Below are 72,089 nucleotides of genomic sequence, written 5' to 3' on the forward strand. Positions count from 1 at the left end.
TGAGAAGCGACGTCACTGGAATTGCCTTCGTCTTCTTATACAGACGAACAACATTCGTCCAAGAAGACAGAAGTCCAAATCATAGTACGACAAGGAAAGGAAGTTATCTATTGACTCCACGGAGCTTGTGCAATTTGGAGCAGTTTGGGTGGATCCCCGTAGAGCCACTGTTATCTATTGGACTTATATCCACGCTGTTAATCCATTTTGAAAGCTCATTTTACGGCACGATCAAAAAAATAAACAGATTCAAATCTTAGGTGGACCATATCATAAAAAAAAAGTTGTGATTGAATCTCCACCGTTAAAAACTTCACGAGGGCCACTGGAATGTTTATTTTCCATCCAACTCATTGATAAAGTCACAAAGATTTGGATGAAGATACCACAAAAATATTAACTTGATCCAAAGCTTTTGTAACTCACGGTAAGTTTTGAATGATTGATCACCACTATTTCCTATATTATGGTTTACTTGAGATTTGGATCTACTTCGCTTTTGTGATCATGAACTAAAGTTAGTTTTCAAAACAGATGGACGGTGTGGATATAAGTCGCATACATCACAGTGGACCACGGTCAGGGATCCTACTCACTCAGGTGGATCCGGGTATCCACCGAAGCCGCGTGGGTTGCGGTAACTCTCCGTGACGGAACGGATCGGCTTCTGACCCAGCCACTAACTAATGGCTAGTGGTCGGTGCTCTGTGGGTCCCACCATGATGTATTTGTTTCATCCATGCCGTCCACAAATTCTTCCATATTATTTTATGGTAAGAGCCCAAAAATGAGTTGATAAAATCTCAAGTGAGTCGCACAGTGTTGATTGAACGCCCACCATTAAAAACTTATTTGGGGCCAAGAAAGTTTTGGATCAAGTTGATATATATTTTTTCCCTTCATCCAAGTCTGTATGACCTAATCAACAGGTTAGATGTCAAATTACCATTACAGTGGGCCTGGGAGGTTTTTAATGGTGGACATTCAATCACTACTGTTTTCTCATGGTGTGTTCCACCTGAAATTTAAATATAACTAATTTTTGGGATCAAGTTCTAAAATTATCTTTCAAAATAGATGGACGAAGTGGATAAAACACATACATCATGGTGGGTCCACGTAGCACCGACCACTAGCCACCTGGCTGCTGGCAGCGTCACTAGCCAAACCACGTCCGTGACAGACACGGATTTCCTGCCTTTCGCAAAAGTTGCTGTGCTGGGAAGCTAGGTGGGGCCCACCGTGATATTTGTGATAAATCCACCGTCCATTTTAGTACATGCAATTAAAAAATTATGCGGATCTAAAACTCAAGCCACACGGGAGGGAAATTTTGGTCGCATGTCCTAAATCGAACTAGCCAAACAGATGGACGGATTGGATTTGTCACTAACATCATGGTGGGCCCCACCTAACTTCTGATCGCAGGATCCGCGTCCCTAGCGTTAATGTAACTCGTTAATTAAAAACGCGTATGGATTTAGAAACACCATCCATATAAATAAACAACAATAGCCTTTGTTTATCAATTTAGAAACACCATCCATATAAATCAACAACAATAGCCGTTTTTCCAAACCATCTTTCTCTCTACTTATGAATTCAAATTCAGGTGACTACACAACAGCACCCATGTCCTTCGTTGAAGAAGTCTCGAATACATCGTCCAATGATGAATTCGACTCGTCCGTAGCTGTTGAAGATGAAGAAGTCTCGATTACATCATCCCATGATCAATTCGACTCGTCCATCGATGTTGAAGATGAATTCGACATGTTAGCCAATGACTCAGACACGTTGTTGGATGATGAATTTCACTTGGCTGTGAATGAATCATCCTACATGGTCAGCCACGGAAATATCATACGTTTTTATTGGCCAAGAATCTATGAAAAATTGGATGAAATACCATCTGAAGTCCAAGTGCCCATGCTATTCATGGAACTTCAGTTAAAAGAATGCTCCATGCAGTTAGATATATGGGGACACCGATCCGTGACTGACATGGAAGTTCGCAGGGTGGTGAAGATGGAGGACGAGCTTCAGTATTTCTTGCAAGTTGAGATGTCTAGAATCCGTCTTTCTGAGATAGTTTCCAACATGGACATTCCTCTAACCTGTGTTGAATCAATAGCCATGAAAATTAGTGACATGGCGGGAAAAGCCCACCAAGTTGGAAAGAAAACGGTATATATTGTGGTGGAGATTGAGGTTTTGATATTAATCCAAGAAGATGAAGATAGAGAAGAGACATTGGCTGCGGCACTTAGAGAATCAATTGATGATATGGCTTATCAGAGGACTAGTGCAGTCCCAGCATCAAAATCTTCAATCGAAGCTTTGGAAAGGATGAAGTTCAACAAAGGAAAGTATGATGAAATCAAGTGTACAATTTGTTTGAATGACTTCTCTACAGGGATGGAAGTCATAGGATGCCGTGTTCACATGTTTTTGATAGTGAATGTATACTTCAATGATTGGAGATTAACCATATATGCCCGCTTTGCCGGTTCGAGATGCCGCCTCAACAGTTTGAAGAGATTTGATATTTTTTCTTTTTTCCTTTCCCCCTACTTGGGGAGTGGAGAAGCTAGGGGAAGGTTTTTAAAATCGACTGCACAATGCTGAATTTAGTTTGAGAATTTTTTGTGGCGTGCCATGGAGTCTTCATAAGCTTGCTAGTAGGGAGTTAGGGTTAATGGGTGGAGAGAAACGAGCAATTCCTTTGAAACAAAATTAATAATGTAGAACAAGTTACTAGAAAAGTGACTCTTTATATTATGGAATGGGCTCTTTGTATATATGTTTTCAAAGTTTGTTTGTTTTGTTTTTTTTTTTTTTCTTCTTCTTCTTCTTCATTATCAATTGATGCATAGAGGAGGTTAAAAGGATAATAAGAAAGATCACTGTCCGTGGAAGGGAGAATGCTGCAGTGGCACCTTGCGGAGAATGCTAAAGGAGCGGGCTTGTCCGGAGGTGGGGGTGTCTGTCGGGGAGATAATGGAAATCTGATTTTCGCTTTCTCATCAGGATATGGGGTGTGCTCCAATAATATCGCGGAAGTGAGGGCTATGCATGATGGTATCAATTTTTATCTTTTGAGGGGTCTAAAGAATATCATCGTCTAATCAGACTTCGAGTTTGCCCTCAACCTCATCCTCGGGAAATCCCGTATTTCGTGGTCCATGAGACCTTGGGTCTTGTGGATTCTTTCCCTTCTCAAGGGTTGTTCGGTGTCCTTTTCCTATACCTTCAGGGAGGGGAACAGGCTAGCGGATGCCATGGCTCGTATGGGCAGCGAGACCCAAGAGGCCTCCTTCCACGTGCATCCAAACTCCCTCCCATGGTGTCTGCGGGGGCTGCTCGTCCTCGACAGGACTGGGTTGGGGGCCTTGAGATTGTTTCGTGTTTAAAGTGTGTGTTTCTCATTCCTGCCTGGTTTTTAGCTTCTTCTTTTTTTTTCTTTTTTTTCTTTTTTTTTTTTGTGGTGGGCCCGTCTCGAGTGGTCCGGGGAGTCTTGCGCTGCATCTCGGGTCTTTTTGGTTTTTTTTTTTTTTTCTTGTTGATATTGTAGAGCATATGATAGGAGAGGTCCAAATTTTTTTGTGGTTGCCCTCCTCAATCAGGTTAGCTGTATATCCGTGGATTGCTTGTCAATGTAATTATTTTTCCTAATATATATATATATATATATATATATATATATATATATATATATATATATATATATATATATATATATATATATATATAGTGATGAAAAAAAAAAGATCACTGTCTTTCTCAAGTGATTAAAATATTGAATTCATAAAGGTACTTTCTTCAATACATAAGAAAAATATAGAATTTTATTAATTAATAATTGTCGTGTGTATGTGTTTGAATTATACCATTAGTAAAGAAAAAAAAAAACTCAAAATTTTAACTCTAATAAAAGTACTAATTCTAGTAAAACACTTTTAATGCCTAATTTCTAAAAATCAAAATTTTAAATAAACTTTTACTAAAAGAGTCCTAACATGATTACAAGTTTTTTTTTTTTTTTTTTTTTATAAATAAAATCTAAAACTCTAAAAATAAAAAAAAAAAACAACAATTGAAATTACTAAAAATTATAATTTTTGTCTAAAATTTTCTTTTTGAGCTGAAAGTGCATGTTTTTTTGGCAAAACAAATAAACACAATCCATTTAATGAGTCGGGTTAAAGATTGATAGGTTATGCACCCCTTAACAATACCTTGATCAAAAGTTACTGTTAATTTGCAATTTATCTCCCTATGGTCTAACCATGTTAGGTATATACCTCTGCCCACGTCCTACAAGGGAAGAAAAGAAAAAGAAAGTCTAGCCACGTTAGGTATTTATCTCCCTATGGTCTAACCATGTTAAGCTACAATGCTCAGTTACTTCTATTGATGATTACTATTGAATATTTTGGCCAGGCATTGGTGAAAAATGCAATAGATGCTATGAAGGAATCTCGCATTCATGATTTTCTTGCTTTGGTATCTATTTTACTGTCGACTCTGTAGTTATTCTTCAATTTCAAATGGTTCTGTATGTTTTATAACTTTTTACCAATACTCCTTTCTTCTATGATAGTTGGATGCTCTTTAATATAGAAAGATGGACTTTCACACCAGCAGCTTTATGGTCAGAAGCTAACAAACACGTCTACACACAAATGAGAGAGAGAGGATCCATTCTAGTGTAAAGAAGAATAATCAACGCCTGATGAAAGGGCGTCGTTCTTTGAAGTGGACATAGTCCTTGATGTTGTCTTCTTCCAACTTGAGGTTGGCCCACCACACCAAATCGCCTTCCACCTTTAGGGAACCCCCACCAACAGTGGTGGTAGAAGCAGTAGCATTGTCGCAGGGAACTTGAAGAGGAAGATTATTCAACTTCGGACATCCACTCACTCTCAGTTTCTCCAATGCCGGCAAGCACACCTCACCAAAAATACTTTCCAGCTTAGGTAGCTCCCACAGACATTGTAAGTAGTCGTTGGAGTGAGCCTTTAGCTACCCCTCGAAACACCGCCTCCAGTCTATTGCAGAATTTGATATGGAGAGTTTCTAGGCTTTCTAAGCATACAACTGAGAAGAAGACGACCATGAGTCTCGGGCAACAATCCAGATATATGTGCAATTCCCAAAAAAACACAACTACGGAAAAATTCTCTCAATAATGAAGCCAGCGGCAGCAGCAGCAACGATAGAAATCCTTGATGTACAGCAGCAACAACAATGGCAGTGTGTTTGCTTTGAAAACTTTAAATATACGATTAATTGTTTTATTGGTATTGTGCTGATTGTTGTCATGATAGATGTTAAATGGGTGAAACATGCACAGTTCAATCATTGGTTGATTATAATATTGTTAGCTTTTGTTAATAGAAACTAGATTTAACCTCGGTTATTGATAAATGATGTTTAAAAAAAAAAAATTAGCCTCAATTGATGCCAACAAAGGCTAAATCTATCTTTAGTCTCAGTTTTGCCTCAATTACCTAAACTGAGACGACTGCAACTCCCGTGGTTAAAGGCTTTAGCCTCAGTTGTTGAGAACCAAAGTTTAAAATGGATTTAGCTTTAATTGGAGGCAATTGAGGCTAAAATTTGGATTTAGTCTCAGTTGGAAACAATGGAGGCTAAAATTTTGATTGAGCCTCGTTTCGAGAAAACTAAAGCTAAAATTAAAGGTTCTTTTAGCCTCACTTGGAGAACCGAGGCTATAAAAGTCATTTTAGCCTCGGTTGCTAAAACTGAGGCTAAAGCCTTTAGCCACGGGGGTTTCAACCTTGGTTTGGATAACTGAGGCAAAACTAAGGCTAAAGGCTTTAGCCTCAGTTTTTAACCCTTTTAGCCACAGTTTTGAACCGAGGCTAAAGCTCCCTTTTCTTGTAGTGTCTCTATTAATAAAATTATTTTAGACTTACATGATTTATAGTTTTAATTTGATATTTGGTTAATTTACGTGGAAGGGTGCAAGTAGCTTTTAGTAGGTTGCTGCTAATGCCATGATGACCATATTAGAGCCGTACATTAGTTGTCACCATCCAATATAAGCCTATTGGAAAAATTAGATCATATAAGAAGGAAAAAAAAGAGAGACAAATGAGTCCCATCTATGCAGAAACATCCTAGCTCTATTTCTAGGGCTGCAGTATGGGATCGGGTCAACATTAAGCCCACCACAGGTTATCAAAATACTTGGGTTTGGTTTGAAACACCAACTAGCTTAAATTCAGCTTGGATTCAGGCTGAGCAGATTCATGTTGGCCCTGACATAGGTTGACTGGATATATCTCACATTTTCAATTTTCGTGCCAAAATTTCCCCACACGACAGCTACCTTGCAAAGCTGGTTCCACCGATAGATGGTACGTATGTTTAGAGATCAGGACCATTGTTTATTTACTGTGTGAACATGCCCTGGACAAAACAAACAATAATATCAGTCTAACTGATCAGGTAGATCACATTTGTTTGAGAAAACTGAGTTATTAGAACCTCAACCGTCCAAATTCAAGGTATATGTGTAGTTCACGTGATGAGTGAACTATCCTGACTTTTGGCAGATCGCATGTCTAGATCACGCGACGCCCACGGTTGAAACCGTAAGGCCACCGTGATATTTATTTGCCATCAAATCTATTCATAAGGTCATACGGACCTGAATGAAAAGAAAACAAAAAATATTAGCTTGATTTAAAACTTCCGTGAACCACGAAGTTTTTAATGGCAGGCATTCAATCCCCATTGTTTTTCCATGGTGTGGCCTACTTGAGCTGTGGCTCTGTCTCATTTTGGAGCTCATGACCTAAAATAATCTGAAAAAATAGATACACGGTGTGGATCTGACACATATATGGTGCTAACAATATTATGCCACGTGGTAGGAAGGTTGTTAGACGCGGATTTCCTCCGAAAGCCTTACGCACGAAGTTTGTTTGTGAGAAATCCAACCTGTTTATCCGTTTTTCGAGATCATTTTAGCATATGCCGCCAAAAATAATGTCAATCGAAAACTAAAATGGGCCACATGCGAGGAAACAGTGGGGATTTAATGACCACCGATTGAAATATTTATATGGCTACAAAAGTTTTGCGTTGGTCTAAGCTTCCGGTGATTTCACTTCATCCTAGTGAAAATTACCTTATAAACGGTTTCGATGGAATATAAACATCAAGGTGGAGCCACGGAAAGGTTTCAACGGTAGGAATTTCTTTTCCTACTGTTTTATCTTGTATGGCCCATTTGAATTTTGGATTCTCCTCATTTGGGTTGCATGTACTAAAATGATCTCTAAAAATGTATGGATATGTTGAATTTCTCATAAACATCACGATGGACCTCACCTTGAATCTCAGAGTGCACCAATTCCTGCCGAAGGCTTTCCCAGTAAATCTACGTCGCTAATCAGGTGGATTGTGGGGGACCAATGCGTGTAACGGATTAGCTACTCCCCCCTGCCACCAGCTGATGGTCGGTGCTCTGTGAGCCCCACCATGATGTATGTGTTTCGTCCATTCCGGCCATCTATTTTTCCAGATCATTTTATGGTATGAGACCCAAAATGAGGTATAAAAAAATCTCAATTGGACCACATTACAGGAAACAGTGTTGAATGAGCATCAACCATTAAAAACCTTTTGGGGGCCATAAAAGTTTTGGATCAAGCTGATTTTTTATTTTTATTTTTATTTTTTACCTTCATCTGGGCCTGTATGACCTAATCAACAGATTGGATGTCAAATAAACAGTACAGTGGGCCTTAGGAGGATTTTAATGGTGGATATCGAATCACTATTGCTTTCCTGTGGTGTGGTTCAAACGAGATTTATATCCCTCTCATTTTTTGTATAAAGCACTAAATTGATCTATAAAAATGGATGAAACGCACACATCATGGTGGGGCCCACAGAGCACCAACCACCAGCCACTGGGCTGGTGGCTAGGGGAGTAGCCAATCCGTTTCCACGAATGCAGATGTGGATTTTTGCCAAAAGCCGTTCTCTGGAAATTCCTGGGCTGATAGGTGGGGCCAACTAATATTTGTGAGAAATCCACTTCGCCTGTAGGTTTTGCAAGCTCATTTTAGGACATGTAACAAAAAATGAGATAATCCAACCCTCATGTGCGTAACTGTTGTGGCATTTATACAGCTATAGGTGTTTTATATCGAAATAAGTCTTTCGTGTTTTCAGTTCATGCCTGTATCAATGACCTTATGTTTATAAACAGTTTGGATGGCATATAAAAATCAACGTGTAGGCAGCATAGTCTCAACGGTAGCCATTTTATTCCTAATTTTCCCTCCCGTGTGGTTCACTTGAGTTTTGGATCCACTTCATTTACGGCCTAAACTCGGAAACCGGGCCCACAAAATTCCCGATTGCCGAATCCGGTGCCGACCCTCCTTAGTACTCCATTCTCGGCTGGCGCCATACGCTAGATTCCGATCATGGGATCCTAAAAGGAGGATTTTCAATATGTATTTGTCTCATGAGAAGCATAACCACAAGTATACCCAAATCACAAAGACAACATCATCATCACATATGCACTAATATAATCATTTGAATACAATGCTAAAAGGGAAGTACATATATAGAAAATCAAAGCTCCAGGAGGTGGCTGCACTCTCAAGCTCAATGTTGCCGCAACCTAATGCCACCTGCACGCATTTATCGTGCATAAGCTTATAAAGCTTAGTGGGCGGTGAAAGTGTGTGCACAAGGTAAGTGCTAAGTAAGTAATATCGAGTAATCAAAGTAAGAGGAAATTGACAAGCCCATAAATCATATAATATCGTAAACATTGTCAAGTTCATAAATCATACGATATCGAGTAATGTGAAAGCATGCGATAGGCCTATAAATACTACCACCTTATCCAAGCTATGCGATGTAAAAAAAAAAACAATATCATATACTGAGGAAGCAATGTAGATCACCTATGCAATGCGGAGACATAGTACCAAATATCAAATGGCGATGATGCAATGCAATATGCAAATCGATGAGTTCACGAATACCGTCATGTAATATCTCAAAAATCCGTACAAAGATCCGAGTATCACCTCAGGCAAAATCATTAAAGACCAAATCCTTTACAAATTAAGCGAGAATTAACTAGTGTTAAACCGATTACTTGTGAAATTAGCACTAATCACTTTAAATATGATCTGCAAGACCCAAAATATGCAGAATCTGCTACTTTACTCTAAAATCTAGAATCAATCTCTAAACCCGGTTGCTCTTGAGAACGCATTGAAACTTCGTATCGGACCAGGAGCGCGTTGAAAGTCCGATGACCGCGAAACTATACTGGTATGACCACCTTACTAGGCTCGACAACCATCTCGGAAATCAAGTCCTAATGATACCCAAAAATGCACAACTTGAGCATGGAGTGAAGTGTGTGAGAAATGCGAATATCTTTAGGAAATGAATTGAAACTTAAATGAATTGAATCATTTTCACTTGCAGGCCAAATCTAAGGATTCAGACCGTCAGAATCATACCCAATTACAGCCTCAGATCAGGAAAAATTTTCAACACATGACAGTGAACTTGTGACCCTGAGCGAGAAACTCAGACAGTTGAATTGAAACTGGTCTGCCATGGTTGATCTGTGAACCCGATCGGACCGAAAACTTAACTCGACCTAGATCCAATGTCAGAGATCTTAAGTCCGACCGCACACAGAAAATGGGCCTCCAGAAGTGCTCCGTTGAGCCGAAACAGATGGGTTTTGGCTATAACCTAATTATACCATAGCCCTGGGGCCATTGAGCTCACGTTTGAGCCTATATAAGGGTCTTAAACCCTTTCTCTCTCATTCCATACGAATTTAGAAAACCCTGAGAGAGAGAAGAGAGAAAAGAGAAGGAAAGAGAGAGAGTCAGCATTTCTTCCTGAGATTCAATCACATTACTCCACATGCTTATCCACCACTTCCTGTATCACTATTCGGGCGATTCCGATCTCGTTTTAGGTAAGAAAACCTAACCCTTATCTGTTTTAGGGTTTCAAATAGAGTGAATGATGAATTGGCTAACCTATTTCATACTTTAGGATGTCGTTGTGCCGTAAATGACAAAGACTTAGTGTCTATACTGAATTTGTTACACATTTACCGGCATAAGGTGCAGACTATAAATGTTTAGGTTATGGTTTTCGAGGCTTTCAATGTCAGTTAATGATTTATGACTGACTTGAATGCTACCACGTACTTAGATGCGATGTTTCCCACAGTTTACACATATATATGAACTATGTTGAATATAATGAAATCCATGTGTTTGTTGATATGCTTGAATGAATATGGAATTATGATTCGTGCTTGCCATGATTATTGATTGTAAATGCATGATCGTTGTACGTGTGGCATCTCCTTTGTGAAAGGATTTGCTATAATATGTGTTTTAACTAAGGTATTACATGTATGTAATATGTGTAGTCTAAGTGTTTGATAAAATGTCTGAATGAGAAAATGCTTGTGGGACTGTATCTAATGAGGGTGTTGAGATAGGGTTCTCAACTCCCTTAACTATGACTATAGTTTCCTTTATGTAACCTATATCGCTACTACGTGCTTTATGGTTGAAATGCCTATGTGTGCTAACATGTACCCTATGTGTTTGTTGAAATGCTCATGTGAGATCTGTATTTGAGTTCAGTTGCCATGTGCTGCTTTGGCTTACTATATGTGAATGCTATTGTTTGGAATATGATTGGGGCTACGAGATAGTCCAGACAATCGGTAACAGGTCCTGAATTGGTGGCTAAGGTTGTTTCGCCACACCAAACGTGTTTGATGAATCCGATTTGTACTTGGGTTGTCGACAGTGGTTAGGCCACATGGAGTGCTTACGCACCCCATGTCGATCGGCTCGACGTATACTCATACTAGTCAAGCTCGTCAAGTAACCTGATTGGCCAAATGTATGTTCACCATGTATGGACACTACTGCTTGAACCTAAGGTACCAAACTCACCAGTGAAAACCCCGTTAACCTTGGTACCTCAATCCGCTAAGACTCATGAGCCAGACATGGTGGTATGGGACACTGTGGTCGAGCTGTCAGCCTACACTAGGGCGACAAGCCTCCCCGTAGTGACCAGTGAGCAACACCACCTCGTGAGCCGAATACGATGGTATGGGACACTGTATTCGAGTTGTCGGTCTACACTGATCAGGTGACGAGCCCTTTGTAATAACCTCGAGCACACTCTAAGACTGCGTTGAGGCGACGAGCCTTTCCTTAACAATTATAGTATAAACTAGGCCTACACTGATCAGGTGACGAGCCCTTTATAGTGACCTAGAACCGCAACATCGTATGAGATTTACTAGGACTGACAACCATAGAATGGATCATTGTTCGGGAAATGATATAAGGGAGGTACCTTAGCTTCCCTATCCTGCTGTATGAAAAGGTCTAATAAGAACTTGATAATCATGCTTATGCACTGCATTGCATGTGCCTTTAGCGTTGGAGTTGATCACTGAGGAAGTCATTGCATGTCGTGATCGTGAGATGAAGTTCACAGAGGAAGTGTAGGCGAGGGAATACATATTAATACATAACATCCTTGCATTAACTAGAGTACTTAGGAATGTTTGTTGTTTTACTTTGTCATTACTGCTTGACTGAATTGATAACATGTTAACCTTTGCTTTATAGCTCCACTGAGTTGATCACTCACTCCCATGTTCTGGGACGGTGTTGTACACACCAACAAGACTTTGTTTTAGCTGCAGGTGGTGGCAATGCCTACGAGGCGGAGCCAGACTTCGAGAATGACGAGGAGGCATTCTCCTACATGCAATTATTGGGCGGGTTCATGTGAGCCGTGTCCTGATCGTCCGGGCTACAAAGACACTGACTAGATGCCCTTGCACTGTTATTCTGTATTTTGGAACACACATGTATATGTATTTTGATCACTTTGGGAGTATACATATATATGGTTAACCTGGTGATAGTTTCACACTCTCGAGATCTACAACAACTTATATGTTATACATATCAATCACAGTCTTCCGCTTGTGTAAATTTATTTGTCTCTTGAGTGTGATATGTTGTTTTGGCTTAATCCCATTCATCTTTAATGCACCAACACGGACAACATTAAATCATCATTATCTATGTTGCATAAGTGATGCATTTGAACTCGGGAGTTGGGCTCCTGCTTAACCCCCGATTTTCAGCATACCTTCAGCCGTATGTAAGCCATATAAATGCGAAACATGGCAACCCAAAATGCTAAATGCCACGGATGCAATGTAATTATGTGGTGTGAATGAAATGACCATGTTGGAGTGAAGTCGGGATGATAGTCCGTAGTATCGCAGGCTATGGGGTCCATCACAGGAGCTTCTATCCAAATCAATCCCATAGCTAAATTTGGATAGTCGGACTCAATGTAGTAGACTCCGAATTTCAGGTTAGTCATGCGCTTCAACCGAAATCTTAACCATTGTGAAGGTACACATAATAAATAGTTGCGCACCACCGGCCAGTGGATAATAAATGAATGAATGAGTATGCAACTCCTGCTCAATAAGTCCATATATCGACCGTACATCTCTGGGATCATCACCGGGTCTAGTACACTCCAAGTCGGCTACCGCCCCAGCCCCGTAGCCCGGCGAGTGGAAAAGACCTCACTACCCGCATGCTAGTAGTATACCAATGCCTACGGCTCATCAATAGCAAACCCATTTGAGAGCTGGTCAAACTCAAACTAGCTTACAGCCCCCTCACTCAGGCGGATAAGAACACACCCCCTCCCAACCGACCACGACATAGTGGGAGCACGGCCTACTGGTATTTGGCACTTGGGTGCTCATGTATCCACTCGGTCTAGACATTGGGGCGTCTCCTGGCCACGGAGGTTTAGAGACTTTCACCCGCGGACATCTAAAGTGCCCAGATGCTTGAACCAAACATTTTCGGTATCCAATCCGACCATCCACGATGTGCTTATGGAGGCTATGGCCCTAATGTCGCTAGGGTATACAATAATCACAATCACACAAATATAAAGTGCATGTATCACACAGCCCAATCATGCAACAATCCTGCACATACCGTGCGCTCATGTGGGATAACTCTGCCTATCAAGGAGTCCCATAAACCACCTGCACTATGGCATATGAAATGGCCAATCACATCTCATAACAAATATACAGATGATGCGTATGGGCATGTATCATGATGTTATGCTGTCGCAAACTCATAATCGGTATCAATAACCGGCATCGACAATCAACCCTAACAATGTGGACATTTAACCAACATTGCCCCCAAGAAATGGCCCATATAGAGCCTAACATATATTGGACCCATGGCCTCACACAAGGGCCAAATATATATAACACCATGGGCCTTACTCATCATGATGGGCCTCTTACATCACTTAAGAGCTACATCACAATGGGCTCCATTGCCTGGCCCTCAAATGCATCACAATGGGCCTCATCACATAGACTCATATTCATCACATTAGGCTTTAAACACGGGCTGAATACACATCACAATGGGCCTCAAATACGGGCCGCATATACATCACATTGGGCCTCAAACACGAGCTGCATATATATCACATTGGGCCTCAAACACAGGCTGAATACACATCACAATGGCCTCAACTGCAGGCCGCATATACATCATATGGGTCTCGACAATCAGCCTTAGCAATTGAAATCGGCTTCGACAATCAGAATCGGCCTCGACAATCGGCCTTGACAATTAGAATCGGCCTCGACAATCGAAATCGGCCTCCATAATCAGAATCGACCTCGACAATCAGAATCAGCCTCGACAAGCGGAATCAGCCTCAATAATCAGAATCGGCCTCGACAATCAGAATCGACCTCAATAATCGGAATCGGCCTCGACAATCGGCCTCGATAATCGGAATCGACCTCGACAATCAGAATCAACCTCGATAATCAGAATCGGCCTCGACAATCGAAATTGGTATATACAATCGTCCTCGACAATCGGAATCGGCCTTGATAATTGGCCTTGACAATCGGAATCAGAATCAGCCTCAACAATTGGCCTCGATAGTCGAAATCGGCCTCGATAATCGGCCTCGACAGTCCGGATTGATAATCGACCTCGATGTAAGGCGGGGTCCATAGATGGACGGCCGATGATGGATCAAGAAATATCAATAGGGCCTAATCGTTTGGGGTAACCCACTAGAGAATGATGAGAATGGGCCTAACCAAGCCTAAGGGAAGGTCAATGTGGACGTTTAACCATCACTACCCATCAATGTGGACATTTAACCAACATTGCCCCCAAGACGTGGTTCACATAAGGCCGAACATATAGTGGGTCCATGGCCTCACACAAAGGCCTCATACACAATACAATGGGCTGCATGCAATCTCAATGGGCCTCATACAATCATAATGGGTCTTACACAATACATCACAATGAGCCGCGTCACATGGGCCTAATACACATCACATAGGCCTCATCACATGGGCCTATATACATCAAATGGGCCACGTCCCATGGGCCCCGAATACATCACAATGGGCCACAACCCATGGGCCTTAAATATATCACATTGGGCCTCAACCCATGAGCTCCAAATACATCATATTGGGACTTAAAGAATAGGCCGTAAATACGTCATATTGGGCCTTATACAAGGGCCTCATATACATCACATCGGGCCCTTCCAAATGGGCCCCAAATACGTCACATCGAGCCTCATCAAATGGGCCCCAAATATATCCAACAGGCCGTATCAAATGGGCCACAACAACTACATCATTCATCCATCTATAGATAGCAATATCCAAACAAATGAATCATATCAAAAGATCAGTTGGATCATACCACAAACAACAGTGGTTATAATGATTTCCACCGTCAAAACTCTGCTGGGCCCACCATAGCATTTATTTTTCATCCAGTCTGTTCATAAGGTCACAAAGACCTGAATTAAGTGGAGAAACAAATTTCACATTGATCCATAACTTCTGCACTCTAAAAAAAAAAAAAGGAGTTTTAATGGTGGACGTTCAATCTCACTGTTTCTGCAGTGTGGTCCACTTGATACTAGATCTGTCTTATTTTTGGTCTCAGGCCTTAAGACGAGATCGCCAAATAGACGGACGGTTTGGATGGAATACATCCATCAAAGTGGGGCCCACGAGCACGTCAAATAGACGGACGGTTTGGATGGAACACATCCATCAGAGTGGGGCTCATGAGCATGTCAAATGGAGGGATGATTTAGATGTAATACATACATCAGCAGTGGGGTCCACGTCCCACCCAGCTGCTGGCACCATACAGCAGCTATATAGCTGGTGAGCAGTAGACCAGCCAATCAGTTTCCAAAGAGGTGGGTCCCACATAGGCCCACCATCAAATATAATATATTATATTATATTAGTATTATTATTACATCCAAAACCAACGTCCAGTCCCTAAACGCGTGGACAGACAGTATAGATATAACATATGCATTATGGTGGGATCCACACACATGGCCCACCAACTAAACGGATGGTGTGGATACACACCATCTGGATGGACGGATGGAGTGGATTGCACATACATCATGGTTGTGGCCCACCGTCCAGCCATCTGGATGGTGTGGATTGCAAAACAAGTGGATGGCATGGGTTAAATGGAGATGGGCAGCGTTGATGAAATGCATGCCCCACGTGGAGTCCACTCACACGTGGGTCCCATCCCGCTGTTGCAGCAGGATAAAATACATATATCATGGTGGGTCCCATGTAGGGCCCACCATATAAGATATATATATATATATATATTCAAGCTAATATTTATATTATATATATATATATATATATATATATATATATATATATATATATATATATATATATATATATATATATATATATATATATATATTTTAATTCTTAGAGGGTAAAAATACTAGGACTTGACCACCGGACGTATGCAGGTGGGCCCTCCACGGATGGACGATGCAGATAAAACACCTATATCTTGGTGGGTCACACCGTGCCACGTTCCATTGTTGGACAATGTGGGCACCACTCACATACATCGTAGCGAGCCCCACGACCAATGGACCACACGATTGGACCATACGGATTTCACATGTATAGCATGGTGGGTCCCACAATAGGGGAGAGAGAGAGAGAGAGAGAGAGAGAGAGAGAGAGAGAGAGAGAGAGAGAGACGTAGGATGGTGGAGGGACCCCACCACTATGGGCCCCTCTTTATCAAATGCACACATCAAGATGGGTCCCACATCATGTGGACCCTACATTAAAATCGAATGGAACGAACACCCACCTTTGATCTTCTTGGACTTCTTCTTCCATCAATGCATTCTAGAGCTCCAACGGTTGAGATTCAATGGTCGAGATGGTCTTTGAATGGTGGGATTGAGTGGTAGGGAGGTGGACCATACTAGCTTCTCCTCGGAAGCCATGGACATTGGGTGCTTTGCTTGGGAGAATCAGAGAGATATGAGTGAGAGAGGTGATGTAAGGAGAGTGAGAGGGATGGGTGTGAGTGATGGAGTGATGGGTGATGGGTATGTACTTGACATGTATGGGTGTGTAAGAGAGAGAGTTGACTTTGTGGTTGCTCTTGTACTTGACATGAGGTGATTGGTGTGCACTTGATTGATGGGACATATTGTAGAGATTCTCTTAGGATTGCAAACGCGTGGAGTTTTCTCGAATTGAACTTGCAAGACCAATTGTGGGTAATGTAACGTCCTGAAAATCGGGAGTCGAGCATAAACTCAACTTCCGAGTTCCAGCGCATCACTTATGCAACATAGATAATGATGATTAAATGTCGTCTGTATTAGTGCCTTAAACATGAATGAGATTATACCAAAACAGCATATCATACTCCAGAGGCAATTAAAGTACGCTAGTGGAAGACTGTGATATGTATATAAACTGTACAAAAGTAATAGCAAGCCCTCAGAGTATGAATGTCACTAGGTTAAATAATTACAAGTTTAATTCAAAAATGTACGAAATCAGAAAGTGTAATGTTCTCTATCCAAAACCCTGTAGCCCCGTCAGCGCAACTCCAGGTCTACATAGACCCGCCAGAGAGTTGCATATAGGAGAACTCCTCCTCGTCATCGTAATAGTCTGGCTCTGCCTCATAAGCATCGCCATCACCTGCAGCTAAGACAGAGTCTGGTTGGTGTTTAAAACACCGTCCCAGAATGTGGGAGTGAGTGATCAACTCAGTGGAGCTATAAGGCAAAGGTTAACATGTTATCAATTCAATCAAGCAGTAATGATAAAGCAATACAATCAAGCATCCCTAAGTACTCTAGTTAATGCAAACATGTTATGTATTAATGATGCATGCCCTCACCTACACTCCCTCTTGTGACAATATCTTACGATCGCGGCATGCACCCCTTCCTCTGTGCACTTCCTCGCCAAAGCACCATGTAATGCAATGCATGGTCGTGTTAGCCAAGTTCTTAATTAGACATATTCATACAGCAGGATTGGGAAGCTAAGACACCTCCCTTTACATCATAACCCAAACATTGATCCATCTAGGGCCGTCAATCCTAGTAGTCACATACGATAGGTGGTTTCCAGGTCGCTACGGAGAGGCTCGTCACCGTTAGTGCAGGCCTGGTTTATACTCTAGTTTACTATGGAAAGGCTCGTCACCTTAATGTAGTTTCTAGTGTATGCTCGAGGTCACTACGGGCTCGTCACCTGATCGTAGGCCGACAGCTCGAATACAGTGTCATATACCACCGTATTCGGCTCAAGAGTTTAGGTTGCTCACTGGTCACTACGGGGACGCTCGTCACCCCAGCGTAGGCCGACAGTACGACCACGGTGTCCAATGCCACCATGCCCGGCTCATGAGTCTTAACGAATCGGGGTACCAAGGTTACACAGGCTTTTCACTGGTGAGTTTGATACCTTAGATTCAGTCAGTAGCGTCCAAACATGGAGAACATACATCGGGCAAATCGGGTTACTTTGACAAGCTTGACTAGTACGAGCATATGTCGACATAATCAACATGGAATGCTTATGCATTCCGCGTGGCCTAACCACAGCCATCAAATGACGTATGACTTGGATTCGACGAACATATCCGTTGTGGCTAAATCAATTCGGCCACCGATCGTAAACCGTTACCGATTGCCTGGGCTACATTGTAGCCCCAATCACACTTCAAACATTAACATTCACGTGTAACAACCAAAGCCAGCATGTGACAACCAAATCTGAATATAAATCTTATCTGAGCATTTCAACATAACACATACTACACATGTTACAATACATAGGCAGTTCATCCATCAATCACATAGTAGTAAGGTAGGTTACATAAAGAAACTATAACCATAGATAAGGGGATTGAGAATCCTATCTCAACACCCTCATTACATACATTTAAACCAGCATTTTCTCATTCAGGCATTTTATCAAACACTTAGTCTACACATATTACATACATGTAATAAATCAGTTAAAACACATGTTATAGCAAATCCTCCTACATAGGAGTTTCCACACGCACAACGATCATGTATTAGCAATCAATAATCATAGCAAGTATAAAACATAATTCCATATTCATTCAAACATTTTAACAAACACTTAGAATGCATTCAAAATAGCCTAACCTACATATATATATATAATATATTGAAACATCCTAACTAAGTGCATGTAACAGCAATCAAGTTAGTCATAAATCATTACTGACATTGAAAACCTTGAAAACCATAACCTAAACATTTATAGTCCGCACCTTACGCCGGTAGACTCGTAACGAACTCAGTTTAAATACTAAGTCCTCGCCTACGGTACAACGGCAACATATAACATAAAATAGGTTAGCTACCTCAACATTTACTCTTTTTGAAACCCTAAAATAGGTTAGAGTTAGGATTTCTTACTTGAAAATGAAACCATAATCGCTGGTATAGCGATACGGTAGCAGTGATACGATACGTAGAGCGGCAGGGAAGAATCTCTGCAGCAAACCCTAACTTTTCCTCACACTTTCTCTTTCCTTTTCTTTCTTTTCTCTTCTCTCACTTAGGGTTAGAAATTCGTATGTGAAGAGTGAGAGAGGGTTTTAAGTCTTTATATAAGCCCAACACTGATGGAAATGGCCCCAGGGCCAAGGTATACTTAGGTTATACCCAAAGGGTGACAGTTTCCGTCCAAAGGAACACTTTCGAGGGCCCTTTTTCTTCATGCAGTCGGACTTAAGCTCCCTAACATTGGATCTATGTCAAGTTAAGTTTTCGGTCCGATCAAATTTACAGATCGACCGTGGCGGACCAGTTTCAGTTCAACGATCACCGGTACTCGATCAGGGCCACAAGTGTGCTGACATGTACTGGAAATTTTTCCTGATCTAATGGTGTAATTGGGTCTGAATCTGATGGTCTGAATCCTTAGATTTGGCCTACAAGTGAACGACTCAATTCACTTAAGTTTTAGTTCATTCCTAAAGATATTCACATTTCTCACATACTTTGCTCCGGGCTCAAGTTGTGGGTTTCTGGGTATCATTAGGACTTGATTTCTGAGATGGCCGTCAAGCCCAGTAAGGCGGTTATTAGCGTATAGTTTCATGGTCATAGGACTTTCAACGTGCGGTCCAAGTCCGATACGGAGTTTCATGATGCTCTCAAGAGCAACTGGGTTTAGAGATGGGTCCTAAGTTTTAAGGTAATGTAGCGTTAACGATCCTAATCATTTTGAGTCTTACAGATTGTATTTAAAGTGATTAGTGCTAATTTCACAGGTAATCTAGTTTAGCACTAATTAATTCTCACGTAATTTCTAAAGGATTTGGTCCTTAGTGATTTCTGCCTGAGGTGGTAATCGGGTCTTTGTACGGATTTTTTCGAGACGTTACAATCTACCCCCCTTAAAGAAAAATTTTATCCTTAAAATTAGTCCCTTTTCGTACTCCTCAAGAATCTGAGAGTAGTTCTTGTGAACTTCGGCTTCTGTTTCCCAAGTAGCATCTTCCTCAGTGTGGTGCATCCACAGAACCTTCACAAGTGGAACCACTTTACTACGTAACACTGCTCCTTTCTATCTAGAATACGCATTGGTCGCAGGTACATAAGTGGCATCTTTACTCAACACGACTGCTCCCACTTGATAATGTGGGAAGGGTTATGAACGTATTTCTTCAACATCGATACATGAAATACGTTGTGCACGGGTGGTACGCTACCACCCCCACTCAATCCAGAATCTAGAATGGGCTAATAAATCTTGGAGTGAGCTTCCCCTTCTTGCCAAATCAAGAACTCCTTTCATCGGAAACTTTCAAGAATGCGTGGTCCCAGGCCTTGAACTCTATGTCTCGCCTCATATCGACATAACTCTTTGTAAATGTTATACCAGAAGTCGATGCCCGATAATGTCGATCTTCTCTCAGGTCACCTGTACTAACTCTGGGCCTATCAAGCTCTTCTCGCCAACCTCCGCCCAGCAATGCTCGACAAGGACACCCATACAAGGCCTCATAGGGACCGGTGGAGCCGCGATCCTGGGAGGCAAGTCTGTGTGGGGCCTCTTGCCAAGGAATGGCCGACTAGTAGATCTCTAGACGTGGCCTAGGAACCAGAGGCACATGTGTGTGGGACAGCCTGTCCCCATCCTGCTCGGCTCGCAGAGACATGCCCACTAGCTCAATATAGTTAGATATGCTAGCACAACACATCTTCGAGCGTATCTCGGGTCGTAGACCCTCAGAAAACTGCCGCATTCACATCGGCTGGTCGGCTAAGATCAGGGGAGCATATCTGGCTAACTCCGTAAACATGTTCTCGTACTCCACCACTGACATTCCTACCTGACGAAGGCGAAGATATTCACCCTCCTTCTCATTGCGGTAGGTGAGAGGGAAATACTTCTCGTTGAAGCGCGACTCAAAGTCTTCCCAGGTCCACACATACCCTATGGGAACCGTCCACAGGATGTTATCCCACCATAAGCTGGCCTCCTTCTCAAACATGTAAGTGACCAACTCCACCTGCTCTGCCTCAGTGCAGTGCAGCCGCTTCAACATCTTAGAGATGCGGTCAAGCCAATACTCGGTCTCCTCGAGTCTGTGAGTACCCGCAAAGGTAGGAGGTCGAAAGCGCTGGAATCGCTCAAAAAGGCTGTTAACGCTCATATTGCCAGCAGGCTGCACGAGAGGTGTAGGTGGAACCGCACCCATGCTCTGAGCAACTGCCCCTGCGATGGTTGCCAAAAACTACTACTGCTGCTGCATCAAGAGCATCATCTACTCCAACCTATTAGGAGGAGGAGCCGACTGAGGTACGTGCGGCGTCGAAGTAGACCCACGGTTCTGCTCAGGAACCGATGGTGCAACAGGTGTCGGCCCATTAGTGGTTGAGAATCTAGCATAGTATTGTGAGTCGGGCCCAAACTGGGTTCCGTGTGGCTATAACTTAGGGGAGGAGCCCCGTCAATCGAGTTGTCAAGTGTGAGATGCGCCGTACTCCGTGTGGCCTTAGGTGGCATTCCCTATATATAACATAGGGTGCAACCCAGGTCAGATTCAGCATGCTCATAAACTCAACTACACAGCATTCACACAGCTTAAAGAAACTTTATGCATTTCATTTACCAAAATTGTCACAATACATGAGATACAACGTTACATGAATTATGACAGAAGATACATGTGAGCCAATACAATCAAGGTTTCAAACACTAAAATATACTACCAAACTACCACACTATTAAGCCTATCGAGGCTACACATAGAAATAAGCAAACAAAGCAAAATAAAAGACGACTACACGCACGACTAGTCGTCAGAATCCGGTGATGGTGGAGGTACACCCTTGTCCTGTACACAGCACAGGATAGCCCTCAAGGTGCGAGATACATTCTTGAATTTTCTTTTCATGAAGGCCTCGTTCTCTTCAAGCCTGGCTCGAGTCTCTTCAAGTTCGGCCCAGACCTAACTGACCTCTCGTCGCAGTGCGACTTCGCCCTCCTCGATTCGAGCCCAGCAGGCTTCTGATGTAGCCCGATCACTGTTATGCTCGTGTGTAGCAGGAGGAGGGTCCTCATCAATGTCTTATGCCTCCTCTTCTTCCTCTTCTTGCCCTTCCTCTTCACCACTGTTGCCATCTCCATCGTCATCCTCTTCACTTCCTTCTTCTTCCTCGTCACTTTGTTTCTCACCCTCGCTCTCCTCGATCTCATCACTTTCCTCGTCGGTATCATCACTCTGCTCCCCAAGGCGGCCTCGGCATTGTCTTTCGCCAATCCCCATATAGTCAAGCGTGCTTGCATTGATGACATGGATTGGGGCGACATCATCCATATGGAGTCAGAAGTTGTAGTGGCGGGCGATCTTGCAAATCAGTCTGCCGAATGGCAGCGTGGTGCTTTCCCTATTGGACCTTGCCACTTTGATTATCTGCGTCAGAACGAGAGTGGGCAGACATACTTTATCACCCTTTCCAATTCGAAACAAGAAGTCCACCATAAACCTTGAGCACTCGGTGCGGTTACTGGATCGGGGATACACGTTATACGTGCATATGTTGTAGAGCAGACAGAAGTCATTTGTCATCTTAGTTGAAGCAAGGCAAGTCCCCAGCCTCCAATGCTCGAGCTGGCCACAGAGGAATCGCGTGCAGAGTCTCTTCTCGCTAGCATGCACCAATCCCTTCTCAACACCCATGACACGAGCAATATTATCCACACCAATCGTTACCTCCTGCCTACCCAAAGGAATAGTAAACTGGAGGACTTATATATCAAATTTCGAATGAGGGCATAAAAAGTGCGCACAGTGTTTGCACTTGCAGGTCCTCTCCCTCAAATATGGGCCCCACCCCTTTTTCAGAAGGAAGTCAATCACTGGATACGTTCCGAACATCTTCTCATCTACGTGCGCCTCAAACACGACCTTGTGTTTGCGGAACTTACCGAGTTCGATGTTCTGTAGTAGGGATCTCTCCACCGGAATCCAAGGATCTAGGTCCCGCTTAGACCTCCGTTCTTGCTCGGCAATGGTACTTACTTCAACGTCCGCCATCTTCGTAGGACGATGTGGTCGGCTTGGCCCGGCCTCATTCGGGGCCGCTCTTTTCCTCATCATGAGAGACGAGCATAAAGATGGAGAAGATGGCGGTGACCACTTCAAAGAAAGCCATGGAAAATAGGATAGGTTGGTGGGTTTTGTAGTTTTGAGACACACTAATGGGTTTGTATACTCAATTTGGGAAGGAAAAGGAAGATGGTGTGAAAATGGAGGAAAAAGGGGTGTCTTGAAGGTATGGAGGAAGATTTGAGAGGAGATTGAAAGAGGTAGTGGGGTTTGAATCACTTGGAAAGAGAAATAGGGACGTAATAATGATGAAGGAAGAAGATTCGAAGCTTGAAAGATGGGTTTAGTGCCATGAGTTAGAGAGGAAGAAAGATTTGAGGGGTTTAGGAGAGAAATATGGAGTAGAGGGGGTTGGGATTTTGTAAAAACACCCAAAAATGGGGTTTTAGAGAGGGGAGAGCGGTCTCACACATGTGAAAAGGGCCTCATAGTCGGTCAGTTGGCGAGGGCCCCATCGGGCGGGCGGAGGCTCCGCCCGGGCACTGCCTGGCTGGGTGGGGCCCCGCCAATCTGGCGGAGGCTCCGCCCGAGGTTTTTGTCACCGGCGGTGCCTCTGCATGGGGACGGTGTCCACCCCCCCAGGATGCTGAAAAAGCATGGGACCCACCTCGGATCCAATCGGAAGTTGGTGTATGGCCCCCCGCATTCGTTCGAGACACGTTTGAGCCTCATCTTGCGAGTATTCACTCTTTTTGCGTGCTTTACGCGTGGGATTGACTGAATTGCCATCCATACTCGTTAATTGACGGACTAGAGGGAGATTAGGATTGTTTTACACGATTAAAGGTGCCCATGGGGTGAACTACAATGGTCAGTTTCGGTCAAATCCAACGACCGACGAAACTAGAAATCCTATAACCGTTTCTACATTTTATCGCACCCTCCTAAGTCAAAGTACATTAGTGGGCGTCGTGTGACCATAACCTAGGTCCAGTTTAATCCAAATCATGCTCTGATACCAACTTGTAACGCCTTGAAAATTGGGGGTCGAGCATAGACTCAACTCCCGAGTTCCAACGTATCACTTATGCAACATAGATAATGATGATTAAATGTTGTTCGTATTAGTGCCTTAAACATGAATGAGATTATACCAAAATAACATATCATACTTCAGTGGCAATTAAAGTACACTAGCGGAAGACTGTGATATGTATATAAACTGTACAAAAATAATAGCAAGCCCTCAGAGTATGAATGTCACTAGGTTAAACTTATTCAAAGGGTAGTATTGCTGAACGCTACATACTCGAAGAATCCATGATGTACTGCATGGACTACATGCCTGTTAAGAAGTTAGGAAGCTATAAGAGAGTACAAAAGATATTCTATGATAAGGGTGATGAGAATGCCAATTATTTCCAAATCGATAAGAAAGGGAAAAGTTATCCTGTTACTGTTGTGTAATATCAACAAGCACGTAGATGAGTATTACAACATCACGCTGAAAATGCTCAATGGGAGGGGTATGTTGCCAAAAGTATATGTTTCTATCCTTACTATTTTAAAAATTGGACAATGTAAAGTAAACTTTTAGTTTTTATATTCTATTATATGTGACTTGTAGGAAGTACAATGTATATATTCATGGCCAAATACGTAGGGGACAAAATTGGAGGGGCAATCCGTCGATACAAAAAGAAGTATACTACAATGCTTGGTTAAGGGAACAATTAGAGAATGAAGAAATGTCACAATTTAAGAGAATCGCTACTGGTCCTAGCTATGATGCCACATCATACAGTACATACTCAGTAAATGGATATGTTTTTTGCACATCAGACTCTGAAAAAAACTTAACAACAAAAAATAGCGGGGTAAGCCTTAACTATGTTCAGGGTGAGTGCCAGGGATAAGAACTTGGTAGAACAGGAAACCACCTACTATGGCATCATTAGACAAATTCTTGAATTAAACTACTTCACCTTCAAGATAACATTGTTCTACTGTGATTGAGTGCATATCGGAGATACTTCAAATGGATGTTATGTAGATCCTGAAACAAATTTGATATTTGTTAACCTAGGAAGGTTTAGAAGGAATATCAAGGGAGAGGATTAGCCATTTATCCATGCATCTCAAGCGGCTCAAGTTTTCTATTGCAAGGATCCGACAAGAGATGACTGACATGTTGTATTAGATGTTCCAAAGCGACTGACAAAAGATGCATATGCATTTGAGGATCCGCTAATGTTTGAGGCCACGTTGACTGCAGGTTCCTCGAGCCCTTCGTTAATAGACGATCTGTATGACCCAACTAGTGAAGATATATAAGAAGGGTCATTTGTAGAAATTGAATCAAGTAGCCCACGTATTCGGAAGCGGATAGGAAACTGATCAATTTTCATATCAGGTTGAAGTAAATTTAATTACATTACTATATGAGATTATTTTTCCTTTTCCTTTTTTTTTTCAAATTCAACAAAAACATATGCATGTGTATAGCGTCACCTCTTTATAATGTATAGTAAGATATTAAATGACTAATAATCTTATTTTTTAAAAAAGAATTATGTCGTATGTAAGGCCTTCTTCTAGTTCTACCCCAGGAAGCACCACAAAGATAAAAGTTTCAATCAGTTTAGTTAGAGAGATTACTGGAGATAACAAAAATCAATTCACCTCATTTTTAGAAAATTTGGTCAGGACACATTGTCCAATTTCATACAAAGACTGGTGACTTCTACAAAAAACCATTAATGATAATGTTTGGTCGACCGTTTTGGTAAGCATTGTTATCAACAGCTGGACGCAATCTTGAGTCATGTCCCATATTCCAGAGTCGGCTCAACCCGAAACTTGTACCCTAGCGACCGCGCCGTCGTCGCGGTTCCGATGCCACGTATTACATACCGAGGTGATACCTAGGTCAGGAGATGTGAGCCCGCATTCAGTTCGAGGATAAACGTCGTGCGTTGTAATCCCTAGAAAACATCACATCAATCCCATCAATCACATCAATCAAGTACACATCACTCCCATCACTCACACCCATCCCCAAGTACAACTACCCAACCCTAAAAGTCAACTCTCCCCATCACCCATCACTCACCATCCCTCTCTCCCATCACTTCTCTCTAATCACCTCTCTCTCTCTCATTCTCAAGCAACCTAACCGTCCAAGCTCTCCATGAGAAGAGCCTAAGTGGCTCACCTTCCTACCTCTCATCCCCACTATCCAAAGTCCATCTTGACCGTTGAATCTCACACCTTGGAGCTCTATTTCGCATTGGCGGAAGAAGGAAGAGGAGATCAAAGGTGGGTGTTCATAATACCTCTTCTTTCTCACCTTAGATCCCCCATATCCTGCCATCAAAAACTCATCTCCACTGTTGAAGGAGCCCCATTGGAGCTTCGGAGCATTAGGGAGGAATAAGGAAGGTGGGTGCTTTTCTCTCCCTCTCTATCTCTCTATTCCATTTTGCGGCCCACCATGATGTATTTTTTTTATTATCCATGCCGTCCACTACGTGGACTACACTGCTGTCCAAGTGGGCCCACCTCACTGCCATGTATTGGCCTACCTTGCTGTCCATCTGGACTCGCCCGGATGAAAGGAAAAACTCAAATATCGGCTTGATCCTAGTCGAGTGACCCACATACGTGGACCCCACTATGATGTATAGGTTTATCTCCACCGCCCACGCGTGGCGCCCACCTTTGCAGCCTGTCCAGCAAGCACGCCAGCAGCCCGTCCGTCTAGACAGGGTTAGTTGAGAGGGAGACATAAATATCAGCTTACTTCCCAACAGCGTGGGTCCACGTGGTTTGTGTGGGACCCAACCTGCACGTGTGAAAGGGGTGGGCCACCTTGATGTTTGTGTTTCATCCTCACCGTCCACACAACAGAACGGTGGGACCCACCCCACCGTTAGTGATGTTTACTTGTCAGCAAACCAATTCACGAGGTTCACTACAAGAAAAATGGACTTTACCGGCGGTCAAAACCGCCGGCAAAGACCCAGAAAACCGCCGGTAAATACTTTGCCCGCGGTCAGCTAACAGCCGGTAAAGCCTCAGTCGGTAAAGGCTTTACCGGCAGTCAGGACCTTTGCTGACAGTTGTGATGGCCGCCGCTACATAGTCAGAAGCTACGGTTAAAATCCGTAGAATAGAACGACCGTAGCCATGGCGCCTAGATCTTGAAAACGTTTCTACGGTTTAAATCCGTAGCTAGAGAGGTCATGGCCACTGACAATCCGTAGCCACAATGAAATTCTTTCTTATCAAAAAGTTTTAAAAAAAAAAGAAAAGAAAAGGTGACATACCTTGGTTAATGTCAATGATCTCCTTGTTGCCAATGATTGCCATTGTTTCTAAGGGATTGGTTTCTTCTGTCGATCTTTGGTGAGCTATGTAGCAGTAAAAGGCATCAGCACCAGTTAGCAGTTAAAATTAGCTCACACTCTAAATCACCATTCATTGTGTTCTGAGTGGCTGTGACATGTAAAACACAGATCCGTCTTGAATTTACCTTGACATAATATAATAATGGTAGAGAAAAGGAGGTGTGCCAATGTCACCTGTTTGAAGATAAAGTAGGGAATTTGTAAGACAAATAGAAACACTACATACACACACAAAAACAAAAAAGAAAAGATTCAAGGTCTAAGTCAGAAAATAGACAAAAAACAAAACAAAAATATAACTTTTTTTCTAGAATAATACTATGACCATTGATTTTGGAGAAGTGGGGTCCATGTAGATAACCCAAAATGCTGATCTAATGGATCAATAGTGGATGGGACCGGACCAAACACACTTTTTGCTATTCTAGAGGAAAATAAACTAGTTTACCTTTAAAACATCCATTGTCAATCCTTATAGATGCCTAAAGCCAAGAACACAAATTCGAACATGACTCCCTTCCTTCAACTTTTCATCTAGCTTGCAAACTTCCTAATCAACCACATCAGATATCTGTGACCCACAAAAGAAGAATCTTTACATTTTCAGCCTGGGTTGTAACAACAACACCAGAAGGATCTTTAAATATGAACCAATCACAAAAAAAGAAGGCAATGCCTTCATCTGTATATTAAGAAAAGCTAGAGAGGAAAGAATTCAAAATTAATGCATGAATTGTAGTTTTAACTCTCTAATGAGGAAAACATACATGTTCTTCTTCTTTAAAGGACTTTTAAGTGTGATGTGTTCCCACCAATTTTTCAACTTGGTTTTTACATACAACACATTTGGGTTTTTAGTTTATGCAAGTGGGGCCATGGTTTAGTGATACAATCCATTAATATGCTGGGCCTGGTCATGGTTAGCCAATGAACCAAAAGTTCCCATGGATTGGAAGATTCTAGTTGTAGAATGCAAATTGTTGCTGTTTAACCATCTGGTGAAACTGGTATCTCCAAGTCATGGACTCAGGACGCAAAAGCTGCATCTCCATGTCATGGGCCTAAAAGCCTAATCTAATCTGCAAACAAGACTAGGAAGCTTATGAAGGTTGATTATGCATATTAAGTTGTTTTGGGTGAGGGATCAGGATCATGGATTAGTGAAATCCACAGATTTCAAATCTCCTCAACTTGTTTTATAGTCAAGATTTACAGAACCTGTGGATTTACCAATTCCAACCACCCATAAATCCATAGATTTGACAAAACAGGAAAAGAAACCACAAGGAGAAGACTCATACATCAAGTAACATCTTCATCCAATTACTTGAATAAATCAAAGTAACAAAAGAGGATCGATATAAATATGAAAACATGTATCTATCAAGTTCTGAATCCTGATAGTAGCATGATAGTCGTAAAAATAGCCTTACAGTGAGACAAATTGTACTCCAAAACAGATTAAACAAGAAATAGTAAAAATTACTTTAGTCTGTTGTCTCAATGCCTCCAACTACCTAAAGGTTTTAAGACATACAGGAAACTCCTTTTTTTGAATGGGAATGAAATTAAATACAGGAAACTTTTGCATGGCAGGATTTTCATAAACAGACTGCAAATGGAACAATCATATCATTTACGGAGGTCATACAAGTAGAGACTCACTTAAATGCAAAAGCAAACAGAAGGAGAAATATTGGAGAGGCGGATTTACTCTGCAAAAGAAAGGAGCATATAGGATAAATAATCACTTTTATGTTGGGAATCTTGTTGTTTCATAAGTAATGTGTACAACATACATAGCGGAAAGCACAATTCTATTCAAAAGAAGGTCGGTCATCATAACAAAAATTACTACAAGGAAGAAAAAGACAACTGACCATAGTGGCAAATGTGACAGAGATGAAAACAAGGGAGACATTACTCAGGTTTATATCCAGCACTGTTCCAATAGCCGTTGGTACAACTGTAAAAGAGAAAGCACATCTTTGCATCAGGCAACTGGCCTCAACACCTGACAGTTCCTCCAGAGCAGTGATACGGTATTTCTTTAAAGGCTAAAGCATGTTTTCATCAATAAGAGAGATACATAGGAGCACAGATATGAGTTACCCATAAGTGCTATGCATGCTAACAATGGTAAACCCAAAAAAGGTAATGTGAAGGTAGGAAAACATAAACTCAAATTCAAAACCTGAGTACGAAAAAAGGCAAAGCCAAGCATCTACTTATTGAAAACATTTTTCTTTTTGAAAGGTAACACTACTAGGGTTTGAACCCTGGATCACCCACACACACTGCACTGTCTCCGCCAGCTTCTTGAAAACTTATATATAGATAGTTCTTAAGTAATTCATGATAATGAAAAAATATAGATCAGAAAACACAGGCAATGGGAAGCAGAGATAATGGAAAACCTTTGAGAAAGTAATCCCTCCATGACATTTTTACACTAGGTTGCAACTTTTGAGACCAGAATCGCACGATGGCCTTGGATAAAATGGTTTGCATGCCAAAATGAATAGTATTCATCAAGAAGGGAGCTGGGAACTTCCCCAATTTATCGCCTAAGAGTGTTTTATTATACCTGCTCACAGAAGAGAAGGGGAGACCTGTTCAGCACAAATCAACAAGCATAAAATTGACAAGGAAGAAGGTATGCATTATGCTCTACCCAGGAATAGTACAGATGGGTCCCACCTTTTGATCATCTGAACAGTTGTTCTAGTGGACCCATCATGGATTGGGACATGTCTCAGTGCCATCTCTTCTTTCAGATGATCTTTGCCATCCAAAGAAATTTTCAGTTGCATGGAATGCCCTCATTTGATGCAGCCACATCAGATGTTTAAGATCATCCAATGAAAGATCTTCTGAGTGGCGCCCATCCACCATTTGTTCCACGATATCAGCATCTGAATCACCAAAAGGTGGGCCCAACAACATTTTTGTTGGAAGGCGATAACATTGTATCATCACCATCATCTATCATCAACAACGCCTTATCAGGACTAGTGGGGTCGGCTATGGCAATAACATTTTATATTTCCTAGAAAGAAACAACAAATATCAGTTGGGTGTGAAAGATGAACCACTCACAGTGTCAAACATGTGCTGAAAGTGTACCACACTAGTATGTAAAACAATGTCCGAAGCAATGCGGCCGTTGAAATGCTGCTCTGAGGAGCTTGCACTCTCTCTGCAAAAATAAAAAATTCAGTATACATATGTAAATGTGAAATCTATAATGAACAACCAAAACAATCGTTTCAAACCTGTATGCTGATACAAACCAAAACCTGAAATGAGCATCCAAATAATGATTTAACATCCAAACCTGTATGCTCGCAAGGCTTTTGTACTCCATCTGTACAGTGTGTCATTTCGCTACAATGGACCACACTTCAAAAACACACAAATCAAATATTCTAATCATCCAACAAATAGCCTATAAAATGAGATGGTTAGGTACTATTTAAGTCATAGCTGCACAAACAAAGGAAACCTGTCAAACTAATGAACAACCATCTCGTTAATACCATCCAATAATGGAAATTATACATCACTAATGCACCACATGTTCATAACAAAGCGGAAAATCTTATATCCCAAATTGTTTAGGCTTTGAATCGGAAGACTTCTTCAGTAATACGACCACATGCAATCCAGATTTTTGTCATAACTGGCAGGTGCAAGAACACTATGGCAGATAATTCGAAATGATAGTAGAAAATTATAAGCTACATAGCACCACCGGAAACCCAACTAATTGAAGACAGACATGCAGTAAAAGTCTGAAGGCTGAAAAGACAAACATATGAGGTTGTTCCCTACGACAGCAATTGCCATAATTTCAAATGCTTGAATCCTGAAACACAGCCACCAACAAAACAAGAAAAGAAAAATGAGTTAAAAATGAAAGCGCTTTCCAAAAGAAAATCTACTAAGATCGTCAATGAAATGTATCTAATAGGGAATGAGAGCTTGTCACTAGATATAGAAAGTACAAATTCCAAAGGTTTGATTTATTGGCTACACTAGAGTTCACATATTTAAAGGAGAAAGGAAGCTAAAAGTGAGAAAGCATATGATGAACCGTACATATTGTTGGATGACAAGACTTAGATGATAAGTGAAAGGACTTTGGAGTTCCCATTAGATGATAGAAATCGCCTTTCTTCAAGTCATGCCACAGCAATCTTCCATTCTATGGTCCTTCACAAAGAAAATATTTGAATGAAACTCAAAAGTGAAGCAAATACTAATTAGCTAGATAGGGAGACTTTGGATGCCAAATGCATCAATGTACATGTGTTGGTTTCTATACACTTAGCTAAATAGATTGTTTCACAAATTTGAACACTCCAAAGATAGTGATTAACTAGAAGAAACCGCCGACAAGTAGAGCATGTGAGCCATTGCTATACTTTTCTAAATCATGTATGCTTAGAAGCATCGGATGGATTGTGGTGTTTTCTTTATAGTGGCACATTTACTGTAGGTCCCAGTTATGCACGTTTACTGTAGATCCCAAAGCCAACTTGCATTTCACATATGAATTGTCTAATATCTCCATAAATGATCCTACACCCAAAGAAAAGAAAAAAAAAATCACTCTATAGCTTCATACTGTCAAACAAAAGCACTGACAGATGAAATTTAACAAATTACACATGAAGAAGAATAAAAGCATCACCAAAAAGATATATCAGAAGACAACATGTATAGCAACTTTTTGTCACTGAGAAAATTTGTTTCAATGTGTTGATGGTGAGTATCAAGTTGTGTTGTAGAAGAGACCACATATCATTTATGTCTCTCTTTTTTTTCTTTTCTTTTTTTGCTGCTTGACCTGTGGAGGTTTTCTTGAAGTCCTTGGCTTTAAATCTAGAAATGCAGTCCACATTCAACTATTCAGATCTGGGTTGCATTTGCACGTGATTATGTTGAAGACAAACAATCACATGATTAAGCACATTAGAACAGAGATAATGCAAAAAGATAAGACAAATATAGTAATGAAATTGATGAAATGAAAAGGAAAAAGATCCCCTAACAAGATGAAATGTGAAAACAACCCAACCTGCAGAAATTGACGACTATATCCATAATGTGCAAGCCTTATACGTGAATGACAAATTGTGAGACCTAATAACCAACACAAAAAATTTATAAGGATACGGAGATTACTCACAAAAAGACTAACATTGTTTTATTGTGTAAAAGAGCACTAAAACTATAAAAAAGAAAAACAAGAACTAGCCTATAATCTTGAATGCATTATGAAATCCAGCTCATAGATAAGAGCACTAAAACTGTACAAGAGCACTAAAACAAGAACCAACAATAATCTTCAATGATGACAGTTGAAGAGGATTGAAAATTCAGGATTTTCTGCACTCCTTTTCTCTTAAATTTTAAAAGAGGCCCTTTTGAGGATTTGAAATCTAGGATTTAAAAGAGTCCTCATGATTTGGATGGTTCAGGTTGCATGTAAGAATCTCCATATATACATTTATGCCATGTGGAGGTGGATGGGTCATGCCATGGAGGATGATGACGATATCTGTATTTTGATTGCAGCAAACGATTTCTGTATAAACAACTACCCCTTATTTTCAAAAATGACAACAATGTTATGCCTCTTACTATCAGCTTCACGACGAGCAAATAATTGGATTGTTAGGATGTGTGTGGTAACCTACAAATAAATGGTTTTGAACATCAAGAGATTCATTCGTAGTGGATAAAGGTCTACAACCTGATTGCTATCAACACCGCTAGGCATCTAGGCGGCATTATTTTTCTACAAAAAATTAGATCAATGAAAAACATATATACCCAAGAGCATGGCATCCACCATTAAAAACAGCATGAGAAATTAGACCCATTAGCCTACACTTCCTTCCACCACCATAAACCAAATTGATTTTTCTCTCAACCTGGAAAAACTGGCATATACATAAGAGAGATGAAGCCAGACAGTAAAAAATACCAATTTAAAATGCTACTAGCAAAGCAGAATGGAAAATGTACCAATCACTTTCATAGAGAATGATAACATCTGCAGTGGCAAGGTTGATACCCAGACTAATGTATCAAGTAAATGCAATTTTGTTTAAGATGATGCATAACAGAAAAGACCAACAAGTTTCCTTCTCACCCAAAAAAAGACCATTCGTTTCAAAAAGAAAAAATAAAAAATAAAAAATTCTGAAATGGGTCTTTTCTCTATTTTACCTACTCTTGAGAGGATTTGTGAGAAAATGAATGAAAACCATTTTAGATTTTTTTATTTTTTTATTTTTTTTATTTAAAGGTGAATACACACACCCGTAGTCTCTTTCCAACTGCATTTATAACTAGAATTTGGTGAGTCTTCTAATGCAAAAAAATAATTCATTGAGCAGGGGATGACAAACATAAGGGCAAAAAAAAGTGTCCTACAATCTGATTGTAGCTCAGATTGGGAAAACATGTTTTTAGAGATCCTTGTGTTAATAAAGTTCCCTGTCAAACAAGAAAAGACCTTCCACAAGAAAATGTATAAATTGAAGAGACGTGTCTTTCGTATGCTATCAAATGAAACTAATATAAAAAATAAATGAAATTTGCTTGAGGATTTTGAGATAGAAATTACATTTTTTTTCTGCTGCAGCAAGACAGGTTACATAAGAGTGTTGGCAGAGTGTATTGGTGCATGTCCCATTAGACAAATGATAGGAAAATATATTTTGGAGCTTTGGGGACCTCAAACTTCCTCAGCTTCTCAATTGGCCATTCTTTTCTTTTAGCCTGAGATAGGAACATAAAGGAAAGTTTGGTGGGGATTAGTACTCAATTAAAGGAAAGTTTAGTGGAGAAGATGATTCAAAAAAATGTGTTAAACAATAATACTTATCAAAAAAATGAAAATAAGAAATTGCATATATAAGTAATAAAGAAGTCAAAGTAAAAGAAGTTGCAAATGTAAGAATATCACAGAACTTGAACTGTAAGCTTCAGATGACAAGTTAACCAAAATGAAATGTGCTAAACAATTAGAAAGAAAAAAAAATCATCTTTATATGAGCCGCATACAGGATTGTTGGGTGCACAGAAATGGACAAGCATCGACGCAGTAAAATATAAAGAAGTGAAGTCCCCTATTACAAAGGAAAAACCAAAAATGGGCAGATCCAATCATAATAGCCATAGTTGAGCACAGGACTTCTCCTCAGCCAAGTTTTCAGGAAATAAAGGTAAAGAGACCACACACATAAACTAAATCTCTACATTGATGGTGACACACACACACACACACACGAATTTCAAAGAGATTTTGGCCTGATAAGCCCAAACAAATCAGCAAAAAACTTGAGCTCATATCCAGTCCTAGGCCCCACTCCTTGAAATCTGACGATACCTGAAATAAAGGAAGCTTAACTTGAAGACTCAAGCATGCTTTATATATTCTTGGGTATGTGACCTGCTGTGGATGGACTACACTTCCCAACCCTCCCAGATTGAAAGCCGAATGTGGACCATTGCCGCATTTCACTTCTAAACTGTCACTTTGCAAGCCAAATTATTGAACTTAGGATGGTCCTATCCAGGAGAATTTTTCAAGCAATGGTCCTTCCAAAGCGGGGCCCAGCTGACAAACGGTCTAGATAACAGAACATTACACAAACTGAAAATGAGTATGTTGTATATCTTGGGGCCAAGGATCAAACAGTTCATCTGCATTTCAGTTCTATCGTCAGCAGCCACACGAAGCCCAACAATTCTTACCTTTGCCCGCAGTTCGTATTGGTCATCGGCAAAAAAAAGAGTCGGTAATGGCCCACTTTCTTGCAGTGTCACTAATCTATAGAGGTCTATGCCAATAAAAAAAAACTCAGAAGAGTTAATGTCTTCCTTAAATAAGGTTCCAAAATTCAAACTGTCACCCCCTCTAGGGTCCAAAAGGCACGATTTACTATGTTGTACACATCCCGTTTCCCTGATTCCTATAACTTCAATTTATACAAGTACATGATTTCTCTGGATTCATAGTTTCAATGCTCGCAACCAACCGTATCAGAAAGGTTAGCACTCTTCCAGTCCTCTATCTTTTGTTCTTTCATTTCAATATTTTGTTGAAAAATTGATAAATTTTGTGTTTCCTTTTCAAAATGGTCTTGTAGTAACACAAGTAAACATGGCTGTTGTTTTCTAAAATGTTCCTAAAAATTTTAGGATTCTATTAAAGAGATACATGTTACAATCTTTTCACTCTCCGTAATCATTTATTTCTCTTTCAATCTTTTCATGGTAAGGTAGGTAATTTTTTCCTCCCTAATCACTGTTGTGTTTTTATCAAAATTAGAATTTGAAAACTTATGAAAAGGGCATGCATAACACTCATTGCATGTAAATTTCATACAGTGCTGGGCACTGAACGTGCCACTTACCAGTCTTGAATAAATGCTTGGAAAAGTTACACTAAAGAACAAGGATTAGCAGCCACACTCACAAGTTTGAGAGATCCATAGCATTCAATCAATGATCACATCAAGTTGCACAAATGTCGTGTTACACATCTGATTACTAGCCTATATATATCAATCCAAGGAAAAAAAAAAACTACTATCGGACAGCCTAGGAAAAATTAGGGGCAAAATAAAATTCCATTGACTGCAGGAATTAAGAATCATCTGATTGGTGCAATATTCTGGCCAGGCCCTTCAATAAGATGATCCATTGATTGGATTGTCAACATTTAATTCAATGGATATTGAGTACCAATAGCAACCAGATCTAGAAAACATAGTTCTGTTAAAAAAAAAAAAGCACAGAGGTTTTTAAGCACATCAGAGAAAAAACGAAAGAAAGAAAGAAAATACATAAAAGACAATGCCTTTTCTATTATTTTTGAAACAGCAACCACACATAAAGCTCTCCCAATTCAAGACTGGCTTCAATCAGTTTCAACTGCTGAAGTAGCTGCTGAACAGAAATAGATCTGATTGATGAAACCAAGCAGCTATATGATGGCTCCATAGGGCAAAAAGGCCATTTGAAACCTTTTTGTTGTCTGTCAATCTAATTGGCCCACCATCAAGTGTCTCTGCTACAGAATCCCACTTAGGACAGATACATTATGAAGCCAATGAGATGATCAATCCACACGAGTAAAAGCTGAATCCCACCTTTACTGTTGGTTGACCAGAAAGAATGCAGTTTGGTCCCCAATCTAATTCAAATAAGCACAGTTGGTTGATCAGAAAAAACGCAGTTTGGTCCTCAATCTAATTAAAAAAAAAGGCACTGATCCATCCAAAAAGGGGAAGGAGAAATCAAGAAACCTGACGTAAGTGGAAAAAATATTACATAGTAAATGCATCGAACAACCAAATCACAAGGGGAAAAACACACGATAGGCATCAGTCACATGCAGTGATGAAAAAACCAAAAAGAAGGGAAAAACATTCAAGAAAAAATTTATTAGCGACGAAAATTTTCGTCGCTAAAAGTCAGATTTTCATAGCTAAATACATTTAGCGACGAAAATTTTCGTCGCTAACTTCGTCGCTAAAAGACCGACGTGCATGGATTTTAACGGCGAAAAATTGAAATCGTCGCTAAAGCAAGGCTTTTCGCGATGAAAATTTTCGTCGCTAAAAAAACTGTACAAGACTTTTAGTAGTGAAAATTTTCGCTGCTAAAAATTCGTTACTTTTAGCGACGAAAGGTTTCGTCGCCACAAAAACTGTACAAGACTTTTAGCAGCGAAACTTTTCGCTGCTAAAAGTATTATTCAGTTTTTAGCGACGAATATTTTCGTCGCAACAAAAACTGTACAAGGCTTTTTAGCAGCAAAAATTTTTGCTGCAAAAAGTAGTTCAGTTTTTAGCGACCAAAATTTTCGTCGCAAAAAAAACTATACAAGACTTTTAGCAGCGAAAAGTTTCGCTGCCAAAAAATTCGTTCCTTTCTAGCAACGATAATTTTCGTCGCAAACAAACTGTACAAGACTTTTAGCAGCGAAAATTTTCGTTGCTAAAAGTAGTTCACTTTCTAGCGACGAATATTTTCGTCACAAAAAAACTATAAAAGACTTTTAGCAGCGAAAAGTTTCGCTGCTAAAAATTAGGTCCATTTTAGCGACAATAATTTTCCTCGCAAAAAAAAATTTACAAGACTTTAGCAGCGAAAATTTTCGCTGCTAGAAGTAGTTCAGTTTTTAGCGACGAACATTTTCGTCGCAAAAAAAACTATACAAGACTTTTAGCAGCGAAAAGTTTCGCTGCTAAAAATTAGTTCCTTTTTAGCGACGATAATTTTCCTCGCAAAAAAACTTTACAAGACTTTTAGCAGCGAAAATTTTCGCTGCTAAAAGTAGTTTAGTTTTTAGCGACGAATATTTTCGTCGCAAAAAACCTATACAAGACTTTTAGCAACGAAAATATTTGCTGCTAAAAATCCGTTCCTTTCTACCAGCGAGCTTTGGCAGCGAAAACTTTCGCTGCTAAAAAATCGTTACACCTTTAGTAACGAAAATTTTCGTCGCCAAAAAGATTTTGAAGCCTTTTTAGCAGCGAAGATGTTCGCTGCTAAAAATAAAATACAATACTTTTAGCTACGAATATTTTCATTGCTAAAAGTCTTTTTTTTTAAAAAAATATACCTCTTAAAATTCTGCATAAAATTCCTGATATACACCTGTTAACAATATATTTCATCATATTCATCCTGATATACACCTATTATATATATATTTCATCATATTCACATTCACATCCATCTAATTAAATTAACCCAAACCCAAACATAAACTACATTCATCCAAACACAAACAATCTTATCCGCATCACATTCATTCAAAACTTAACATAATAAACAAATATATAAAAAAATCACACAGATGAAGGCGGAGGCGCTGGGGCATCAGTGGATAAGCGTGCAGCGATAACCTGAAACATCTCCATCATCCGTCGCTCATGCTCCACCCGCATCTCCTCCATCCTCCTCTCTTGCTCCTCCCTCTGCCTCGCCAGCTAATCGTCCATCCTCCTCTCCTGCTCCTCCCTCTGCCTCGCCAGCTCCTCCTCCATCCTCCTCTCCTGCTCCTCCCTCTGCCTCGCCTGCTCCTCCCTCTGTCTGTCCAGCTGATCTTTGATGTCATCGACGACGACCCGTAGCTGCTGAACCTCTCTCTCTGCAGTATCAGCTCGGCGTACGGCGCTGTCGCCAACGACGATGGATCGACTAGAGGCGGCTCTAGCGGGTGCCATGAGCTTGGCACCATGGCCAAACCCATGCACATATCCAGAACGGGTGCCAAGCACCTGACTCAGGATCTCTGGCTCACTCCGCTGAGTACCATCGGGAGTGGGCTGACTGCGTAAGGTGTTCATCTCCTCCTGTAATGAAAACATATGAATTTTCATAATAAATGACATTATTATAATTTAATGCAAATAAATTTTACAATGTAAGGATCTTTACCCAAATCTCGCTGGCTCTAGGATGTACCCAAGATCCTGTCGCCTGCCGACAGTGAGTCCCTTTGTAGAAGTCTACTGGTCCGGGCTCCTGGCCAGTGACGGAATCTCGCTGCGCAATCGAAAAGACAATAGAATTAATATAAATGCATGGAAAGAATATATAAACGTAATAATTACCAGTACTTTCTTACCATGTCGTGACGAAGTCGTACAAATGACTTTGAACCAGCTACGTGGTTCACTTCTAACTTTCCTCTATTGTCAGAATTTATTTTGCTCCTCTTCTGAACACGTTATTCATAATACATTGTTATTAATTACGAATTTAATTATTACGTTAAGATATCATAAATATGTAAATATTACCTGAAAAGAATCAGACGAAAACCTATCGCAGAGTATCCGCCAGTCCTCATCGGTCACGTGCAGCGGTGCGGACTGTACGGCCTCCTCGTGGCTCATGCACCGCTTGTATTGCCGGTGTAACTTACTGCGGTAATCCTTGAACCGCTCCTTCATCATGTCGTCGACGGCATGGGAGATGTGCGGAACACTCAAATCCAAGTCAAATTTATCCTGCAGTTTTGTAAATAATAGATTAAGATAATAAACTTATTAAGAAAATAACTTAACCGTAAATGAACTTTTATAAAATAAATTTTAATTTACTAAAAATGAGCTACCGCACATCATCTGTCACGTCCCCCCAACGGGGAGTGGTGGGGGGATCAGAGATCGGCATAAGACACCGACCTTCGACGTAAACAACATGGCATTGTTCCCAACAGGTCTAATGCAGTCCTGTGGGAACTCTACCGTCACCCTACCCTCACGCGTAAGTCGCTCTAAAAGAAACCCACGCATGGGTCCATGTCCTCGTCGGCTGGTCGACGACGCTATATGTAAGTCTAAACATAAACAGAAATCATTAAAAGAAATATATGTTTAGACTTACATGCAGTGCCTGGTGTATGCACGACTGAGGGATCAGCTGCCTGTGATGCAATATGTGACGGCGATGCTAGCCCCGTCGCATCACGGGTAGAAGGGGTAGATCCAATGCACGAACGACATGATATCCCACCTGGTGCCATCACTGAATATGTGCGAGCTACAGACTTATAAATTTAAACAATGTCAATACAAGTGGAATATACTAATACATTATATAAGTAGTGTTGATGGTACAATGCATTTGTGTGCTTAGAGAGATGATTAAAATATGATTAGACCATTACACTATAATGCAAGCAGAATATAATAAAACTGTAAACTTTAATTTATAATCATTGAAAATTTCATTATACATTGTCATTCTATATTAAATACACATATTTCGAAGTACTCCCTGCGTAAGCTATCGTATACTTCAGAAGCATATGTCATTTCATGCGAAGCACTCGACATATTTACAGCCAACATGCCAGTCACAATAGGAGATATCTGGTCTCTTGGGACTCCATTCAGATGTGCAAGTGACAGAGTCGCATCTTCCATATCTCGTTTCCCGCGGTTATATATCTCCATCAGCCCTGAAATTTCTTTGAGATAGCATAATCTTTCATCTAAGTCATCCTCGATATATTCCACTCTACACTCATCGACCAGACCGGGTATCTCTATGGCCCTACCAGAAGAAGATAGGACCGAAACATCCATCTGCAACAGCTGATGAAGTATGTTGCGTGATTCTGCTACGCTCCGGTTTAAGGAGGACATGATCAGAAATTGACTCAACTGCAAATGTGGATTATAAACAAGTCAATAAAAAGAATTAATCATGACTTGTAATTTTCACGTATACATGGAATACATAAATTATTCGAATTGAAAAATGACATGTAAATCATGTGTACATTTAATAATCGTCGTCTGTATCACTATCGCTTAGAGCTATTTCTTCACCATCACTATCACTGATCAGTATTTCATCCTCATTGTCCGTAACGTCGTCATCAATGAAACCGCTATCATCTGTAACAATATCACGTATTATTGAGGCATCAACATGATCAGGTGGCACATCATCTCTATCTAATTGCACCACATCAATATCAACACTTGAATCAGTCCCTGTATCCCTAGATGGCATGTCTTCTTGATATGCTTCTTCAACCCTAAACGTGTCATTTCTCCTGTCCTCGCTATCTTCAACTTCTGGTATGGGAACGTCAAATACGTTCCTGGGCTTTATTTTCTGCACCACGTGCCAAGAGCCGCCTAACTTGGTATCAGCGAGGTAAAATACTTGTTCGGCTTGGCTGGCGAGGACAAATGGGTCGTCCTTAAACCACTTCCGAGATAAATTTACGCTCGTAAAGTAGTTGTCAGTCTGTATTCCCAACTTCTTATTTCCAATGTCCCACCAATCACATCTAAATAAGTACACCCGCTTTCTCATACAATAACTCAGCTCAATAATATCTGTCAAAATGCCATAAAAGTCAATTTCATCCTCCTCATTTGTTCCCTTCACAACCACCCCACTATTTTGTGTGGTCCTGTACTTCTCACGTTCTTCGGTGTGGAATCGAATCCCATTTACAATACAACCTGTATATCTAGATACACGTCTATCAGGGCCACATGCCAGTGAGTATAATGCATCAGACGCATCCGCAGAGTTGCTTGTGCGCAACGTCTTCATCTATTATCATGTACAGAATATAATTGTTTAGGGATTTTCATAAGTTGAAATAATGTGCAATACAACGAAAATGCTAAGTGTGGTGAGATACAATGTGAAATCTTACACGGTTGGCGAACCATTCTGGAAAATGATCTTGATGCATTCGATCATAATTTGTGGGAAATTTGGACTTCATCTCGTCTATGTGTTCGCTACACATAAATGGCACGTCATCAGCAAGAAACATTAAGATCATCGTATGTAGAGAAAATAATAATCGAGGGAAGACTTACTCCAAGTACGACTCTATTTCTTCACAATTATGCAACACATACCACCGCGCCTTTGCTAGATCCCCAAGGTCCATATCCTGAAACGTCGGGGATCCTAAAGGACGAACGTTATGTGCAAATACAGATATGGGTCCTTGTTCATGCTCCTGCCCTTCATCGGCATTCCGATCTTCTCGGTTGAATCTAGTCTCTATGCCACGAAGATACATGGAGCAAAATGTAAGGCACTCATTATCAATGTACGCTTCAGCTATCGACCCCTCCGGTCGTGCCTTATTCCTTACAAATCGTTTCAGTGTATGAAGGTATCTATACACAAAACCACTATGTTATACGTATGAAAACATGGATATGTAGTTTATTGAATGAATAAAAATTTTAACATATTGGTACCACCTTTCAATTGGATACATCCAACGATATTGTACTGGGCCTGCAAGCTTCGCCTCGTGCGGTAAGTGAATCGCTAGGTGTACCATGACATCAAAAAATGCAGGTGAAAAAATTCTTTCAATTTTGCAAGGATTATGGCAATGTCCCTCTCTAGTCGTTTAATAACATCTACATTCAACGATTTTAAATATAAATCCTTAAAGAATATCTCTAACTCAATCAGCGCTGCATTGATATCCTTACTCAGGAATCCACGAATCACAACTGGTAGTAGGCATTGCAGAAGGACATGATAATCATGACTTTTCATTCCTTTTATCTTACAGTCCGTAATGTTTACGCGCCGAGATATGTTTAACGCATACCCATCGAAAAACTTCACCGATCTCAACCATTCACATAAACGCTTTCTCTCTAGTTTATCAACGTGTAGCAGGCTGCTGGTATAGTATACAAATTTTCATGTGGTTGCAACTGCAACTCTTTCCTTAAACCCATTTCTTGTAGATCCAATCGAGCCTTAAAACTATCTTTTATTTTCTTCTCTATATTCATCAATGTTCCAAAGACATTGTCACATATATTTTTCTTAATATGCATGACATCCAAGTTGTGTCACAATTTCAGATCACTCCAATAGGGCAACTCAAAAAAGATGCTCTTATTTCTCCAGTTATAGTCCAATATTGTACGTTTCCTCTTTTTCAAGTGTGATATCTTACTAAATCTAACCTCTCTAATGTTACTCAGTTATTACATCACGTCTTCTCCAGATAGCTCTTTCGGAGGTGGCCTATGATCTTGTTTGCCATCAAAGATCATCGTCTTCCTACGCCAACTATGATCGCTCGGAAGGAAGCGACGATGGCCCATATAACATGTTTTCCTACCATGCTTCAATGACAATGAACAAGTCTCAATACCACATGTAGGACAAGCCAACTTGCCCTTCGTGCACCACCCAGACAAATTTCCATATGCGGGAAAGTCATTTATTGTCCACAAGACCGCTGCATGCAATCGAAATGTCTGTCCTGCAAATGTATCATACGTTTGTACACCTTGACTCCACAACTCGTTTAACTCGTCTACTAACGGTCGTAAATACACATCAATGTCATTCCCAGGTGACCTGGGTCCAGGAATAAGCAATGACATCATGAAAAATGACTCCTTCATACACAACCAAGGAGGTAAATTGTAGGGCATAAGTACCACTGGCCACATACTATACGAGCTACTCATATTACCAAATGGATTAAAACCATCACTTGCAAGGCCTAGTCGAACATTGCGAGAATCCTCTGTAAACCAGTCATGTTGCTTGTCAAAATTTTACCAGGCTTCAGAGTCCGCAGGGTGCCTCAGTGTACTATCATCATGAACGCGTTTCTCCTTATGCCACCTCATATCTTCAGCCGTCTTACGAGACATAAACAATCTTTGCAATCTGGGTTTCAATGGGAAGTACCTTAACACCTTTCGCGGGATTTTCTTACCCCTGGCTCTGTCATTCTTCCACCTAGACTCTCCACATTCTTGACACTCTTCAGCCTTATCGTGCTTTTTTCAATATAATAAACAATCATTTATACATGCATGTATGAGTTTATAACCAAGGCCCAAGTCTCGCATCAATGTTTTTGCCTCGTAATGAGACTTTGGCAATGTCTCACCGTCCGGTAACACTTCTTTCAACAACTCAAGCAACATGTCAAACGATTTGTTACTCCAACGATTTATTGTCTTCAAATGAAGTAACTTTGTAAGAAAATTCAACTTGGAGAAGTTTTGACACCCCGGATAAAGTGGACGTTCTGCCTCCCTCAACAACCTACTAAACTTTTCTGATTCGACATCACCCATTGGAGGAATATCTTGGCTACTGCTTGTCGCTGCAAAATCAGTATCCGCAGCTGTTCCCCTGAACACATCCCTTATGATATCTTGCATTTCGTCAACGTCTTCATCCTCGTCATCCGGCACAATTGGGTCAGCAAGGACTTTGGAGGGCTCAACTCTATGGGTCATATCTTCACCATGATAGATCCACCAAGTGTAACCCTGGTCAATCCCAACTATGAACAAATCATCCTCTACTTTGTCTAAAGTCTTATATATCATGTTCTTGCATTTTCGACATGGACACCTAATCCTATTCCTTGAATCTGCCCGATTTCGCACAAATTCCATGAACTCTTGAACCCCTTGCTTATACTCTGGGCCAAACCTGTTCTTAGCTCGCATCCAACTCTTATCCATGTCTACAATGAAATGACTAAAGTCAGTTTACGGAAATAGCTTTAAGATTAGGCTAGGTTATAGGTTTAGGTTATATGTTTAGGTTTAGGGAATAGAGACTAGGTATAAGTTTAGGTTTAAGTTTAGGGAATTGGAGTTGAGATTAGGATTAGGTGTAGGTTTAGGTTTAGGGATTTGAGTTTAGGTTATAGATTATAGGTTATAGGTTATAGGTTTAGGTTTAGGTTTAGTATTTGAGAATACATTAAGGTTTAGGTTTAGGTTTAGGTTTAGGGATTTGAAAATAAGTTTAGGTTATAGGTTTAGGTTTAGGTTAAGGCTATAGGTATAGGTTTAGGTTTAGGTGAAGGTTTAGGGTTAGGTTATAGGTTTTTGGTTAAGGTTTATGTTATATTTATAGGTTTTGGGATTTGAGGATAGGTTTAGGTTAGGTTATAGGTTATAGCTTTAAGGAATTGAGAATAGGTCAAGGTTTAGGTTTAGGAAATCGGGTTCGGGTTCGGGACCGGGTTTAGGTTTGGGTTTTCAAGATTAGGTTTAGGTTTAGGCTACGGAGTTGAGATTAGGATTAGGTGTAGGTTTAGGTTTAGGCATTTGAGAATACATTAAGGGAAAAGGTTTAGGTTTTGGGATTTGAGAATAGGTTTAAGTTATAGGTTTAGGTTTAAGGATTGAGACTTGAGAATAGGTTTAGGTTATAGGTTTAGGTTTAGGTTAAGCTTATAGGTTTAGGTTTAGGTGAAGGTTATAGGTTTAGGTTAGGTTAGGTTATAGGTTTTTGGTTAAGGTTTAGGTTATAGTTATAGGTTTTGGGATTTGAGGATAGGTTTAGGTTAGGTTATAGGTTATAGCTTTAGGGAATTGAGAATAGGTCAAGGTTTAGGTTTAAGAAATCGGGTTCGGGTTCGGGACCGGGTTTAGGTTTGGGTTTTCAAGTTTAGGTTTAGGTTTAGGCTAGGGAGTTGAGATTAGGATTAGGTGTAGGTTTAGGTTTAGGGATTTGAGAATAGGTATAGGTTATAGGTTTAGGTTTAGGTTTAGGGATTTGAGAATAGGTTTGGGTTATAGTTATAGGTTTAGGTTAGGTTATAGGTTATAGCTTTAGGGAATTGAGAATAGGTCAAGGTTTAGGTTTAGGAAATCGGGTTCGGGTTCGGGACCGGGTTTAGGTTTGGGTTTTCAAGTTTAGGTTTAGGTTTAGGCTAGGGAGTTAAGATTAGGATTAGGTGTAGGTTTAGGTTTAGGGATTTGAGAATAGGTATAGGTTATAGGTTTAGGTTTAGGTTTAGGGATTTGAGAATAGGTTTGGGTTATAGTTATAGGTTTAGGTTAGGTTATAGGTTATAGCTTTAGGGAATTGAGAATAGGTCAAGGTTTAGGTTTAGGAAATTGGGTTCGGGTTCGGGACCAGGTTTAGGTTTGGGTTTTCAAGTTTAGGTTTAGGTTTAGGCTAGGGAGTTGAGATTAGGATTAGGTGTAGGTTTAGGTTTAGGGATTTGAGAATAGGTATAGGTTATAGGTTTAGGTTTAGGTTTAGGGATTTGAGAATAGGTTTGGGTTATAGTTATAGGTTTAGGTTAGGTTATAGGTTATAGCTTTAGGGAATTGAGAATAGGTCAAGGTTTAGGTTTAGGAAATCGGGTTCGGGTTCGGGACTGGGTTTAGGTTTGGGTTTTCAAGTTTAGGTTTAGGTTTAGGCTAGGGAGTTGAGATTAGGATTAGGTGTAGGTTTAGGTTTAGGCATTTGAGAACACATTAAGGTTTAGGTTTAGGTTTAGGGATTTGAGAATAGGTTTGGGTTATAAGTTTAGGTTTAGGTTTAGGGATTTGAGAATAGTTTTAGGTTATAGGTTTAGGTTTAGGTTAAGCTTATAGGTTTAGGTTTAGGTGAAGGTTATTGGTTTAGGTTAGGTTAGGTTATAGGTTTTTGGTTAAGGTTTAGGTTATAGTTATAGGTTTTGGGATTTGAGGATAGGTTTAGGTTAGGTTATAGGTTATAGCTTTAAGGAATTGAGAATAGGTCAAGGTTTAGGTTTAGGAAATCGGGTTCGGGTTCGGGACCGGGTTTAGGTTTGGGTTTTCAAGATTAGGTTTAGGTTTAGGCTAGGGAGTTGAGATTAGGATTAGGTGTAGGTTTAGGTTTAGGCATTTGAGAATACATTAAGGGAAAAGGTTTAGGTTTTGGGATTTGAGAATAGGTTTAGGTTATAGGTTTAGGTTTAGGGATAGGGACTTGAGAATAGGTTTAAGTTATAGGTTTAGGTTTAGGTTAAGCTTATAGGTTTAGGTTTAGGTGAAGGTTATAGGTTTAGGTTAGGTTAGGTTATAGGTTTTTGGTTAAGGTTTAGGTTATAGTTATAGGTTTTGGGATTTGAGGATAGGTTTAGGTTAGGTTATAGGTTATAGCTTTAGGGAATTGAGAATAGGTCAAGGTTTAGGTTTAGGAAATCGGGTTCGGGTTCGGGACCAGGTTTAGGTTTGGGTTTTCAAGTTTAGGTTTAGGTTTAGGCTAGGGAGTTGAGATTAGGATTAGGTGTAGGTTTAGGTTTAGGGATTTGAGAATAGGTATAGGTTATAGGTTTAGGTTTAGGTTTAGGGATTTGAGAATAGGTTTGGGTTATAGTTATAGGTTTAGGTTAGGTTATAGGTTATAGCTTTAGGGAATTGAGAATAGGTCAAGGTTTAGGTTTAGAAAATTGGGTTCGGGTTCGGGACCGGGTTTAGGTTTGGGTTTTCAAGTTTAGGTTTAGGTTTAGGCTAGGGAGTTGAGATTAGGATTAGGTGTAGGTTTAGGTTTAGGCATTTGAGAATACATTAAGGTTTAGGTTTAGGTTTAGGGATTTGAGAATAGGTTTGGGTTATAGTTATAGGTTTAGGTTAGGTTATAGGTTATAGCTTTAGGGAATTGAGAATAGGTCAAGGTTTAGGTTTAGGAAATCGGGTTCGGGTTCGGGACCGGGTTTAGGTTTGGGTTTTCAAGTTTAGGTTTAGGTTTAGGCTAGGGAGTTGAGATTAGGATTAGGTGTAGGTTTAGGTTTAGGGATTTGAGAATAGGTATAGGTTATAGGTTTAGGTTTAGGTTTAGGGATTTGAGAATAGGTTTGGGTTATAGTTATAGGTTTAGGTTAGGTTATAGGTTATAGCTTTAGGGAATTGAGAATAGGTCAAGGTTTAGGTTTAGGAAATCGGGTTCGGGTTCGGGACCGGGTTTAGGTTTGGGTTTTCAAGTTTAGGTTTAGGTTTAGGCTAGGGAATTGAGATTAGGATTAGGTGTAGGTTTAGGTTTACGGATTTGAGAACACATTAAGGTTTAGGTTTAGGTTTAGGGATTTGAGAATAGGTTTGGGTTATAAGTTTAGGTTTAAGTTTACGATTTGAGAATAGTTTTAGGTTATAGGTTTAGGTTTAGGTTAAGCTTATAGGTTTAGGTTTAGGTGAAGGTTATTGGTTTAGGCTAGGTTAGGTTATAGGTTTTTGGTTAAGGTTTAGGTTATAGTTATAGGTTTTGGGATTTAAGGATAGGTTTAGGTTAGGTTATAGGTTATAGCTTTAGGGAATTGAGAATAGGTCAAGGTTTAGGTTTAGGAAATCGGGTTCGGGTTCGGGACCGGGTTTAGGTTTGGGTTTTCAAGTTTAGGTTTAGGTTTAGGCTAGGGAGTTGAGATTAGGATTAGGTGTAGGTTTAGGTTTAGGCATTTGAGAATACATTAAGGTTTAGGTTTAGGTTTTAGGATTTGAGAATAGGTTTAGGTTATAGGTTTAGGTTTAGGGATAGGGATTTGAGAATAGGTTTAGGTTATAGGTTTAGGTTTAGGTGAAGTTTATAGGTTTAGGTTAGGTTAGGTTATAGGTTTTTGGTTAAGGTTTAGGTTATAGTTATAGGTTTTGGGATTTGAGAATAGGTTTAGGTTATAAGTTTAGGGATTTGAGAATAGGTTTAGGTTATAGGTTTAGGTTTAGGTTAAAGTTATATGTTAAGCTTAAGGTTATATGTTTGGGTTTAGGTTATAGTTATAGGTTTAGGTTAGGTTATAGGTTATAGCTCTAGGGAAATGAGAATAGGTCAAGGTTTAGGTTTAGGAAATCGGGTTCGGGTTCGGGACCGGGTTTAGGTTTGGGTTTTGAAGTTTAGGTTTAGGTTTAGGCTAGGGAGTTGAGATTAGGTCAAGGTTTAGGGATTTGAGAATAGGTTTAGGTTATAGGTTTGGGTTTAGGTTTAGGGATTTGAGAATAGTTTTAGGTTATAAGTATAGGTTTAGGTTAGGTTATAGGTTATAGCTTTAGGGAATTGAGAATAGGTCAAGGTTTAGGTTTAGGAAATCGGGTTCGGGTTCGGGACCGGGTTTAGGTTTGGGTTTTCAAGTTTAGGTTTAGGTTTAGGCTAGGGAGTTGAGATTAGGATTAGGTGTAGGTTTAGGTTTAGGGATTTGAGAATAGGTATAGGTTATAGGTTTAGGTTTAGGTTTAGGGATTTGAGAATAGGTTTGGGTTATAGTTATGGGTTTAGGTTAGGTTATAGGTTATAGCTTTAGGGAAATGAGGATAGGTCAAGGTTTAGGTTTAGGAAATTGGGTTCGGGTTCGGGACCGGGTTTAGGTTTGGGTTTTCAAGTTTAGGTTTAGGTTTAGGCTAGGGAGTTGAGATTAGGATTAGGTGTAGGTTTAGGTTTAGGCATTTGAGAATACATTAAGGTTTAGGTTTAGGTTTAGGGATTTGAGAATAGGTTTGGGTTATAAGTTTAGGTTTAGGTTTAGGGATTTGAGAATAGTTTTAGGTTATAGGTTTAGGTTTAGGTTAAGCTTATAGGTTTAGGTTTAGGTGAAGGTTATAGGTTTAGGTTAGGTTAGGTTATAGGTTTTTGGTTAAGGTTTAGGTTATAGTTATAGGTTTTGGGATTTGAGGATAGGTTTAGGTTAGGTTATAGGTTATAGCTTTAGGGAATTGAGAATAGGTCAAGGTTTAGGTTTAGGAAATCGGGTTCGGGTTCGGGACCGGGTTTAGGTTTGGGTTTTCAAGTTTAGGTTTAGGTTTAGGCTAGGGAGTTGAGATTAGGATTAGGTGTAGGTTTAGGTTTAGGCATTTGAGAATACATTAAGGGAAAAGGTTTAGGTTTTGGGATTTGAGAATAGGTTTAGGTTTAGGGATAGGGACTTGAGAATAGGTTTAGGTTATAGGTTTAGGTTTAGGTTAAGCTTATAGGTTTAGGTTTATGTGAAGGTTATAGGTTTAGGTTAGGTTAGGTTATAGGTTTTTGGTTAAGGTTTAGGTTATAGTTATAGGTTTTGGGATTTGAGAATAGGTTTAGGTTATAGGTTTAGGTTTAGGTTTAGTTTATAGGTTTAGGTTTAGGTTAGGTTCAGGTTATATGTTAGGCTTAAGGTTATAGGTTTAGGTTTAGGTTATAGTTATAGGTTTAGGTTAGGTTATAGGTTATAGCTTTAGGGAAATGAGAATAGGTCAAGGTTTAGGTTTAGGAAATCGGGTTCGGGTTCGGGACCGGGTTTAGGTTTGGGTTTTCAAGTTTAGGTTTAGGTTTAGGCTAGGGAGTTGAGATTAGGATTAGGTGTAGGTTTAGGTTTAGACATTTGAGAATACATTAAGGTTTAGGTTATAGGTTTAGGTTTATGTTTAGGGATTTGAGTATAGGTTTGGGTTATAGTTATAGGTTTAGGTTAGGTTATAGGTTATAGCTTTAGGGAATTGAGAATAGGTCAAGGTTTAGGTTTAGGAAATTGGGTTCGGGTTCGGGACCGGGTTTAGGTTTGGGTTTTCAAGTTTAGGTTTAGGTTTAGGCTAGGGAGTTGAGATTAGGATTAGGTGTAGGTTTAGGTTTAGGGATTTGAGAATAGGTATAGGTTATAGGTTTAGGTTTAGGTTTAGGGATTTGAGAATAGGTTTGGGTTATAGTTATAGGTTTAGGTTAGGTTATAGGTTATAGCTTTAGGGAATTGAGAATAGGTCAAGGTTTAGGTTTAGGAAATTGGGTTCGGGTTCGGGACCGGGTTTAGGTTTGGGTTTTCAAGTTTAGGTTTAGGTTTAGGCTAGGGAGTTGAGATTAGGATTAAGTGTAGGTTTAGGTTTAGGCATTTGAGAATACATTAAGGTTTAGGTTATAGGTTTTGGGATTTGAGAATAGGTATAGGTTATAGGTTTTGGTTTAGGTTTAGGGATTTGAGAATAGGTTTGGGTTATAGTTATAGGTTAAGGTTATAGGTTTAGGTTTAGGTTAAGTTTATAGGTTTAGGTTTAGGTTAGGTTATAGGTTATAGGTTTAGGTTTAGGTTATAGTTATAGGTTTTGGGATTTGAGTATAGGTTTAGGTTATAGGTTTAGGTTTAGGTTTAGGGATTTGAGAATAGGTTTAGGTTATAGGTTTAGGTTTAGGTTTAGGTTTAGTTAATAGGTTTAGGTTTAGGTTTGGTTCAAGTTATAGGTTTAGGTTAAGGTTATAGGTTTAGGTTTAGGTTAAGTTTATAGGTTTAGGTTTAGGTTATAGTTATAGGTTTAGGTTAGGTTATAGGTTATAGCTTTAGGGAAATGAGAATAGGTCAAGGTTTAGGTTTACGAAATCGGGTTCGGATTCGGGACCGGGTTTAGGTTTGGGTTTTCCAGTTTAGGTTTAGGCTAGGGAGTTGGGATTAGGATTAGGTGTAGGTTTATGTTTAGGGATTTGAGAATACATTAAGGTTTAGGTTTAGGTTTTGGGATTTGAGAATAGGTTTAAGTTATAAGTATAGGTTTAGGTTATAGTTATAGATTTTGGGATTTGAGAATAGGTTTAGGTTAGGGTTGTAGGTTTAGGTTTAGGTTATAAGTTATTGCTTTAGGGTGTGGTCCCTGCAAAAACAGATATAAACACGACCGTCTCCAATTTACCAGGCCCTTCCAATGCTATCAATAGGAAATGGACAGCTTCATCATAGTCATAACGATTCTCATCTTCCGAGACCCCGCTCAAGATCCGGATAGCTCGATGCACATCCGGTCTACTCCATTAATTTCAAGCAAATACGAGATATAAACACGACCGTCTCCAATTTACCAGGCCCTTCCAATGCTATCAATAGGAAATGGACAGCTTCATCATAGTCATAACAGCGGTTCCCATCTTCCAGGGACCCCCACTCAAGATCCGGATAGCTCAGACGTACATCCGGGTCTACTCCATTAATTTCAAGCAAATACAGATATAAACACGGCCGTATCCAATTTGCCAGGCCCTTCTAATGCTGTCCATAGGAAATGGACAGCTTTATCATAGTCATAACAGTGATTCCCATCTTCCAGGGACCCCCGCTCAAGATCCGGATAGCTCCGACGCACATTCGGGTCTACTCCATCAATTTCGAGATGATACAATTAAATCTTAAATTATTTACTCATCAAAGGTTGGATAGATTGTAATACTTTCATATTCCCATTTAAACGTCCACGCCGAAAATCCGGCAGCACTCTCCATGCCTCTCCAGATAAGTTGATCTTACGTTACATTCCAATGCCAAATATCTAAAACAATATAAAGATATTTAGCATTGGATATGGAACGGAAGAAACATATCTAGAGAGAAACGAAGAGATGGACCGCGGATCAGACATGAACATTTAAATAGATTATATGAAAGCATACTATCCATCTAACCTTGAACTGTCCAAAATGGGACAATTTGAGTGATTTCTATGCCACCAAAAATACACCATATCTATGTATGGCCACATAGAAATCCTCAAACGAGTAACTAATTATCTAACTTACAAATCTATAAATTATAAGTCACAACTATAAACCTATAACCTATAACCTAAATCAAAACCTATAACCTAAACCAAAACCAAAACCTATAACCTAAGCCCGAACCCATTCTCAAATCCCAAAACCTATAACCTAAACCAAAACCTATAACCTAAACCAAAACCAAAACCTATAACCTAAACTTGAACTCATTCTCAAATCCCAAAACCTTTAACCTAAACCTAAACCTTAACATAAACCTATAACCTATAACCTAAATCAAAACCTATAACCTAAACCAAAACCAAAACCTATAACCTAAACTCGAACCCATTCTCAAATTCAAAAACCTATAACCTAAACCAAAACCTATAACCAAAACCAAAACCAAAACCTATAACCTAAACCCGAACCTATTCTCAAATCCCAAAACCTATAACCTAAACCTAAACCGTAACCTAATCCTATAACCTAAACTCAAATCCCTAAACCTTAACCTATAACCTAACCTAAACCTATACTTATAACCTAAAACTATTCCCAAATCCCAAAACCTATAACCTAAACCAAAACCTATAACCTAAACCAAAACCAAAACCTATAACCTAAACTTGAACTCATTCTCAAATCCCAAAACCTTTAACCTAAACCTAAACCTTAACATAAACCTATAACCTATAACCTAAATCAAAACCTATAACCTAAACCAAAACCAAAACCTATAACCTAAACTTGAACTCATTCTCAAATCCCAAAACCTTTAACCTAAACCTAAACCTTAAGTTCGATCAGTTGGGCAAGTGTAAGTGCTATAGTTTATATCCCTGTTTGTTGTCAATTTTGTGGTGTCAAAATCACTATTATGTTATATATAACTTGCATAAGTGAAGCTCTCTCAAAGATCAACATTCATGAACAAGCTAAGCTCACAAGACAAGACTCAAGCTGAAGAGTACAAGGCAGTTGGTAAAGAACTTAAGACCCTTTCAAGATTGAGCTACATCAAGATTTCAAGATTAATCTACATCAAGACTTCAATGCTCATTCTTCAAGGTCACTTGTTCCTAATGTTTCAATGTCCATACTTCATGATTGAGGTTTGACTGACCATAGGGTGACCTTAGAAGTAGGTCATTTCGGATACATAAACCGAATGTTTATTTTACATGAGATTGGCCTGTTCTTCGACTAGTCCTAGGCCTTCTTCCACTAGTCCTAGAGTTGCTTCGACCAGTCTAAGAAATTCCTCGATCAGTCGTGAGTTTGTTACAAATTCTGGATGAAATCTGTTAGGCTTCGACTAGTCCAGAACTGCTCGACCATCGTAGAACGATGTCGACCGCATCTACAACCGCCGACTCAATTCCAAGCTTTTCAGACCTACGACGATCGAAGGAGACCTACGACCGATCGTAGGTGACCTACAACCAGTCGTAGGAGACCTTCGACTATCGTAGAACAGTCCAAAGCATATCCCGCCGGATTTTTCAAATATCTGTTATTGCTTCGACTAGTCGAAGAGCTCTCTAGACCAGTCGAAGACCCGATCTTCTCACTTATAAATAGTGCACGAATCTCAGAAGAAATCATCGATTTAATTAATCTATTCAAGCCAATCGTCGTCGAACTTCTGAGAGATAATTCTGTGCTCCATCTAAGCTAAGTGTGCTTATTTAATATTCTCTTTCCTTAGCTTTATTTAATTGATTTTGTTTCTGCTATTCCAATCTGATTTGATAAGAGGAATTATTATTCCCTTTCTTTGGAATCAAAATCAATTAAGGCAAGCCCTATTTGGTTTAATTTAAAATCTATTAGAATTAGAACCATTGTAATCGAGTACTGGACATTGAACTTGGATATTCAATCATCTACTTTGATTTGGTTCTACCGGGCTGCTACAACGAAGGAGATATTCAGGTACTTTACATATTGTAAATTCCTTTCTATTATTTTGGTTTCTTTCAAGATTTGCCGAAAAAATCTTGTTGTATTGGTTATCTAAGGAAAGCCAGGAAAACTCAGAAGTGGGGTTTTTTTAATTGTGTAAGCCCACAGACAAAGACACAATTGTAAGGGTTTTGGGTGAACCTGGGAAAACCTATTTTTAGTGAACGCTAATATCCCCTGTGTGAGGATATTAGGAGTGGAGTAGCATTTTGTGTGGCTGTTGTTTAACAGTTGGTGAACACACAGGCGAACCACTATAAACCCTTGTGTTGTGGTTGATTAATTTATTCTTCTAATCTTTAATTATTCTTTTGTGGGTTGTATGGTGGTGAATGTTGTAATTATTTAATTCAAGCTTTGTGAGAATGTTGTAATAGTTTAGAATTTATTTTCTGCTATTCCTTTATCGCTTGATATTCTATTTCTTTTGAAAGTTGTTCCGGCAAGGTTGCCCTGCCATTTTTATGGTGTATGGCTGTCCCTAGAACAATACATTTGTGATTGTAATTTATTTCAATTCCGTTTGTATTTATTTTTGTATTCCTCTTCGGTTTGAGACTTGATACAAAGATCTTTCTAGAAATAAGGTTGTCCTACCATAAACTCTGTTTTTGGTGTAAGGTTGTCCTTAGAACAACGTTTGTATCAACCTCTCAAGATCTGAATTTTGAGGTTATTTTAATTTACTGCTTTGTGATTTACTTTGGCTATCATTTGTTTTTTATTTCCGCTGTTATAAGTTTTATTTGGCATTGTCCTATTCACCCCCCCTCTAGGACATATAGCTTGGCCTCTTCAAGTGGTATTAAAGCCAATAACTCTTTTTTATTCTTGGATTTAATTCCTGAGCTAACGATTTAAGCTATTTAAGATGTCAAATTTTGATAGCCTTTCAGTCACAAGGCCTCCACCCTTTGATGGCTCTAACTATGCCTATTGGAAAGCCAGAATGAGGATCTTCCTCAAATCAATGGATGAAAATGTGTGGCAAGCCACAGTGACAGAATGGAATCCTCCTATTATGGAAGTTACTGGGGTTGACGGTTCAAAATCAATGAAAGTCACACCATATTACCAATGAACCACTCTTCAGAAAAGTGAGAGTAGTGCAAATGCTAAAGCACTAAATGCAATTACTTGCGCACTATCACCGGATGAGTTCAAAAGAATCATTTCCTGTGATACTGCAAAGCAAGCTTGGGATATATTAGAAATGACACACGAGGGTACTACAATTGTCAAAAAATCTAAAGTCCAACTCCTCACAACCAGATTTGAAGAAATTCATATGGAGGAAAATGAAATGTTTATGGACTTTTACACTAGATTGAATGACATTGTAAACTCAATGTGGGGTCTTGGCGATAAAATCCCAGAAAGTAAAGTGTGTGCAAAAATATTACGCTCACTTCCTGAACGGTTCAATTCTAAAGTAACCGCGATCCAAGAACTTCGTGATACGGATAATATGAGGGTAGAAGAACTAGTTGGTTCTCTACAAACCTACGAGTTAAACTTTAAAGCTCCTAAAGGTAAATCTATCGCACTAAAATCTTCTAAATGTAATTTAGAAGAAAATTTTGATTCAGAAGATGATATGGCTCTTTTAGCTAAGAAATTTTATAAGATTTTCAAAAGCAAGAAAAGGGTTGATTTTCAAAAATCAAATGATAAAAAGAAGTTTAGACACAAATCTAAAAAATCTTTGAAAGATAGTAAATGTTACAACTATCAAGATTATGGGCACTTAGCAAATAAATGTCCTAAAAGGGACAAACCCAAGAAGAAGGGTATGTTGGCTACATGGGATGAATCATCTGATTCTGAAGGTTCTTCTGAATCAGAAGATTCTGAAACTGAGTCGGGCAATGAGGTTAAAGCTCTTATGACTCTAGCCAAATTCACATTTTCGGATAATGACTCTACAAGTGAAGAAAATCTAGTAGTGAATGTGAAAATGAAGATGATAAACAAGATGCTTACAATTCTATAAATAAGGAAAGATTTAAAATTGCTGTCAAACTTAAACTTCAAAAAGAAAAGTTTTCTAAACTCAAAAATTGTTTTGAATCACTTGTCTTAGAAAAATCACAAATTTTAGATTGTTTTAAAAAATCAAAATGCGATTTGGAATTCAAAAACTCCCTAATTATTGATTTAAAATCTGAAATTGAGAAACTTAAAACTGAAGTATCTTCTCTTCTGAGTTTAAAGGACACATGGAAATATGCCCAAGGTGATCCAAAGTTAGAGAAACTTTTATCCGGATCAAGAAAATGTGGCGATCGATCCGGGTTGGGCTATGATAAAAATTTACCTCCTAAACAAAAGTATACTCCTCCTATGTTTGTTAAAGGAGAGTCCTCAAACTCAAAAGGGAAAAGTACTTATCAAGATTTTTCTAGAAATTCAAAAACTTTTCAAAAACCTAGAAGCAGCCACGTCAACTTTAATCAAAAATGAAATCCACTAGCTGAAAAGATAGTTGATTTACTCAAGGAGCTCTTAAAATCTAACTCTATAGGTCATTCCTACAAATATACACAAAAGAAGACCAACTATGTTCCTAAACCCAAAACAGTTATGAAATGGGTTCCTAAAGACACCTGCTTGGTTGCTCACACTGCTTTCAAAGCAACAAGTCATTCAAAGTGGTACCTAGACAGTGGATGCTCCAGGCATATGACAGGTGACAAAGCTTTATTCACGGATCTAAAAGATATGACTGATGGTTCAGTCACATTTGGTGATGGAAGAAGCTGCAAGATTTTAGGCCAAGGTACGGTTCAACTTTTTAATCTTCCTGTGTTTAAAAATGTTTTATACGTTGAAGGCTTAAAACATAACTTGCTTAGTATATCTCAAATATGTGATAATAACCATAATGTTTGGTTTTCTAATCAAAGCTGTGAAATACTAAACAATAAGGGTTCTGTAATATTAACTGGACGTAGAACGTCTGAAAATTGCTATATTATTAGTGAATCCAGCTCATCTAATCAAACATGTTACATGGTCCATACAGACGAGATCGACTTATGGCACAAACGTCTTGGACATGTACATTATCGAAATTTATATCGATTGAGCAAACGAGAACTTATAAGAGGTTTACCCAAACTTCAGAAATTAGATAAAATATGTGGTGAGTGCCAGATAGGCAAACAAACAAAGAACTCACACAAAAAGGTGAATTCAAATACCACATCAAGACCACTCGAACTTCTCCACATGGATCTGATAGGACCTACCAGAACAGAAAGTCGTGGTGGGAAAAAGTATATCCTAGTAATAGTTGATGACTTTACCAGATTCACTTGGGTAGTCTTCTTAAGGGATAAATCTGAAACCCTTGAAGAAGTAAGAAAAGTTTTCAAAAGGATTCAAACTGAAAAATCTTCTCAAATCAGTAAAATTCATAGTGATCATGGATCTGAATTTGAGAATAGCAATTTTGAGAAGTTCTATACCGACCAAGGAATATTACATGAATTCTCTGCTCCCAAAACTTCACAACAAAATGGAATTGTAGAAAGGAAGAATAGGGTGCTTCAAGAAATGGCTAACGTCATGTTGAATAGCATAAAGCTCTCTAAAAATGTTTATACCACTTGCTATATTATTAACCGACACTACCAAAAAAATGGGTAAAGGCTACAGATTTAATCTGTAGCCTTAGGTCTATGGCTACGGATTAAGTCCGTAGCTAGTCCGTATCGTCGTAGGTGCCATAACGATAGGTTTATGGCTACGGATTAAATCCGTAGCCTTTTCCTAGTAAAAAAAAAACAGCTATAGATATTATTTGTAGGAAAGTCCGTAACAATAGGCCAAAATTTAAAAGGCTATACCTATCGATTAATGGCTACGGATTTAATCCGTAGCTATATTGTAAATAGCTACCAGATATAATCCATAACAATTATATCTGTAGCAAAACTTAAACAACTACGGATATTATTTGTAGAAAGTCCGTAACAATATGCCAAAATTAAAAAGGCTACACTTGTTTGACTAGTGGCTACGGTCAATATCCGTAGCTATTTTATACATTGAAAAATTAAATCACCTGTTCATTCAATTACCACCTGTTCATTCAAATACCACCTGTACAATCATTCATTCATTCATCACCTGTTCATTCAATTACCACCTGTTCATTCAAATACCACCTGTACAATCATTCATTCATTCAATTACAATCATTCATTCATTCAATTACAATTACAATCCTTCATTCAATTAATTACAATTACAATCAATTACAGTTACAAATACAATAATGCTGAAAATACAAATCTTTGGCTTCATTAGAGAAATGTGCTCGACTTCACTGAATTTCAGCAGCTTCGTATATTCCATCATCCTACAAACAGTCATGTCATTCATAAATTAGAATGCCCATTAGAGAAAAGAAAGACAGTAAAAGAAGTGCATCACGTATAACCACTTTTTTTTCTTAATGAATTAAAAAAAACTCAAAGAGGAATGAAATTGACACAAAAGAAATGGTCTCACCATATGATTATAGGTTTAGGTTTGGTTTAGGTTGAGGTTTAGGTTTAGGTTAAGGTTAGGCTATAGGTTATAATTAAGTTTAGGTTATAGGTTAAGGTTTAGGTTATAGATTTTGGTTTAGGTTTAGGTTATAGGTTATAGCTTTTGGGAACTTGATTACAGGTTAAGGTTTAGGTTTAGGAAATCGAGTTTGGGTTCGGGATCGGGTTTAGGTTTGGGCTTTCAAGTTTAGGTTTAGGTTAGGGAGTTGAGATTAGGATTAGGTGTAGGTTTGGGTTTAAAAATTTGAGAATACATTTAGGTTTTAAGTTTAGGTTTAAGTTAAAGGTTTTAGGAAAGGTTATAAGTTTAGGTTAGGTTTATGTTTAGGTTTAGGTTTAGGTTATAGGTTATAGCTTTAGGGAATTGAGAATGGGTTATGGTTTAGGGAAAGGTTAGGTTTAGGTAATAGGTTTTGGGATTTGGGAATAGTTTTAGGTTATAAGTATAGGTTTAGGTTAGGTTATAGGTTAAGGTTTAGGGATTTGAGTTTAGGCTATAGGTTTAGGTTTAGGTTTAGGTTTAGGTCTAGGTTGAGGTTTACGGAATTGAGTTTAGGTTATAGGTTTAGGTAATAGGTTTTGTGATTTGGGAATAGTTTTAGGTTATAAGTATAGGTTTATGTTAGGTTATAGGTTAAGGTTTAGGGATTTCAGTTTAGGTTATAGGATTAGGTTTAGGTTTAGGTTTAGGTTTAGGTTTAGGTTTAGGGATTTGAGTTTAGGTTATAGGTTTAGGTTTAGGTTTTATGTTTAGGTTTATGTTTATGTTTGGGTTTTGGGATTTGAGAATGCGTTCGGGTTTAGGTTATAGGTTTTGGAATTTGAGAATGGGTTCGGGTTTAGGTTATAAGTTTTGGTTTTGGTTTAGGTTTATGTTATAGGTTTTTGGATTTGAGAATGGGTTATGGTTTAGGTTTAGGAAATCGGGTTCAGGTTCGGGATTGGGTTTAAGTTTGGGTTTTCAAGTTTAGGCTTAGGTTTAGGTTAGGGAGTTGAGATTAGGATTAGGTGTAGGTTTAGGTTTAGGGAATTGAGTTTAGGTTATAGGTTTAGGGAGAGGTTAGGTTTAGGTAATAGGTTTTGGGATTTGGGAATAGTTTTAGGTTATAAGTATAGGTTTAGGTTAGGTTATAGGTTAAGGTTTAGGGATTTGAGTTTAGGTTATAGGATTAGGTTACGGTTTCGGTTTAGGTTATAGGTTTTGGGATTTGAGAATGGGTTCGGGTTTAGGTTATAGGTTTTGGTTTTGGTTTTGATTTTGATTTTGGTTATAGGTTTGGGTTTAGGTTATAGGTTTTTGAATTTGAGAATGGGTTCGAGTTTAGGTTATAGGTTATGGTTTTGGTTTAGGTTATAGGTTTAGGTTTAGGTTTAGGTCTAGGTTGAGGTTAGGTTATAGGTTTAGGTTTAGGTTTAGGTTTAGGTGTCGGTTTAAGTTTAGGTCTAGGTTGAGGTTAGGTTATAGGTTTAGGTTTAGGTTTAGGTTTAGGTTTAGGTGTCGGTTTGGGTTTTGGTTATAGGTTTAGGATTAGGTCTAGGTTGAGGTTTAGGGAATTGAGTTTAGGCTATAGGTTTAAGTTTAGGTCTAGGTCAGTGGTTAAGGTTTAGGGATTTGAGTTTAGGCTATAGGTTTAAGTTTAGGTGTAGGTTGAGGTTAGGTTATAGGTTTAGGTTTAGGTTTAGGTTTAGGTGTCGGTTTGGGTTTTGGTTATAGGTTAAGGTTAGGTTATAGGTTAAGGTTTAGGGAATTGAGTTTAGGTTTAGGTTTAGGATTAGGTCTAGGTTGAGGTTTAGGGAATTGAGTTTAGGCTATAGGTTTAGGTTTAAGTCTAGGTCTAGGTTAAGGTTTAGGGAATTGAGTTTAGGCTATAGGTTTAGGTTTAGGTTTAGGTTGAGGTTTAGGGAATTGAGTTTAGGCTATAGGTTTAGGTTTAGGTCTAGGTCTAGGTTAAGGTTTAGGGAATTGAGTTTAGGTTTAGGTTTAGGTTTAGGTCTAGGTTGAGGTTTAGGGAATTGAGTTTAGGTTATAGGTTTAGGTTTAGGTTTAGGTTGAGGTTTAGGGAATTGAGTTTAGGCTATAGGTTTAGGTTTAGGTCTAGGTCTAGGTTAAGGTTTAGCGATTTGAGTTTAGGCTATAGGTTTAAGTTTAGGTCTAGGTTGAGGTTAGGTTATAGGTTTAGGTTTAGGTTTAGGTTTAGATGTCGGTTTGGGTTTTGGTTATAGGTTTAGGATTAGGTCTAGGTTGAGGTTTAGGGAATTGAGTTTAGGCTATAGGTTTAGGTTTAGGGATTTGAGTTTAGGCTATAGGTTTAAGTTTAGGTGTAGGTTGAGGTTAGGTTATTGGTTTAGGTTTAGGTTTAGGTTTAGGTGTCGGTTTGGGTTTTGGTTATAGGTTTAGGTTAGGTTATAGGTTAAGGTTTAGGGATTTGAGTTTAGGTTTAGGTTTAGGATTAGGTCTAGGTTGAGGTTTAGGGAATTGAGTTTAGGTTATAGGTTTAGGTTTAGGTTTAGGTTGAGGTTTAGGGAATTGAGTTTAGGCTATAGGTTTAGGTTTAGGTCTAGGTCTAGGTTAAAGTTTAGGGATTTGAGTTTAGGTTTAGGTTTAGGATTAGGTCAAGGTTGAGGTTTAGGGAATTGAGTTTAGGTTATAGGTTTAGGTTTAGGATTAGGTCTAGGTTGAGGTTTAGGGAATTGAGTTTAGGCTATAGGTTTAGGTTTAGGTCTAGGTCTAGGTTAAGGTTTAGGGATTTGAGTTTAGGCTATAGGTTTAGGTTTAGGTCTAGGTTGAGGTTAGGTTATAGGTTTAGGTTTAGGTTTAGGTTTAGGTGTCGGTTTGGGTTTTGGTTATAGGTTTAGGATTAGGTCTAGGTTGAGGTTTAGGGAATTGAGTTTAGGCTATAGGTTTAGGTTTAGGTTTAGGTTGAGGTTTAGGGAATTGAGTTTAGGTTATAGGTTTAGGTTTAGGTTTAGGTTGAGGTTTAGGGAATTGAGTTTAGGCTATAGGTTTAGGTTTAAGTCTAGGTCTAGGTTAAGGTTTAGGGAATTGAGTTTAGGCTATAGGTTTAGGTTTAGGTTTAGGTTGAGGTTTAGGGAATTGAGTTTAGGCTATAGGTTTAGGTTTAGGTCTAGGTCTAGGTTAAAGTTTAGGGATTTGAGTTTAGGTTTAGGTTTAGGATTAGGTCAAGGTTGAGGTTTAGGGAATTGAGTTTAGGTTATAGGTTTAGGTTTAGGATTAGGTCTAGGTTGAGGTTTAGGGAATTGAGTTTAGGTTATAGGTTTAGGTTGAGGTTTAGGGAATTGAGTTTAGGCTATAGGTTTAGGTGTAGGTCTAGGTCTAGGTTAAGGTTTAGGGATTTGAGTTTAGGCTATAGGTTTAGGTTTAGGTCTAGGTCTAGGTTAAGGTTTAGGGATTTGAGTTTAGGCTATAGGTTTAGGTTTAGGTCTAGGTTGAGGTTAGGTTATAGGTTTAGGTTTAGGTTTAGGTTTAGGTGTCGGTTTGGGTTTTGGTTATAGGTTTAGGATTAGGTCTAGGTTGAGGTTTAGGGAATTGAGTTTAGGTTATAGGTTTAGGTTTAGGTTGAGGTTTAGGGAATTGAGTTTAGGCTATAGGTTTAGGTTTAGGTCTAGGTCTAGGTTGAGGTTTAGGGAATTGAGTTTAGGCTATAGGTTTAGGTTTAGGTCTAGGTCTAGGTTAAGGTTTAGGGAATTGAGTTTAGGCTATAGGTTTAGGTTTAGGTCTAGGTTGAGGTTAGGTTATAGGTTTAGGTTTAGGTTTAGGTTTAGGTGTCGGTTTGGGTTTTGGTTATAGGTTTAGGATTAGGTCTAGGTTGAGGTTTAGGGAATTGAGTTTAGGTTATAGGTTTAGGTTTAGGTTTAGGTTGAGGTTTAGGGAATTGAGTTTAGGCTATAGGTTTAGGTTTAAGTCTAGGTCTAGGTTAAGGTTTAGGGATTTGAGTTTAGGCTATAGGTTTAGGTTTAGGTCTAGGTCTAGGTTAAGGTTTAGGGAATTGAGTTTAGGCTATAGGTTTAGGTTTAGGTTTAGGTTGAGGTTTAGGGAATTGAGTTTAGGCTATAGGTTTAGGTTTAGGTCTAGGTCTAGGTTAAGGTTTAGGGAATTGAGTTTAGGTTTAGGTTTAGGATTAGGTCTAGGTTGAGGTTTAGGGAATTGAGTTTAGGTTATAGGTTTAGGTTTAGGTTTAGGTTGAGGTTTATGGAATTGAGTTTAGGCTATAGGTTTAGGTTTAGGTCTAGGTCTAGGTTAACGTTTAGGGATTTGGGTTTAGGTTTAGGTTTAGGATTAGGTCTAGGTTGAGGTTTAGGGAATTGAGTTTAGGTTATAGGTTTAGGTTTAGGATTAGGTCTAGGTTGAGGTTTAGGGAATTGAGTTTAGGTTATAGGTTTAGGTTGAGGTTTAGGGAATTGAGTTTAGGATATAGGTTTAGGTTTAGGTCTAGGTCTAGGTTGAGGTTTAGGGAATTGAGTTTAGGCTATAGGTTTAGGTTTAGGTCTAGGTCTAGGTTAAGGTTTAGGGATTTGAGTTTAGGCTATAGGTTTAGGTTTAGGTCTAGGTTGAGGTTAGGTTATAGGTTTAGGTTTAGGTTTAGGTTTAGGTGTCGGTTTGGGTTTTGGTTATAGGTTTAGGATTAGGTCTAGGTTGAGGTTTAGGGAATTGAGTTTAGGTTATAGGTTTAGGTTTTGGTTTAGGTTGAGGTTTACGGAATTGAGTATAGGCTATAGGTTTAGGTTTAGGTCTAGGTCTAGGTTAAGGTTTGGGGATTTGAGTTTAGGTTTAGGTTTAGGTTTAGGTTTAGGTTGAGGTTTTGGGAATTGAGTTTAATCTATAGGTTTAGGTTTAGGTCTAGGTCTAGGTTGAGGTTTAGGGAATTGAGTTTAATCTATAGGTTTAGGTTTAGGATTAGGTCTAGGTTGAGGTTTAGGGATTTGAGTTTAGGCTATAGGTTTAGGTTTAGGTTTAGGGAATTGAGTTTAGGCTATAGGTTTAGGTTTAGGTCTAGGTCTAGGTTAAGGTTTAGGGAATTGAGTTTAGGTTTAGGTTTAGGATTAGGTCTAGGTTGAGGTTTAGGGAATTGAGTTTAGGTTATAGGTTTAGGTTTAGGTTTAGGTTGAGGTTTAGGGAATTGAGTTTAGGCTATAGGTTTAGGTTTAGGTCTAGGTCTAGGTTAAGGTTTAGGGATTTGAGTTTAGGCTATAGGTTTAAGTTTAGGTTTAGGTTGAGGTTTAGGTGTCGGTTTGGGTTTTGGTTATAGGTTTAGGATTAGGTCTAGGTTGAGGTTTAGGGAATTGAGTTTAGGTTATAGGTTTAGGTTTAGGTCTAGGTCTAGGTTAAGGTTTAGGGATTTGAGTTTAGGCTATAGGTTTAAGTTTAGGTCTAGGTTGAGGTTAGGTTATAGGTTTAGGTTTAGGTTTAGGTTTAGGTGTCGGTTTGGGTTTTGGTTATAGGTTTAGGTTAGGTTATAGGTTAAGGTTTAGGGATTTGAGTTTAGGTTTAGGTTTAGGATTAGGTCTAGGTTGAGGTTTAGGGAATTGAGTTTAGGTTATAGGTTTAGGTTTAGGTTTAGGTTGAGGTTTAGGGAATTGAGTTTAGGCTATAGGTTTAGGTTTAGGTCTAGGTCTAGGTTGAGGTTTAGGGAATTGAGTTTAGGCTATAGGTTTAGGTTTAGGTCTAGGTCTAGGTTAAGGTTTAGGGATTTGAGTTTAGGCTATAGGTTTAGGTTTAGGTCTAGGTTGAGGTTAGGTTATAGGTTTAGGTTTAGGTTTAGGTTTAGGTGTCGGTTTGGGTTTTGGTTATAGGTTTAGGATTAGGTCTAGGTTGAGGTTTAGGGAATTGAGTTTAGGCTATAGGTTTAAGTTTAGGTTTAGGTTGAGGTTTAGGGAATTGAGTTTAGGCTATAGGTTTAGGTTTAGGTCTAGGTCTAGGTTAAGGTTTAGGGATTTGAGTTTAGGCTATAGGTTTAGGTTTAGGTCTAGGTTGAGGTTAGGTTATAGGTTTAGGTTTAGGTTGAGGTTTAGGGAATTGAGTTTAGGCTATAGGTTTAGGTTTAGGTCTAGGTTGAGGTTTAGGGAATTGAGTTTAGGCTATAGGTTTAGGTTTAGGTTTAGGTCTAGGTTAAGGTTTAGGGAATTGAGTTTAGGCTATAGGTTTAGGTTTAGGTCTAGGTCTAGGTTAAGGTTTAGGGAATTGAGTTTAGGCTATAGGTTTAGGTTTAGGTTTAGGTTGAGGTTTAGGGAATTGAGTTTAGGCTATAGGTTTAGGTTTAGGTCTAGGTCTAGGTTAAGGTTTAGGGATTTGAGTTTAGGTTTAGGTTTAGGATTAGGTCTAGGTTGAGGTTTAGGGAATTGAGTTTAGGCTATAGGTTTAGGTTTAGGTCTAGGTCTAGGTTAAGGTTTAGGGATTTGAGTTTAGGTTTAGGTTTAGGATTTGGTCTAGGTTGAGGTTTAGGGAATTGAGTTTAGGTTATAGGTTTAGGTTTAGGATTAGGTCTAGGTTGAGGTTTAGGGAATTGAGTTTAGGTTATAGGTTTAGGTTTAGGTTTAGGTTGAGGTTTAGGGAATTGAGTTTAGGCTATAGGTTTAGGTTTAGGTCTTGGTCTAGGTTAAGGTTTAGGGAATTGAGTTTAGGTTTAGGTTTAGGATTAGGTCTAGGTTGAGGTTTAGGGAATTGAGTTTAGGTTATAGGTTTAGGTTTAGGATTAGGTCTAGGTTGAGGTTTAGGGAATTGAGTTTAGGTTATAGGTTTAGGTTGAGGTTTAGGGAATTGAGTTTAGGCTATAGGTTTAGGTTTAGGTTTAGGTCTAGGTCTAGGTTAAGGTTTAGGGATTTGAGTTTAGGCTATAGGTTTAGGTTTAGGTTTGGGTTTAGGTGTCGGTTTGGGTTTTGGTTATAGGTTTAGGATTAGGTCTAGGTTGAGGTTTAGGGAATTGAGTTTAGGTTATAGGTTTAGGTTTAGGTTTAGGTTTAGGTTATAAGACATAGGTTTAGGGAATTGAGAATAGGTTAAGGTTTAGGTTTAGGATATCGGGTTTGGGTTCGGGATCGGGTTTATGTTAGGGTTTTCAAGTTTAGGTATAGGTTTAGGTTAGGGAGTTAAGATTAGGATTAGGTGTAGGTTTAAGTTTAGGGAATTGAGAATACATTTAGGTTATAGGTTTAGTTTTAGGTTTTAGGTTTTAGGTGAAGGTTATATGTTTAGGTTAAGGTTTAGGTTTAAGTTAAGTTTGAGGTTTAGGTTATAGGTTAAGGTTTTAGGTCATGGGTTTTGGTTTAGGTTATAGGTTATAGGTATAAGTTAAGGTTTAGGTTTAGGTTTAGGTTATAAGACATAGGTTTAGGGAATTGAGAATAGGTTAAGGTTTAGGTTTAGGAAATCGGGTTTGGGTTCGGGGTCGGGTTTATGTTTGGGTTTTCAAGTTTAGGTATAGGTTTAGGTTAGGGAGTTATGATTAGGATTAGGTGTTGGTTTAAGTTTAGGGAATTGAGAATACATTTAGGTTATAGGTTTAGGTTTAGGTTTTAAGTTTTAGGTTAAGGTTATATGTTCAGGTTTATGTTATAGGTTTAAGTTAAGGTTGAGGTTTTGGGTTATAGGTTAAGGTTTTAGGTCATGGGTTTTGGTTTAGGTTATAGGTTATAGGTATAAGTGAAGGTTTAGGTTTAGGTTTAGGTTTAGGTTTAGGTTATAAGACATAGGTTTAGGGAATTGAGAATAGGTTAAGGTTTAGGTTTAGGAAATCGGGTTTGGGTTCGGGGTCGGGTTTATGTTTGGGTTTTCAAGTTTAGGTATAGGTTTAGGTTAGGGAGTTACGATTAGGATTAGGTGTAGGTTCCAGTTTAGGTTTTGGTTTAGGTTAAGGGTATGGTCCCTGCAAAGCAAATGCAGATATAAATACGGCCATCCGACATAAATGCCAGGCCCCTCCAATGCTGTTCATAAAAAATGGACAGCTTCATCATGGTCATAATAGCGGTTTCCTCTTTCCTGGGAACCCCGCTCTTCCGAATAGCTCCGACGCACATCCGGGTCTGCTCCATTAATTTCGATCAAATACATAAACATGGCCTATCCAAATGGCCAGGCCCCTCCAATGCTGTCCATAGGAAATGGACAGCTTCATCATGGTCATAACAGCGGTTCCCACCTTCCAGGGACCCCCGCTCATCCGGATAGCTCCGACGCACATCCGGGTCTGCTCCATTAATTTCGAGCAAATTTAATGGAGCAAATACGTAACCACTTGGTCCCAAATACTTACTTTATAAAAGAAAATCTCCCCTGTTTTCTCAAATTTTCTATTTCGATCTTTTTGGCCCAAATCTATGTCAATGCATGAGAATCATGCATAAACATGGATTTTAAGCAAAATACATGAGGGAAATTACAACATAGATATCATGCACACGATATCACATAATGTATTGTTTAATGAACTACACATATGCATTCTTGACAAGAGACGTACCAGATGCTTGAATCTGAAACCCTCCCACATGCAACATCCACCTGAAAGAATGCGCATAACCGTCATGCTTGAGTAATCAATATAGGAATGTACAAGTAAAACTATAAAACCAGAGATACTCACTGCATTTTCAAGATCTCCTCCATAGTTGACGATTCATTCTAAAGCCCTTCTCCCTCCTCCTTTACCCAGGCTTGGGACCGGCAATGCAAGGAGTTGCATTGGCGGAGTTAAAAAAGAGCTTAGGCTCCATTTGGTTTTTTAAAAAAATGTTTTTATAAATACTAATGTGATGACCAAATGGAGCCTAAGACTATAAATACGTTCAAATATAGAGTACAAAATTCATTCAATATTAAAAGAAATAAAAAAACAAGTGCCAAATTAGTTCAAAATGCACACAACAAGTTCAAAATTAGTTCAAAATGCACACAACAAGTTTAAAATGAGTTCAAAATGCACACAACACATGTTCAATTATACAGTACCAAATTTGTTCAAATTATTGAATTCTCAGAGCCTTTTTCCCCCATTGCACAAATGATCTTGGACCGGCCTCTCCAAGTGTAGATGCGAACCCATCTTCTTTCCACAAAGGAGCGTGAGGTTGTATAACCTCAGTCAGGACAACAACAAAAGCTCCATCCTCCAACGGCTCGCAATGGACAGTTGCATTTGGATTAACTTCGTGTACTTCACCACGAGCAACTACACCACGTTTTCCAAAACCAAGCAAGTCGCATCTCTTACCGATATATATAATATCCGGCTACATTTACACATAAAATGGCATTGGTATTGTTAGTGTTTATAATATAATTGTAAGCTCATTATAGTAAAAAATTTATACTTGCATACTGACGATGCCTGAGTAGATTTAGCGACTGTTGGTGATGAGAGATTTTAAGTATACTGTCTATCTTTCTGCATATCAACCAATATTTTCTTTATCTCAACTATATCATGGGTCATACCATCCAATTTTTTCTTCACCTGAGATAACTCTTGAGTTATGCTCTCTTTTTCTTTTATCACATTCTATACCTTTGAACGAGCAGGGACTTCAGTCCGACCTTGCTTATTGAGCAACCTAGACCCCGCATTCGCCCTCTATTATCAGACCCAACCAACTGTAAAACATTGTAAATTAAGTTATTAGGATATTCATAATTACTATAAAACTCTACTAATTTTTAAATTTTATTACTACCTCTGTAAGGGCATCATCCATGCCGGTCATCCTAGAAGCAGGATTGCTACTATAGAGCTCATCTAGTTTTTCCTGTGAAAAAATACAAATGAATGCAATATAATTCAAAGTTATACTTAGGCTTTTCATAAGGGTACTAGTTAGTGGTACGAGGGACGCACTTACAGCAAGGTCAGGATACTGGACAACTTTGTGCTTTCTTGTATGGGCTCTTAAGAAGACTTCACATCTACCTATCTCAGCATCAGAGGTAAGATTCTTCTCCATCGCCTTTGGCACATTACATATAATTCAAATACACATTATTAATAAAATTAGATGAATGATAATTCAAATTTAAATTCAATTTTAAACTATAATATCTATTTTAAATACATACCATCTTATGGCGAGTAATAGCCATGCTGTGCCTCCCAAGACACGCAGGTCCTTTTAGCTTGGCCCGATTGACTGTATTCTTTGCTCTTGCCCTCTTGAATTCCTCGGTGGTACGTTGATCGACGAAGACCCTCCAATCCTCCGTAGGGATACCTGGGGGGCAAGACCATCTCTCACAGCAATAAGATTCTTTTTTTTAATATATTTTGTAGTCAATCTTCTCTTGTAATTCATCCACGCTTCATTGATGCATTTTGTAACGTAATCAAGACTTGTATCCCAACTTTGACTCTCAAACTCATAAAACGGTGACAATTTTTCTGTGACCATATGAATTTGTTCATGAGGCACTTGGCGAAAGTTGAGTTATATGATCGGGATATGAGAACGGGTGAAGACACCGACATGCGATGCAAAGTCTCTGTGATCAGAACAGTCCTCATTCGGTTGCCCGAATTCATTCGTCTTTAGGACTTTTTTCCTATCAGGTGGCATAAGTAAAGAGACCCCCCTAGTAATGCCTCTTTTTCTAGATGAAGAAGAAGCTGACACAATTACATAAAAAGAATAACAGTTATATATACACATCATTGATTACTGCCAATATATAAGGAAAAGGAAATTTACATATATAATTAAGGAGAAGTATCTTATTACCTTTGGTATTGCTTGAATCTATACTCCCAAGCACTTGCGCACCCAATACCTCTGGTTGTGAATCCATGTGCCTATTTCTTCCCTGATATGAAAAGATAAGAAAAGATTTTTTTTTTTAAAAGCTAATAGTTAAGAAATAATTTAGATCACAGATAAAGTACAAAAAATTCACTATATTATCCAAACCTTGTTTAAACTTCCTCCAATAAATATCATTCTGTTACATGCTTAGAAAATACAAACAAATCAGTAGATTCTCTTCGATCGTTTTCTTTTCTTTGTTTTCTCGACCACAACACTGACATCTTCAGATTCATTGAATATCAATTCATCAACCATTGCTAATGAGGTGAGATCAGGTCCTGCATCGGCATTACTTACAGCCTTTAATCGTTCCGATAGAACGCACGTCTCTTCTTCGACAAAAATTTTTTGGGGAACCTCCAAGACCACATGCCAGTCAGGATTTTTTGGATCTCTGGAGTAGAAAACTTGCGTGGCATGCTCTGCAAGAATGAAGGGCTCGTCACCGACTTTGTCTGAACTGTAAAGACTAGCTAAATTTACTAATCTCAAATTCGCTTCTGCATCAAAAGAAACACCATGATGTGTCACTTTCACCCAATCACACTTAAATAGGACGGGCTTGTACCCTGTTCGGTACTCCAATTGGATAATTCTACGAAGGACTCCGTAGTAAGGTTGATTTTCATCCACTGTATTGATATCCTTAGCACTTGATCGAAAGGTTGTCATACCCTCTGTCCTAACCCCACTGTTTTGGTTCGTTTTATTCTCCTCATAGTCCTTAGTGACAAAGAGGAAACCATTAATACAATATTTATTGTATTGCATAGAAAAAGCTAGAGGTCCTCTCACAACATCTTTAAATTCATTATCGTTAGATTCAATGAACTCCGGTTGCCTCTTCAACCAAGATATGAATTCGTCCTCGTTAGGCACCCTATTGATCCTCTTATAGCATCGCTGCAAGAAATCTTTGTGCTTCCTGCGCGATATTCGATAACATTGTTATATTGAAATCGCATAAAGTAAAGAAGATAAATATATATATACATATATATATATGAGCTTATTATACATACCATTCCCACTCGTCGTAGCTGGGATGACTCTTCAGTACCCATCTACGAGCTTGTTCGTATTCGATACCCGCTAGGATAACACTTTGACCCGAACCTACTGGACCAACATCGTCATCATTAGAGTCATCATCAACGATATCTTCCAACTTACGTAGTCCTGGAATGACTCTGTTAAACCGTTTTTCCAGCTTTTCCAGTAGGCTTGTTTTCTGTTTTCCTTTATATTGATTGCAGAATATAACTGTCTCCTCTTGGATGTACTGCTCTGCAATACAACCCTCAGGTCGTGTCTTGTTACGGACATAGGCCTTGAATGTCTTCATGAACCTGACAAAGTTAATGATACATTATATATACATGCAAATGTAGATGTTAAGCCGATTTATTCTTATTAAGCTCACAACGTACCTTTCGAATGGATACATCCATCGATAGTATACAGGACCACATATGCGAGCCTCGTAAGCCAAATGGATCGACAGATGCATCATAATGACAAATATCGATGGCGGGCATATAGTCTCAAGCTGACATAACGTCCTAGCCATGCCTCTCTCGAGAGTAAGGAGTGTTTGAAGGTCTACGGTTGTCGAGTACAAGGCATTAAAGAAGGTGCAAAAGCTTGTAATTATAGGACGAATGACCTTTCTATCCCTGAATGCATGCTGGATGAGAATTGGGAGCAAATGTTGCATCAACACATGGTAAGAATGAGACTTCATTCCCTTTAAATCCACGTAATCTTCCTTTACGATGGTCCTCCAATTCGCACTAAAACCGATCGGAATACGCAGCTCATGCAAAGTCTGGATGAAAAGTTTTTTCTCTTCTTTTCTTAGAAAGAAAGGACTTTGTTTCTGAATCACCTTGCCATTGTTCTTTTTCAGCCATAGACGCTTCTTAATTCCCAATTGTTTCAGGTCCCTGCGTGCATTAGCATCATCCTTGGTTTTGCCAGGCGTGTTCAACATCAAGGCAACAAGGATTTCACATATATTTTTCTCAATATGCATGACATCAAGGTTGTGACGCACGGGAATATCTTTCCAATACTCCAGATCAAATAATATAGACCGTTTGAAGAACCACGGTGATTCAACATCATCTACTAGCTCTTGTCGGCCTCCATCAATACCCCTTATATTACTCTTCCTAGTCTTCCCCCACTGCATATTCAAGTTCGCGGTTTGTCTTTCAACCTCAATCCCATCCAGACGGATCGGTTGACGTCGTATCTCCACCTTCTTGTTGAACGTGCCAGCACTTGTGTCCTTCCTAGCCTGTTCTGACATTGGCAACCATCGTCTGTGGCCCATATAAACATGTTTCTTTCCATATTGGAGTCGCAAAGAATCTGTGTTAGGACCACATACAGGACAACCATACTTACCCTTTGTCCTACAACCAGAAACGTTACCATATGCTGGAAAGTCATGAATTGTCCAAAGCAGAACAGCACGCATG

General features: G+C 39.2%; 1 protein-coding gene and 2 long non-coding RNA genes across 6 annotated transcripts; all 3 read right to left on the reverse strand.

Annotated features, from left to right (window-relative positions):
* Positions 1-29,389: 29,389 nt before the first annotated feature.
* LOC131236201 (uncharacterized) lies at positions 29,390-30,713 on the reverse strand. Its single transcript, XR_009166628.1, has 3 exons — positions 30,611-30,713; positions 29,929-30,098; positions 29,390-29,477 (listed from the first exon to the last, which is right to left on the reverse strand). It is a non-coding gene; the product is annotated as an uncharacterized LOC131236201 (long non-coding RNA).
* Positions 30,714-31,172: 459 nt separating this feature from the next.
* On the reverse strand, positions 31,173-35,104 carry LOC131236200 (uncharacterized). Of its 3 annotated transcripts, none has more exons than XR_009166626.1 (6): positions 34,917-35,104; positions 33,353-34,306; positions 32,595-32,659; positions 31,939-32,095; positions 31,613-31,726; positions 31,173-31,379 (listed from the first exon to the last, which is right to left on the reverse strand). It is a non-coding gene; the product is annotated as an uncharacterized LOC131236200 (long non-coding RNA). The 3 variants fall into 3 exon arrangements; XR_009166627.1 differs by lacking the exon at positions 34,917-35,104 and adding an exon at positions 34,592-34,904; XR_009166625.1 differs by lacking the exon at positions 34,917-35,104 and having other exon boundaries at positions 33,353-34,575.
* Positions 35,105-38,517: 3,413 nt separating this feature from the next.
* On the reverse strand, positions 38,518-39,584 carry LOC131236199 (uncharacterized). 2 transcript variants are annotated; one of them, XM_058233330.1, is made up of 4 exons: positions 39,349-39,582; positions 39,174-39,266; positions 38,984-39,091; positions 38,518-38,898 (listed from the first exon to the last, which is right to left on the reverse strand). In XM_058233330.1, exons 1-4 carry the CDS (start codon positions 39,502-39,504, stop codon positions 38,533-38,535), a joined length of 723 nt encoding a protein of 240 aa, XP_058089313.1. In that variant the 5' UTR covers positions 39,505-39,582; the 3' UTR covers positions 38,518-38,532. The 2 variants fall into 2 exon arrangements, with proteins under 2 accessions (XP_058089313.1, XP_058089314.1); XM_058233331.1 differs by lacking the exon at positions 39,174-39,266 and having other exon boundaries at positions 39,349-39,584.
* Between the last annotated feature and the right edge of the window lie 32,505 nt (positions 39,585-72,089).

Source organism: Magnolia sinica, unplaced genomic scaffold (assembly GCF_029962835.1).
Source record: "Magnolia sinica isolate HGM2019 unplaced genomic scaffold, MsV1 ctg282, whole genome shotgun sequence".
Taxonomy (NCBI): domain Eukaryota; kingdom Viridiplantae; phylum Streptophyta; class Magnoliopsida; order Magnoliales; family Magnoliaceae; genus Magnolia; species Magnolia sinica.

Excerpts from the sequence above, each read along its gene's own strand:
- LOC131236199 (XM_058233330.1), bottom strand. The coding sequence starts at position 39,504 with ATGATGAAGGAGCGGTTCAAGGATTACCGCAGTAAGTTACACCGGCAA. Across the intron at positions 39,092-39,173 it reads TACGACTTCGTCACGACATG|CGAGATTCCGTCACTGGCCA; the intron begins GTAAGAAAGTAC and ends TCGATTGCGCAG. Across the intron at positions 38,899-38,983 it reads CTAGAGCCAGCGAGATTTGG|GAGGAGATGAACACCTTACG; the intron begins GTAAAGATCCTT and ends TTTTCATTACAG.